At 37.7% G+C, this 72,089-nt stretch overlaps 1 protein-coding gene across 3 annotated transcripts; it reads right to left on the reverse strand.

The window, feature by feature from the left end:
• Positions 1 to 4,229: 4,229 nt before the first annotated feature.
• Positions 4,230 to 36,040, reverse strand: VRK1 (VRK serine/threonine kinase 1). 3 transcript variants are annotated; one of them, XM_072337719.1, is made up of 14 exons: positions 35,932 to 36,040; positions 31,138 to 31,299; positions 29,594 to 29,649; positions 25,306 to 25,375; positions 24,806 to 24,893; positions 23,613 to 23,721; positions 23,355 to 23,447; positions 22,255 to 22,387; positions 21,271 to 21,391; positions 20,471 to 20,529; positions 20,104 to 20,282; positions 19,241 to 19,594; positions 14,853 to 14,946; positions 4,230 to 5,740 (listed from the first exon to the last, which is right to left on the reverse strand). In XM_072337719.1, the coding sequence occupies exons 1-14, from the start codon at positions 36,038 to 36,040 to the stop codon at positions 5,658 to 5,660; spliced, it is 1,710 nt and encodes a 569-aa protein (XP_072193820.1). In that variant the 3' UTR covers positions 4,230 to 5,657. The 3 variants fall into 3 exon arrangements, with proteins under 3 accessions (XP_072193820.1, XP_072193818.1, XP_072193819.1); XM_072337717.1 differs by lacking the exon at positions 19,241 to 19,594; XM_072337718.1 differs by lacking the exons at positions 19,241 to 19,594; positions 35,932 to 36,040 and adding an exon at positions 35,186 to 35,355.
• Between the last annotated feature and the right edge of the window lie 36,049 nt (positions 36,041 to 72,089).

Below are 72,089 nucleotides of genomic sequence, written 5' to 3' on the forward strand. Positions count from 1 at the left end.
GAGGGTTACTTACCTTCATGTAGATCCAGTGTTCTACTCTTCTGGCAGGAAGGAAAAAGAAAGTACCTTCAGGATCTCAAGGCACAGATCATGCACTTCTTATGGTATCAAGTAATTTCTTTTAACGTTCTGCTGTGCAATTCAGCAATTCCCAGAACTGCATGTTATAGTTTGCATTCTGAACAAAGCTAAGTACCTTCCCTTCCAGGGTTCTTTTGTCTTCTAAATGAATCCTCGTTGGTTGTATTTCATGTTAGTCTGTTCATACTGCTTCTGTATAAATGAACATATTAATCCTTAATTTTCTAGGGTTTTTGTTCCATTTGCCAAGGAAGCATTTTTCTTCTCTCCAAAGCTGCAGATGCGGATTACCACTGTGCTGGCTTCTTCCTGTCTGGAGCGCTCTGGCAAAAAGAATTAGTTGAGGAAAGTTCACATTCATAAAAATGTGTATTTTCTTTTCACTTCTACCACACGTCACAGCTGTCTCCTAGTGTTCTCATCAGTTTTCTTTCAAGGATTGCTTACATGAAACCTACCACCGCCGCTAGTGTCTGAAGAACTGGAAAACTGACCTTCCAATACAGGGTGTACAGGTATGTGAGGAATTTTTTGTCCTATCAATTGACAGTTCCTCCACAACTCTTTCACCTCTTGGAGTATCTATGAGGAAACGCAAACCCTCAATGTAGACTTATTGAAGCATTGACAATGGTGTAGAAAAAAGCTGTGTGAACTCATTTGTCAGCAGCTTGGGCAGTTGTGGAACTTGAGGTTCGTTTCAAAATACTTGAAGTATTTGAGCAGATCTAGGTGCAAAAATGAATTTAAAAATGTTTAAAATCTGGTGTGGAAGCCAACATGGTCAAGATATACTCCAAATTGAAAAGAATAAGGTTTAGGTTGGCATGATGGAAGACATAGAGAAATAAGAAGTACAAATGTGAAACTGCTGGTGAGTTCATGTTTAAAAGTCTGGCATTTCAGTGTAGAGAAAACTGGCCTGTATCATCCAGTTAGAGCTGCTGCATTTTTTATGTCTGGCATGCTCTGCATTGAGGGAAAATCCCATTCACAGAAAAAAATATATTCCTTTTTCTGTGTTCCTTCAGGAGAAAAACTAAACAAACAAACCACTGATACAGAGATGTCATCCACAGAGATAATAAAGGCCTAAAACGAAGAATTCAGGGAATCATCCTTTTACATCTTCAGCAACTCAATCTAGAAAACACCAGGGAAGAGCATCAAAGTGAACGTCAATTAGCATACAGTTGCATAAAGCTGTTTAAGAGATTCTGAGTAGGAATCTAGAAATTAGAACTTTAAATTCTATCATACCTGCTTTCTCCTTGTCTATTGAAAAGTTTACCAAGAAAATCAGAACAGATTCCTTCTGCCTTTGACTATACTGGTGCCAAAAGCCCAACACCAACACACAGCACACTAGGTGAAACAGGCATGCTAACTGCCCAGAGCATTTTTCAAACCAGTTTGATCCTCCAGTCTAGCTACAAGTGGCAGAATCTCTCTTGTTTGAGTACCAGCTCATAGGTCTTGTTTAACAGCAGCTGGTGCATTATGGAAACTCTGACTTAGATGTCTCACTGCTAGAAGAGTAACCTGGTTCTTCAGACATTATCTGAAGTTTGCCTCACACCACTCACAATGAAGCAACTGGTACTAACTTATCATCACCCATACAGGGCACTGCAAATCACCCTTTAAGCAAGTATCAACTGGTAAGACTCTCTATTAAAACTGCAGTCTGCATCAGTATGAGTCTAGCAACCTCGAAACAGTAAAGATATACATTTTTAAGAAAAAGAAATGTCTAAGATGTTATTTGTTACAGGATGTTCCAAAGGCTGTTAATCTCCTGTCTATGTCTTAAGAAAGAAAGAAGAAAAAAAAAAAAAAGAAAAAAAAAAATCTAATTTAAATGTGTGCTACTAGGAATAAAAAAATCAGGTTGGTGTTACATGAAATTACTCAGGAGGTTGAGGTATCCAGCCACGATCTTCAGGAAAAAAAGAAAATTACAGGGTCTATCAATTAGAGAAGCAGTGCTCTGAGCCTATGTGCTGGCATGCTTACAGTTTTTTTAATGTCTGGCAGGATGTTTTACAAACTAAACTCAGCAAGATGACAATTCCACCAGAAGGTGCTTCAGATGGTTTTGCTAATAATTTTGATCAGCTGAAATGGAGAAAAACATCACTTTATTTGGCTTTTCCAGAACCTGTCAAATCTGAGCAGAACTATTAATTGCCCCCTTCTGCATCACCCACCAGCCTTTCCCACTTTCTTCAAGAAAAGACATGCTTCAATTTATTTTTTTTCCTGAAAGTATCCTGCATAATCAGCCTTTGTTCCAAAATGCTGTTTGGTCATTCTGTGTGCACTTCCTCTGCTGGAAGGAAGTACCATTTCTTGAAAATATTCATTGGAGGCTGGTATTGCTACTGCTAGAAACACGTAAGTGCTAACCACCATATATTGGCTTTTGTTTTAATAGCCTTTTAACCAACTTTGTTAATGGACTGAATGCAATTTAGATATGGAACTTGGCTAAAATGTAGCTTCAATTGGCTATTAAAATTTAAGAGCCAACTAAGATAGCTAATTACAAAAAAGCTCCAGTGATAATGCTAAGCAGAATTAGTAATAGCAAATGACAGTCTGTCTAGTCTTATTCCCAAAGGGAAAGAAACTCTTAACTGAGAAGTCAACCAGACAACGTGCAGAAAACCTAATTGCATTACTGGTATTATAGCATCCCAAATCTGTCAGCTCACTGGGACAAAACAGTGAGTAAAGTCTGTCAAACTACTCAGGAAAGCAACTGACCCCCTCCCTTAATGCCAGCTGCAATAGTTATGAGGAATTATTTGAACTTACTAAGAAATATTCAAAATTATCAAACCAGCACCATCTGAAAAATATACCTATACCAAATTTGATTCTCTTTGCAGATATTTTAGAGAAAAAAAAATACAATCTGTCTGCAAAATGTTCAAGCACTAAAAGGAGCATTCTCTGCTTCATTATCAATATCCTCATTACACCATCAGTTGAAGTGCCAACTAGTTCTCCTGTGAAGATTTATCATGTATGGTGGCCACTTTGAAACATAGGTAGCAGAGTCTTTAACATTCCCTACTCAAGTGTCTCCCTGCTGTGCCTGTAAATGTCAGTCCAGTTTTTTCACGGCTGTGCACACAGATTAGAAACAGCAGGAGAGCTTGGGAGTATGACTACAATACCAGTAAGGACACTTGTCTTCATGGCACTGCTCAAGTGATGCTTGGAATGCAGGACCCTGCTGTTTTCTAATATTTACACACAACTGGAGTCATCAAGAGCAGTAAATGCAGTCTAAAGGCAGCTTGCTTCTTTTGTGTTAGGGGCTTTACTTTCAAATGGGATGTCAACAAAAATCTACTACACACTTCTCCTCTTATAAAGTGATGCATTTCCTCACCACTGTTTTGCAAAACAGTGAGAACACACGTACAAACACATACTATATGCAATACATACAACACTAATACAGGTTATGATCACAGCCTTCCTCTTGGTCCCATCCTTGACCATCCCAAAGCTTAAACACTGCAGCAAGCCAGAGAAATTCTTGACTATGAAGACAGTAGTTTTGAAGGGTTTTTGTGCATGTGTATGAAAAGGAGATGGGGAAACAAAACCTGAAACGTTTTCCTGGAACAGAAAGCACTTTCCAGTAAAAACGTTTTCAAAGACATCCTGGATGGGATGAGGCAGGGGCAGCTTATGAAATCTACTGCTCAAAACATTATTTTCCAAGATACAGAAACTTGTTCATTTTGATCTTGGTAGCATCAAAAAAAAAACAACCACACACTCCTAAAAACTTGGAAAGAAGGCAAATTAAGTCACTAAAAACACTAAAATGTGAAACAACTAAAGTACAAAGAAACTGAGATATGCAGGATAAATAAGAGAATAAAATATGCTTTCTTGACAATAGTTATCCAGAAAAGCTTAACACTTTCTGAAAAAAAAAATATATATATACTAAATGAGGTCTTTAAAATAATAGCTTGATTTGAGGAGATTCACGTGAGGGACTTCAGTAATCCTACTTTTGTTTCTGAAATAGAATGCCACAATGAAGAACCTTCAGCCACACTTTGATAATACCTAGGAAAATGAGCCCATATAGGAGTCTAAACAAAAACAACAAGGCGCTAGACCTTTTAAATATGAACTTCCAGTTTTATTTGAAAACAATAAATCCCCTTGTTTTCAAAACACTTCCTCATCATTCATTCAGCATTTTATGCTACAGCATGTTTTTCAGTGTGTAGCTACCCAAACATTATACCATCAAGCAAGCAGTACACTGGACATCCACACAAAAACACTACCATTGGCTCAAATGGATTCCTTTCGGTTTGTCAGATTTCACAGCGCACACTCTCTAATAAGAATTATGTTCACGCCCTAATTATATGCATTTGTGTGGTACGTAAACGAAAAGTAGAGGTATTTCACACTGAAATTAAATACCGCTTATTTTTTTATCCCCCCTTTTTTCTTGCTTTAAACTGACAACACCAAAGAGAAGACTCAAAGCCAAGCAAAGAAGTGCTTTTAAGCTGATTTTGGGAGCATACATGTTTCTTAGCCATTAAAAAAGTAAAACCATTAGTTTGTTATGAGAAGTCAAGCTTTCACTGCAACCAGATACCTTAAAAAGTTATAATTCACATTTATTAAGTTCTCCAGGCTCTTCACTGATATAAAACAAAACCCTGATAGGCAACTTGAGGATTGCTATTGCTCTTTCTTCCCCTCCTGCAGACCCCGACCTTTCCTTTTTTCTTTTTCTTAGGCTCTGGGCCTTACACCTGAAATTCTGGTTTCTTTTTTCCAGAAGAACTCTGAATAAATGAGAAAATGATACAGAAACAAATACTGTTTATAAAAAAAAAAAAAAAAAAGAGAAAGAGAAAAAAAAAGAAGGAGCTCACACTCAAATTCAGTACCTATCCTAAAAAGAATTATTTAAACACATTTTATAACAAACTGGAATTAAAAGGTGTGGGTTTTTTTTGTTGTTTTTTTTTTTTTACTATTTTATCTCAATGAAAATACTTGAGAAATATTTAAAACATGTCTATTATTTGAGACTCCTGGACTTCAACCATCTCAGTGTACACCCTTTCAAATACATTCGAAATTAAAAGAAATCAGATGCCACAATATCGCGTTCCTTAAAAATAACCAGAACTACATTATAAAGCAGAAAAAAACAAAACAAAACAAACAAACAAAACAAAACAAAAAAAAACACACACAAAAAAACACCCTTTTAGTTTGCATTTATACACACAAATTTATCTTAAAAAATAAAAACACACCCTCACTTCAAAGTTGGCAAAATGCTGCGTTGGTCCAACAGCAGGCGTAACTTATGCAAATATTTCACTGAGACGTTTATTCTTAAAAAAAAAACAAACAAAAACAAGTACAAACAGCAGCCCAAGTTTTTTTTACAGGAATTATTATGTAAAAAAAGGGAATGAAATAGATTCCAGTGCTACAGTAACTGATAAAAAAAAAAAAACAACAGAGATGAGCTGAAGAGCAACTTAAGTGGTTGCTCCATTCATTATTTACTTCTGAACCCTCTTCCTGGTTGCTGCACTTTTCTTGGGTTTTGGTGACGTCATTTTTCGTGTTCTGGTAGCTACCGCTTCTGTAATTTGATAAAGAAAAAAGGAAAAAAAGATCAGCTGTAAAATAACAGGAATGAATCACAATAAATTATATTGCTGCATTTTATGGCGATAGATCAACTCAAATTACTCATGTAGTTTTGATTTATATGAGGACAGAAAAAGAAAACATGAATTTAACACAATTTCTGGGAACGGACATTACCCTGAAAAGAGCACATTCTATGCTAAAGTTTTTCAAATCATTTACATACAGTTTAGCAAATTTAAAGGCCCACCTTCAGCAAAAGATGAAGAATCAGTTCCTCTTCAGATCCTAAATCTCTCCCTTCCTCACCATGTGCTAAATTACAGTTGTGATCCCTCCCAGTGTTGAGTCCTTTTTTGGTGTTCTCTGGATCTTGTGCTAAGCTGATCAAGCTCCGTAACCTAGCAAATAACTTTTTGGGGGTCTCTGTATTCTGAAAGCTTAATGAGTTACAGCGGCTTAGATTGTTGTGAACTAAGAGTTTACAAGACAAAGGCATACAGGTAGAAAAAAGGAAGCCTTGTTTGGCAGCATTGAGCTGTTAAGTCAGCTCAGTTATCAGTGCAACTTAGTCTTCAAATTTAAGCCTGTCATGGTTTTGTGATTTTTGTTATTGGTATTCCATGTCAAAACATCATGCAGAACACTAAGAGTTAAAGAGTTGATGCTCCAATTCCACAGGTTGTCCGACTGTTCTGTGTACCTGGCTCTCAGAAAAGAAGAACTTCATCTCCCAGAAGACTTCCACTGTTCCACTTCCATTTTCCGTTTAGAGGGAAAGATAAAACTGCTCTCAAGTCATAAGTAGTCCCCTTTTTTACTGCTCATCTCTGCAGCGCATGCTCTCTTGCCACCTCACCTTCAGCATCAAAGTAAGGCCTTTGTTTTTGGACACTCTCATTTTATTTACTAGCCTCAATTCCAATTATATGGTATTACATTGTGTTATTTTGCATACCAATACCATATTTAGTAAATTAACTTTCTTCCTCAGATCGCTGCTGCTGTTTGGTTTTCAGGCCCATCTCCCTACCTTTCCACCTTTTTCCCCCCTATCCCCCTTTACTAGGTCACAGGTTCATGGATCCCCACTGTCCCATTAGTCACGGAACTGGGCTGAACAGGCCCTGAACTGCTGACAAACCTATTATTTGACAACACAAAAAAAACTAAATAATCAAGACTGCAATCTAAAAAGGATTCCTTGTAAACCAGAAGGCAGGTTGTTGGAGAAGACAATACATAAGAGCAGCAAGAAAACCATTTCCATGAACCACATTTATCTTGTCACTTTTAAATTATTTTTATAATGTTATATATATAATATATATAATATATATAATTATTTATATAATACTATAATAAAACTTGCTGCCATTTTCAGTAACACAGTAAAACACTTTTCACCGTCTATTTATGGTATTATTCAGTTTGTTTTTTGATCTTGACTTGGAAGATACACAGAATGGCTTGGGACCTTAAAGGGATTTAAGGGGACCTTAAAGATCATTTAGTTTCAACCCCCATTTTTTTAGGCAGGTTTACAAACGAGACTGACTTCCTCCTTAAAGACAGCATGCCTAGTTATTTAAGTTCTTGCCTGTTGGTCTGTCTACACATAACCCTGAAGTTCCTGTCAACTTTCTAATCTGTTAGTGACAAATAATCTAAGAGCAAGTTTCTTGGAAACCCTTTACAAAGAAGCTTCTTATGTAAGACAACAGCCTCTAAGTACTATGAATCACTGACTGTTGAAGCTCAATGAGTAAATCTGGAGGAAAGAAACAAAGCAAGGAACAATGCACAACAAACCAAAATAGACTCAAGTCCACTCAAAACCAGAACTACACCAAGAAAAGCAGAGTTATTGTTTATTGTGTAACTTAATTTGCTCTTAAAGTGTTGTTTTGAAATGAAAAATACCAATATCAACTTTGACGAATGGAGAAAAAAAATTCTGTCTCTTTTTTGATCCAAAAACATTCACTGCCATTCAGCACAAAACTACAAGTAGATTTTGTTGGACAGTGCATCTTTGATTAATAAATCACTTCAGAAAAAAGTGACAGCTCTGATGATGCTTTCTTGTTTTTGAACAAAGCTGCTCTATCAATGAAAGGTCTGCTCTGGCAATGCACCATACACCGTCCAATCACAAGTGCTATTTAAAAATCAGATCTATTTTGATACCCTTACCGATACTGGAGTACCAGTAACTAAACACTACATAAACAGGTATCAAATTAAAACAGAAGCTCAGCTATGTAAAACACTTTTTTTCCCAGATAAATTACACCATATTCTCAAGTACTAGTTCATCTTTTTCAAAGTCACACGATATTTCAGCAACTACAAGTGTAAATTGCAGTAAGCAACAGAAATATCTGAGTTTTTAAACTGAGTAACTCCAGTGGCAAGTAGGCTAAATTATTTTTCCCATTCACAACACTTCTTCAGTAAAGAAGAAAGTAACTGTGATTTTCATCTGATTATAGATTATATAACCAATTTTACAATGACAGGTCAAACTCACACTCTATTAAAAGCAAGTGTCAATGAAAATGATGACTTTACAGGTGTTTGTCTATACAAGAAAAAAAATGGTGTTTAGTTTCCATATCTGTATTGCAGGAGAGTAGTACTTCATGTGTAGTCAAGGACAATACAAGCAAATAAAGTTTAATAATTCTTCTAGTTTCCTTCTAGTATCAAAAGGGGAGCTACAGGAAAGGAGTCCTCTTTAGCAGTGTCTGTTGTAATAAAACAATGGGAAATGGTTTCAAGCTTAAAGAGGGTAAATTTAAGTTAGGTATAAGAAAAAAGTCTTTTACAATGAGTAGTGAGGCAGTGGAACAGGTTGCCCAGTGATGTGGTGAATATTCCATCCCTGGAGACTTTCAAGGATCAGGACCTTGATCAGAATCTGGATTAGGACCTAGACAACCTGATCTAGCTGTGGATGTCCTTGATCACTGCACGGGACATGGACTAAATTACCTTCAAAAGTCCCTTCAAACTCTAAGGATTCCATGATTCTAATTCAGTAAGAGCTTACCCATTTCTAATTGCCCATGCGAGAACACCAAAAAGGAAAATATGACAGCCACCCTGCCACTGATTTTTCCTTTATTTTTATTGCACTAATGAATTCATTTCAAAGTTTTTCTAAACAAACACGCTCGCGGAGAATCTCCAAGAAGATCATTACAAAACAAAAAACGATCCTTGTCGTGGTCCTATTCCTAATTTCAAGTTTAAGTAGCAGCAACATTGACTTAAAGTATCTGATTAACTTGCATTAAACACAAAACAACTTTAGCTTCAAAGTTTGCGGCTGTTTCAGAAGATCTGAAGATCTGTACCAAGAAGCCCACCTGTTTTTTCAAAATTAGTTAGCCCAGTAACACATATTGCCCCTCAAACAAACTTTCCAGTATGAATATCAATTGTTTCCAAACACAGAAACAGTCCTGTGTGGGCAGCACCAAATGAGGTTGCAAACAAAGATATTACTACTAAAAGAGAGGGTTCTTATAAAGTAGATTAAACTGAATTAGGTTCAAACAGCGGTTTAAATAAGGAAGAATTATATAGGCAAAAAATAAACCAGATAGTGTCACTGCACAGCTTGTTTTGAGACTGCAACAAAGTTCAGTAGTGGCATAAAGAGTCCCCACAGGCTCTAGAGAAATTATTAGACATGTTTACTGTGGTATCTGATCCTCTCCACATAAACAGCATTACACAAAAGAAATCCAGCAGCACTGTATAAAGATTTGGGTTCTGCTCTTCAAGAAAGCAGAAAAAAAAGTGTGGTAATCATGGACTCAGCAAAAAATAAAATGAACTGAACAGAGGAAAATAAAAGGAGATGTGAAGGTGCAGCCTTTAGTATTTATCAATTGTGCAAAGCATTGCTGCAAAAAACGAGCCATTTTCATGTCCACGGTGAATATGACGAATTATAAGCTTAAAATGTCAAGAAGGAAAATTCATATTAAATACTAAAATTATCAAAAGAAAATGCTGCTTCTTATAAAGCCATTCGCAGTAGTAAGGATAGTAAAGTGGCAGACAAGGCATTGACCAAGACTGCTTCAGAATGCTCACCACTGAAATTTTAAAAGAAAATCATGGTATGCGTCAGGTATTAATGCCATTGTAGGTAGATAACCTATCTTTAGACCAGTGTATGGAACAGACCATCTTTTGACGATGTTTTCCAATTCTACATGAAGTACATGAGAAATAAAATAACACTTGAGTCTAAAAATGACAAAGGTTTCTGTCGTTTACTGGACAGTAAGAGATCCTAATCATGAAAACCCAGCTGCTAAGCAGAAGTCTGTTACAACTCAGGTATCAAAAGTGACTGAAGATTACATCATAGGTAGAATGTTTTAGAATACAATCACATGCAAATTTTAGACTCCAATATCTTCTAAGTGAAAAATACATGGAAGCATGATGCCGGTTAGAAGCTGCATCACTTCCATACACTGAATTTACATCTAATCAAGACCGAGTCCATGTATGTTTCTGTATAATGGTGCCAGAGATTAGTCTATACAAGCTCCTGTAGTAATCATTAAACAATATAGTTACCACCTTCTGCCCTCAAAAGAAGCACAAGCAGTTGAGCACATTGATCAGACACAAGGTTACCTTCTTTTCCCCCCCTTTTTCTTTGAAAAGGAGAAATAAAGAAGAGCATGTAGTCAGTCCTCTGACAGGCCTTTTCCCAAATCCTTCACAGAACTCTGCATAGCTAATAAAGACCTGTAGGGTAATGCTTCTGAAATAAGAATTTGTTGCTACATGGAAGACTATGGAGGTGATTGCAAGAGGAACAACTAGCAGTTTTAGTTAGTTGGCTTGTTCCCTCTTCTCAGCAGTTTTTTTTTGTCTAACAACAACAACAAAGAAATCAAAACATACTTCGGCAAAAGAAATGGACCAGAAGAATTGAAATGTGGGCTTGAATTCCAGGAAACATAAAAATGGTAGGGGGGAAAATAGAGAGGAAAGAAGGATGGCAGAGCTGTAGGATGGGATTTCAATTTCAGTACCCTGTTATGAGTCCTACTGCTCAATGATGTTTGCTATAATAAATGAATTCAATTCATTTTCATAGGAAAACATGGAAACACATCAGGACACAAGAACATATTTGTTTCACTACTTTTATCCCTGCTTGTTTGCTAAAGATAACATTGAGTCTGAGCATTCTGAAAATAAATAAATAAATAAATATATTTATAATTATATAAATATTATTATATAAATATATAATTATATAATTATATAAATATATTATTATTATATATTATATTTTATATATTATATTATATATATTATATATATATTATTATTTTTATATATATATATATATAATTGTTCCAGATAAAACTGAAAGACTTATTTACTTCTATCTGCTGAAGAGGCTCCAAAACATAACTGTACAAACTTAAAACAGTAGTCACATGTAGCATGTGTTTAAAAGCAGCCTTCCTCTTCACCGCACAGCAATTTGCAGGAAGAATAAAAATTTAGGTTAAACACGTACCTTAAATGATGAAAAGGTGACTATTTCCTGTGTGATTCTGGGTCACTAAACATTTCTTTTCTCTTTTCTGGAGAAAAATTTTACTTTCAGGATTTGTACCTGAGTTTAAATTGCAACATGTGTTCAGCACGTTGCACTGTATCTTCAGGTCACAGAACAAGAAAAAAAGCAAACACCTCTTTTGCTGTCTTTTACTTTTAGCTATGCACATTTTCCTCAGTTTCTTTCAATACTTTTAAAATACTTTACATTTAATGCTTTCTGTTAGCAGCGAATGAAAGAGAGTTCCATGAGACGCAATAGGGAACATTAATCTATTTTATACTATAAAAGTGTCCAAAGTCTTAGTCTGGAGAGACTGTGCAGAAATAAGCTTAGGGTAAGGAGGAACACTGTGTACAAAATATGTTCCAAGCAGACAGGAATATACAAGAGTATTCCTGTATTTTACATACAGGAAATTGAAAATAGACATTTATTATCATCATCGTGAGCATGATAATAGAAGTGAAAGAAGAGAAGAACAACAGATAATTAGAACTACTGCAAAGAACAGGTTTTACTGAAAATGTGTATACAAAGGTGTAAGATTAAGGGGTAGAAATCTACCAGTAATGTGTGGAGTAGAAAGATGAGTAACAAGAAGTGCCACAAACAAGCTCAAAAAATCCTATTATTTGCTTTCTCTTTAAAACATGATGACAAGACCAACAATATCCTAAATATAAAATGGAATCCAAGTATAGATTTAATCTAACATGATGTAATCAATCTTGCATGAATAAATAAGAGATTTCTAAGACAAAAATTCAGGTTCTGATTTATGCAAAGCTATAAAACGTAAATAAACACAAAGTTAAGCACCTATTAATTAAGAAATGCTACTAAACCTTCCATGTTGTTTTTTTTGTTAGTTTGTTTTGTTTTTTTTATACACTGCAAGAGTACCTGAAGACCACAGGTAAGGCCTTACAATGTTGGATGTTGTATTGAAATATAGCCATGCACAATTCCTACCTCTGGCAGTGCTACTTATTAAAAAATCCCATTTAAAAAAATACTTCCCATTTCAGGCCTACTTTAGAATTTCACTCGATTTCACTTTTCCCCAATTTACAAAACCCTAAATTGTTTTCAAAATAATAAAAAAAGGAAATGAAAGGGGTTGTATTAAAAAAAAAAAAAACAAAACAAAAAAACCCAAAGAAAAACTATTTGACACAAGCCAATCTTTATCCAACCCAAGATTAAAGAAAACTCCCAGTGATAGTAGCTTTAAACTCCACAAGTTGCTTTGAACCTACGACTGTTTACAGATTCTCATAAAACTCACATTTATGCTACTTACAATGAAGTTCTTTATAGCAGCTGCCTAGTCCACACACACTGACTTAAAAAAAAAAAAACAACAACATACTAAAACTATTAATATTATGCAATATACCCCTGCAGAAGCATTGGTGGATACATAAAGTACGTGCCAAAATTTGCTGTTTTGCTTTACCAGCATCATCACTTGTAAGTCTGCATATTTTCCTATCATATATGAAGGTAGCTAATACCATGGGAAAAAAACAAGGCAATAACTAAGATTGCAAAAAAAGCTTTTCTTTTAAATTGCAATCATGTCTTTTGGTAGCATTTTTACTGGGGGAAAGAGGTCAACTAACAGATTAATTTATTATCATCCACACTATCTTGGAATCCTGGCTTTCAGGATAGGATACGGAAGGATATGAGTTCTCATTACAGAAAAGAAAGAAGAAATTGATTATAATATGCCATTTTTAGCTCTTGTATAAAACAATTTTCTTTACTCATTTAAGTACAACACAGCATGTTTATTGAGAGCTTTCTGAAACTCGGTAGCTGAGAAGTCTAGCACTCCTGCTTGACAGTATCAGAAAGACTGACAGCAGGCACACTGAACGAGATGGAGTTGACTGTACTTACCTGAAGTGACCACTCTTACATTGAGAGACAAATAAAAAAAATAATTTCACCCTGATTAACCTTTCTTCTGCTCTTTCCTATTTCTCCACCAAACTTGAGGTTCCCTGATCACAGCACTAGGATATTTCTTTCCTGGCAGAATCCCTGGCATACCTCTGAGCAGCATGGTGTACTCAAATTGCTGCACAGCTGGACTGGGATCTTTTGGGAGTGGATTAGACAACTCAGGTTCTCTAAGTAGTGGGATACAGATAGCATTAAGAAGCTGCATGACTCTTTTTGCCACTCTGAAGTCCAAATACTCAAGAAACATTTGAACACCTTAGGAGTAAGCCCTGTTATGAATATCGCCAGACAAATCTAGCACGTGTCAGAAACCAATCAATTTAAACTTTAATTTCTAAGGATGCGTCAAGAAATTACCCGTGTTAATGGACAGTAAACTTTAAGGTATCTTTTAGTCACAAGACTAAACACGTAATAGAGGAACAAGTCCATGGTAACATAAAATTAGTCAGATTAGGAAATACAGTTCTACGTATTTTTGCAATCAGCTATTTTTGATCTGTCAAAAGCATCAGAATTCTAAGATTATGAAACAGTTGCCTTTTCTTTCAATATGGATTTATGAATCATGTTTAAAGTGAAAGTTTTTAATGCCAAATTTGAAGAGAACAGAATGAGTAAGTGCATGTGTATCTTTTTAATCTGAAATCACCCCCTTCCCCCCCCCCCCCCCCCACCACAGTATTTATTAAATTGAGTAGCACAAAAAGGTGAAACTAGAACCATTTCACCTATAAAATTACCAAGAGAAGGTATAAATGTAAATTTATGTCCATCACTTGTTTTAACTACTGGCTGCTAATAATACCCATCCCCTCCCAAATAACTTCAATTAGTCTGAAAAATCTTAGCATTTATATAGTTGATGAGATTTGGATTGCAATTTCTGAAGCCATTTTGCATTTCAATCTATGAAAATCTCAATCCACAATCACAGGGAGGTTGAAAGGTAAGTGTAACATATAATACCACACTTCAAAAATGTACATTCTGCTCGCAGGCACCAAATCACAGTAAGCAGTCAACAGTATTTAAACTAAAAAATTGTTTCCAGGTCTTCAATAAAACATTAAATCTAACAATAAAAGTCAGCATCGTGTCAAATAGCTATTTCCTTCAGAGAAAGTATAATCTAGCTAATTAACATTATTTCAGCTGCTGACAGACTAGAAAATTCTTAATAAATTGAGATCAACAATTCAAAAGGCATTCAAGTAAGAGAAATAATCACAGATTTTAATGATTGGTATTCTATAACGTGAACAGCTGAAAATGAACAGAGCAGTGTCACCTTCTGGAATAACACTAGCTTAATTACTTGTACTTTGTACCACACAGAGTAAATACACTGGAGTAATTCCATAACTTAACAATATCACTGCTTCTGAAATGTTTTATTTTTCCATTCTGCCATGCACCTTCATCAATTATTTTTTTAAATAAAGAGATGCGTTTTGAGGTAGAGTCTATTACAATCACTTCATTATTTTTAGAGTACTATAATGATTTTTTGACTTACTGGAAGAAGCAGGCTTCTTTTTTTCTGGACTTCCTGCATCTTCCATTTCTGCTTCACTGCTCTCATTGGCTGCAGCTGCTGCCTTTCTTTTTTTCTGTAAATGAAATGGCAATTGAACTCAAAAAGTAGAAGATATATTATCCTCACAGGGTATTCTACAATTTTAACCATCATTTCCTCATATAGTTCAAGCTATCAGTTGTAGAGGACATTTATTCATATATCAACATACGAATACTAATACTAGGCAACAGTTTAAAAGTTCGCTTCCCCAAACTACAAATCACATCAGTTGGAATTTTAATGCACGAAAACGTAAGTTTTTATTATCAAAATCTATTTTATTTACGCTGGCTAAATGGTTGCAAATAGATTTATCTGAAAAACATTTTAACCCGAGTTTATGTTAATGGATTTTTCTCAAGCATTTATACATCACTAAATTCAAGTTTATCTGGATTCTGGCTTCTGAAGGCTTGCTTTGCTTGCAAGTTGATAACATTCGCTAGCAGTATGTTATGATTTTTACCTAATAGCAACGATAGGTTCTGTTCCAAAGAGAAGTACAACTCTACTCAAAAACCTTATCTTAACAGCTCTACATTGACAGTAACCTTATTATCCATGTGGTACAATTGATCTTACTTTTACAAACTAATTTTAAGGTAGTTATGAAAATATTTTATTCAAAACCCACATCATTTCTGCAAAGGATTAGTTGACCTATATTTGTAGCAGAGATTTAGTGATAACTGAGGAAGACAAGAAGAGTTTACTTTTTCTTTCCCCCCCCCCCCCAAAGTATGTAAGACTATAGCTTTACTAATACAGCTTCTTAAGTGGTTACAACTTCACATGGCTCCTGAGAGAAGGGGAGAGTGCATTACATCTTTCCTTTCCAAAGTGTTGCTTCATGATTACCATCTAAACCCTGCTGGGCTGAACAGATTGGTTCGATAATTACATACAATAACTGCAGTGGGCAGGTAACCCTCAGCTGGCACAGGGCAGCTCCCCTGTGAGAACTTCCATATGCAAACTGCACTGATGGAGTGCATTAGGTACATCTTTCCTGCCGGTGCACAGGCCTGATTACTGCCAGCCAAGACTCCAAGGTTAGCATGTCAGCAGATTTGTGATGCATTAGGCAGGAATAAACACAGACACTTTTGTTCATTCTGACCAAAATTAAGGAAGACTATTTCAGTGCTGTACTGCTTTTATATGAGAGATAATACATTCCTCACAATTGTACTAGAAAACATTTTAAATGCTCATCAGAAAAACGGATATCCAATATATGCCACACAAAAGCAAAATACATTTATCTTGTTTCCAAGCTTATTTAATAAAAATGGTTTCTTAATCTTGATGCAGGTGAATGACATAGTAATAGAAATCAGGCTGCATTCATCTAACGATAGCTACACCTGTGTTTTTTGAGGCCCATCCTTAAATTAAAAACCACATTTTCCAGTTGGTTCCCAGTATTTCCCAGCAACTCTTCAGTATTAAACAAAATTAACATGCGGTCCTTGCCCTGAATAATTTAGAATAGAGTTCCAGATACTTCAGTACATGGGATTGCAAGGTTTCTGTTCGGCTATAAGTATTAATACCACAAACACAAACCAACATACATGTATTTTAAAGAAATGAAAAGGAAAAAAATCCTTCAGCAGAACTGTGGACTGTGTTTCATGTACTTAAACATCTGGGAAAACTTGAGTCATTGGAGTCATGATACTGAAAACAAAATGTTAATTTTTAACATAGCAGGCATCTGTGCATTCTAGTCAGATACCAGTACTGGAGAATGAGATTCCATGCTTACATCCAATGTACAGTGCACATCATGGCTCAATTACTTACACGAGCTGAACACACAAGAGAATCCTACATCCTAACAATGAGACAGAAGCTACAGATTCTCTTCTGGTTAGGAAATACCAGTTTCAGACTGCATTACACTAGAATGCCCTAAGGGATTTGAAGAAGACCTAGCAAAACTGAATGATCAGTACAGCCAAAACACCACAAACACTCTACACTACAGGTCAACATCTCTTCAAAGGTGGAAACCAGACTACATTTTTCTTTTCCAAACTAGACTTCAAACATGCCAAAAGAAATTCAGAATGTGGTGGAATATACTGGTTTTCTGAGTCAAGATGCTACTGACCAATGGTAAATTATCTTTACAGAAAGCAGCCTCTAACAGTTTGGATCACAGAGGGTGCTCATCTTTCAAAAAGTCATCAAGCTTCTTGTCACCACTAAAAAAACCAAATAGTTTTAATTAGCATATTACGTTCTTCCTTTTTTCTTTTGTCTACCTAATTGCTCAGCAATCCCGTAGTCTATCTGTCTCTCAACTAGCACAGATTTTTTTTGTGTGGAAATGGAGTGAGAGGAAGTACAGAAAGAAGCCCAAATGTAAAAATCTAACCAAAGAATCCATGGGAAACTATTACTGTACACTTTGGTCTTGACTGATATTGGTTACAGAAACAAGGCTTCTCTATTTCTGTTCCAATGGAAACGTTCACCAGCCATCTCTGCTTGACAAGGACATTAAAGGTCACAGATGCTGGCTCTGCAGCAGGCCAACTTATTCAGCAAGGAACCCAGTCAACCATTAAACAGGTTTGGGGGTTTTTTTTGTTTGTTTTTCCAAAGCACTCAAGTCACATTGATCCACAAACAGAAAAATAATTTATGCTAATAAACCTCTCCTTTTAGATGGATCTTTACACTTAATTCCATAGAAAACAAGACCAAAGCCATAGAATTTCAGCCACAGTAAACTGGGCAGTTCACTGAGCAAAAGTGAAGACAACCAAGAACCAACATCTTCTTCCCCAGTTGCAACAATAAACAGGCAGAATTTTTGTATGTAGGTCGTTCCAAAAGTAATACCTTCTATTTGTTTTCATGAAAACTACAACAGATACACAGAGCACACTACTCAGTAGAGCAAGTTCTTGGCTACAAAGCAGTATTTTTCAACATAGTCACCAACATTAGCTGATTCACGTAAATGAGCTGATTGAGATGCTCTCTTCATTTCATGGTGTAAAAGCCATCCAGAATGCAGCTTGACTTCCATGTCACTGCCACCATTGCTGAAACACACCACCCACTGCCTCACTGCACTCACAGCTGCTGTTCTGTCTCTAGAAATGTTCAGCAGGTATCAATGAAAGTTAATGGATTCAATTTTTTCTGCACAAAGGAATTCAATTCCACACCTTTGCTTCACATGCACTTCTACATCAGACTCCATTTTGCCAGACTGCCACTCTGCTGCCATCTGTCACATAGCAACAAAATGCAATGGAATACTGGTGGGAAGGTTCAACCTGTACTGCCATATCACCACCATCTGCCTCTGGTGTCATGGGCCAACACAGTGAAATAGGAGGCATTACTTTCACAACAGCTCTCCTAACACTGTATTTCTCAACTCCCTGGTTCAATCGGGAGAAACCAATGAATTGTCCACTTTTTAAGATATGCAGTTAGACAGGTAATAAATACTGTTTGAACTAGAGGATATATATTATTCAACTGCTTACCCCTTTTTTATCCTTATTAAACATCATTTTATGCCTTATGGAAGTCATATTCTAAGAAGTTTTTACACTGCACTGAAATTAAGGTCCAAACCTAGAGTTTAAAGGCTTCTTAAATGCAAGAAATAATAATCCCAGTCTACCATTTTAATTTGGTTTCATAAATAACATTACATCACTGTGACTTCACTACATGTCAGTATGAAGAGACATAAAAAACTGTATGTAAAAATAGACTTTGAACTAGTCTTGGAAAGGAAGCTACTGTCATGAAGATCAACAAGGAAAAGTGCCCACAGTGCTGCACCCTGGTCAGAGTAACCCTAGCCAAGAGTACAGACTGAGGGACAAATAAACTGAGAGCAGCCTTGAGAGAAATGACTTGGAGGTTCCAGTGGATGAAAAATTAGCGAACAGCACATATCTGCAGGCTGGAAAGCCAAGTGTATCCTGGGCTACACCAAAAAAGAAGCAGGTCCAGTGGGTCAAGAGCAGTGACTCTCACTGTCTGCCATTTTTAGACCCCACTTGGAACAATAAATTCAAGCTTGCGGACCTCCAACTCAAAAAGGACACAGAGCTGTTGGAGCAGGCCCAGAGGAGTGCCAGGATGATGATCAGAAGTCTGGAGCTCATCTCCTATGAAGAGATGCTGAAAGAGCTTTGATTTTCTTGCCTTTAGCCTGGAGAAGACCTTAATACAGCTTTTAAACAGCTTGTTCTGAAAGTAACGCCTCCGATTTATTTCCACTGAAACCACAACAAACACAGAGAGCTCAATAACACTATTTGAGCAAGTTCTCAGCTACGTACCATCGTTTCCAATGCACTGAAGTCAATATTCAGCTTTGTACACAGTTCCCTGGTTGTAATCCCCAGATCTGAGTGGATGAGCTGATTGAGATGCTCTTTTCTTGGTGAGACAGCTGTGCATGGCCGTCCGGAACGTGGCTTGTCTTTCAGGTCATTGTCGCCACTGCCAAAACGTACCACCCACCGCCTCACTGTGCTCACATCTACTGTTTGGTCTCCATAAACGTTCAGCAAGCGTTGATGAATGTCAATAGGTGCAATTTTTTCCGCATGGAGGAATTCAATTATGCACCATTGCTTCATATGTGCTTCCATGTCAGATGCCATTATGTCAGACTGCCACTCTGCTGCCATCTGTCACATGGCAACAACATGTAACGGAATACTGGTGGGAAGCTTCAACCTCTACTGTCAAACCACCAACATCCACCCCAAATGTCATGGGCCAATGCAGTAACATAGGAGGTATTACTTTCAGAGCAGCCCTCATACTTAAAGAGACTTATAAGAATAACAGAGAGACTTTCTACAGTGGCATACAGTGTTATTAGTAATGGCTTTAAACTCAAAGAGAGTAGATTTACTATGAGACACTGAAATAGGTTCATCAGAGAAGAGATGTTCAAGATCAGGGCAACCTGGTCAAGCACAAGGTATCCTTGTGCATTTTCTAATTCACCTACAAACATCATTCTGGATTAAATGTTCACAACAATTGATGTAGTTAAGTTAGATAAATGAGTATAACTTAAATAAACATTGCACTAATTGCTTATTTCCTACTTGGTGCAGTAATGACACTTATTTCCAATATGACTATGACTATGCATTAAAAGCTGTCAAATTCTTAAGAAAACAAAAACCTTTTGAACAGGGTTCGTTTGCACGTCTCCGTTTTCTGACAAGCCAAAGTCAAGCACTCCATCATCTTTTTGTCCAATGGACTTGAGACCTTGCAGAAGTATTTCTCGGAAATGTGAATACACAGGCTTCTCTTCATAGCTCAGTTGCTTCACCTTTTCCATATACTTCCTTATTTCATCTAAAGAAATGGTACCTTCGGTTAATTTCTGTATGCTTCTGTAATTCTACCATGAAGTATGAGAAGTTACACATGCATTAGTTATGCTGTTCACCTGATGTTGTTATTTATAAACTCATAATTATGACTTTATTACAGCACATTTTTGAAAAACATTAAGCACTGTAATTTAAAATAGCTCTTCTTACCTGGTTTATTTTTCTCAGGAAAGCATTTGTCCATCAAGTCCGAAATGTTATCTCTACATCTGCAAAAACAAATTATTCAGAACTATCACAGTGTTCTGACACACTTCATAAGTATGTGGCTTGGACCACTGTCAGAGGCAGGAAACACTACTAGATAAATCTTTGGTCTGACTTACTACAGTTATTTTCAGGAGAGCAGGTTTGAGAATCTAATGAGTACCACAAAGGCTATCTGAAATACAGCAAGTTTTTATTCACCAGCTTCAATTCTTATAAAAGTCAGCAAGTAGAAGACTGCAGGAAAAGCACTGTTTCACTTCAAAATCACACACCAATGCCCTTATCTATTTCTCTAGCTGATCCTATTCAGAGCAGATTCTGGGCCAAAGCAATAATGAAAAGGGGGGCAGAACTGCAGGGGAAGAAAAAAAAATAAACACTGCTGACATAGATGGAAGAAAAAGCATGAAAACTGCGAAAACAAAAATACAAATAACCAAAAAAAAAGAAAAACCAAATAACAAATACTTGCTAGGACAGAAACTGCTGTACTGGGACAACCTTATTTATATGAGAGGTTTGAGCAGGAGAGTTTGAGGAGTTTTACTATAAAACAAGGATACATAATACGCAACAAAGAGAAGTTGAGGTGTATACAAGATGCATATTGACCAAAAGAGAATATTCCAAGAGTACCAAGTATTTCTACACTAAGATGTCTTGATTTTTATTTCTGATTTAAAAGATGTGGGGAATTAAAAAAAAAAAAAAAAAAAAAAAAAAAAAAAGCAGTTTCTTACCTGATCTTTGAGTCTCTGACAAAATTTGGATCTCTAAGATTATCCTCCCATGGTAGATGACCGCTAAGCCAATGAACCATACAGTAACCTAAGATCTCCAGATCCCCTCGTCTTGATGGTGCTAAATAGAAATACACAGATTAAAAAAAAAACTGTAAGAGTAGATTAAAAAAAAAAAAAAAAAAGAAAAACATGCAGAATTGAATAACAGTTAAAATTTGTATATTCATTAAAGACAATAAAAAGCCACTGCTAAGAATGTAATGCTACTGTATCTGTTATTTAAGTGCAAATGTAAGGAAGGAAAAAAAAATATATTGTTCCTGCATCTGGAAGTCCTTTATCAACCTCCTTCTACTGAAGGATATGACGTGCTGCAGTTATCCCAATTTGGGAAGCTTTTTAGGTACTCCCATTGTAGAAAAGAATTAAGCAAGTGTCTGAAGTGACTTTCTGTTCCAAATAGTTTTTACTTCCCTTTCTCTATAATTGTGCTGAAATACTTTTCAATGACTATAGGCCCAATTATTAATATCCATGATAAAAGTATTTTGTTAAAACATCATCTAAAAATTAATCTATAAAGAATATTGTGCATCTCTATCAAATATGAAGGAATAATGTTCACACTGATAAAAGATTTTTCACCTGAATACAGGACCGGTTTGTCTATCAAGATCTCATAAGCACTAATCCATTTCTACCTAGTTAAACAAAAGCAGTACACTAAATATCTTAACTGACCTCATAAATTAAGGGAATCTATTTAAGAAAGCTGCATTTTCAAGTACAGAAAGCTACCTTCAAAACAAATGTAAGTACACTTAGCTAAATGTTAGCTTAGTATGTTCATATAGTCTTTAGAGAATTTTCAACACCTTCTGAAAGCTGGTCATTTAAAAACAATGCAGCTAAGTCTTAAGTATTAATTTTTAAAAGGATGTACAAACATTTATTACTGAGAACGAAGTATTATATCCTTACCAACTCCCCTGTGTGCATCTATACTGGTATACTCAATAGTTCCATCATGACACCGCTTTGGATCTTCCTTGTATGCTTTGTGAACTCCTTCAGGACAGTATCGGTAGGCAAGTCCATAATCCACCAAATACACCTAGTGATTTCCACCAAGAATTCCAAGGTTAAAGAATTATGCAAATAATAAATTAAATCCCAACTATTGTCATTTCTTGAAAAGACTAAAGAATTCTCTCTTTTTCATTTAAGTGATCCTCATTTTATTGAGATCACTATGTAAGATTTTAAACAATGTCCTTTTTTCCCATTGCACTTTGATCTAAAGCGCACTTCTTGCCAATGAAAAGTCCAGTAAAATAGGCAGTTATAGCCAACAAGTTTAATTTCAAACAAAGAAAAAACTGTTACCAAATCTCAGTATTCAGAGTAATTCTTTATCTCTCATTTACTGTCCTACCTTCTTCTAAGTCAGTTGACACTATTTAAACAATACTGACTACTATACACTTCTCACATTATCCCTCACTGAAATCAGAGTTGCTTTAAGAGAACTCATATCATTTTATTTATTATATGGGTTAAAGTTTGGGCAAGAAGATACACACGACTCTGAAATTCTAATACACTTTTTTTTTTTTTTAACAGTGAAGAAAGTTACAAATGCAGAAAAATGAGACTTCTGTAAATCAAGTGGAACAATCAACACTTTAAAGACCAATTTTTCCAACTAACAGAACACTTATCTGATGGATTTCTTGAACAAAGGAACAAAGTAACAATGCAGACAGGCAAACATAATTTACTGGTGTGCTATATAATTTTAAGCTTCCCCCTGCAAATACCTATTTGAGAGTCAATTTTTTTTTAATCTTGAGAGCTTCTCTAGATTATTATTTAGGGCAAATAGTCAATTTGATAACTGTCCAGCAAACTGCATTAAAAAAATCGCAGAATATTAACTAGATATAAATGTCAAGCAGAAATAATGTTACTATATACATTCTTAAAAATGAGCTTCTGCTAGATTTCACTGGTTCAAAGCACTTCCATGTGTTGTCAAACAGAAGATTTAAAACATGAGGAATAAAATGCATCAGAAATACCTGATTAGGATTCTTGTAACTCTGAAGAAGGTTTGAGGCCTTGATGTCTCCATGCACATATTCATGATCATGGATGTATTCCAGGATATCAAGCTAACAAAACAAAACAGTAATATAAATGCAGTACCCAGCTCCACCCAGCAGAGGACCTGTACTCAGCACAAAAATGTGATTTAACTGAAAGAGCTTCACAAGGAAGCCAGACTGTAAAAAAAAAAAATAATAATAATAATAATAAAAACTTTTGTTTAAACTTACTATTCTCAGGCCTAATTGAAGTACAGTTTTATGAGCAAATCGCTTTGCATTCTCTTCATACACCTTCTGAAGATCTCTGCCAAAACGATCCATTATCATAAACCGATAGCTAAATGCAAGGGAAAAAAGCAGCAAAGTTAACGAGTAGTTCTTAGTAGTTTACCTATGTGTTAATTATACAAACGAGTGAACGAAAACATCTCAGCAGATAAGCTGCAGGTTCACAGAAAGCAAATTTATAGGAAATAGATGTATTCTTTTTTCTTTTATAAAGTAATGTCAGTATCAACTAGCTTTTCTCTGCATGAGCTACTCAAGTCTGCCCATTTAAAGGAACGGTGTCTGTTCTTATGCCTGGCTGGTTACACAATACCATACTCAGACAGGAAAATATTGCAATTCACCATAGGTAAAATGAAGCACCAAGTACTTACAGAAATAAATTTTTGTGGCTCTCTAAATGACCAAGTGATTTAATATTGTTATTTTAAAGAGTTTGTTTCTTGAAATCTATTACAAACTTTCTTCTGGCCTACTACGAAAAATAAGACTCACTTGCCAAAGGTGTCCTGACATTCTTCACTATAGTCAAAGTGGTTAATGTAAGAGCTCACAGTAACTATACAGAAGAGTTTTGCATACTCAACTGTGCATAAAATCAAAAATTTACTCCAAAAGATATTATTATATTTACTTTTGTCTTTCAAAATTCATGTAATTTTTACATAAGATAAAGCCTAACATACTGCCAGAGAACTAGTAAAACTTCTTTGTGACATAGCTATGAAAGGAAAGTCCACTAGGAAGCCAGGTTTTATAAAGAGGTATATCATTCAGTACCAAATAATAAATACTCCTTGTGACAAACAATATTAAAAATGATTCCTAAATAACTTGGATATATAAATTAAAATTTTGTTTTAATTCACATATGAACAGCTTCTAATTCATGTACACATATATGTAGCCTTACGGTTTCCAGCAATATTTGAGACAAATGAAAACTGAGAAGATGCACAAATGAATAAGAAACAGTATCAAGCACATCTATTCATTTATTCCTTACACATTACTTTTAGAAATGAGCAACATGAAGATAAGTGAAAAATAGATCTTAAAACAAATTAGGTTAAAACAGATGGTGGCTGTTGATAAAACAAATCCTCATATACACCAACAAAAGATATAGTCACCTGTTTCCACTTTTTTCATGCAAGCCAGAACCCCAATATCTCGGCACACCTAAATATTTCAGTTTATGGGACTTAGTCCACTTCTGAACTAGAAATACAAATAAAAGTAAATTCATGAATTTGCATCAGAAGAGTTTACATAGAAGGCTGGTACTCGTCACTAACAGTTTCTGTATACATGTGAGCTGCTTATTTTATGGAAATTACCATGCCAGTTGTAATGGAAAATAAACGCATCATTTATAGGGACAGAGATACAACTAAGGTTTCAATTTAGACAATGCCATTGACACAACTGCAATGAAATATTACCAGACCCTCTAGTTTTACTATATGCCTTTACTATATGAAGATTGTATGCGTACATGATTTTAATCATTTAAAAATAATTTTGAAAATTATCTAAAAAGGTTAATACTTTAAAGATCAACATTACTCCTGTACACTCCGTTTTCCTAAATGCTTGTCGTTCATTAGAAACATTTTAATAGACTGCTTACTTTCATCTGGCTTAGCAGCTCGCATGTAGAACTTTAACTCAGTAAAAAGAGGTCCATTCTGGCTGGGTTCCTTTAAGACAATTTAAAATTAGTTAAAAACTGCTGAAATTATTAGGCATTAACACTAATAGCTAAAAAATAAATTAAAAAAGTAACTTCACCCTCTAAAAGCACATAAATGATGAATTCAATAGAATGATTTTTTTTAATAAAGTGAGATTGACTCTAAAAAGTTATTTTTATTACAAATTGCTTAACAGTAAAGGTATCAAAAAAATTCTTTCCCATAACAATGAAGAAAAAAAAATAACAACTGAAACATATAGAAATATTACCAGTAATTGGCAATAACAGTTTAGGAAAAAACGTTAAGCAACATTTATTATCTCAGATTTTTCAAATTAGAGTTGAGTTGCCGGAGCTGCAATAGTCATTAGTGAGCTTAAATAACATCTGAAATGATTGGAATGAAAAACCTCAACAAAAGTTAAACTCTTACTGAACATGAGGTATTTTGTGACTTTCATACCTTAGTTGATCAAAGTAAAAATTACATAAAATTTCGCAAGTTCTCTCTAACTGAAGAACTACACTTATTTCAACTTCAGCTTGAACGCAAGGTAGACACTTATGCAATTAATTTGACTTTTATCTTCTTTGGATAGGCTGTAGTAGCTACATATTACATGTGAAGTGCCAGAGATAAATTGGTCTGAAAACACCAAAGCTTTGGAATACTGCAAGAATTGCAGGTATCTGAGTACCTTAACTATATGTTTTCAGAAGTTTGTGAAGAAAAAAAAATGAAAAATGACTTCAACTTTTGCACTTCCTAAGTGACTGATTTTGAGATAAGCTTCAGCAACTTATGTTATTCTGGTTGCTCATATGTTCAGACTCATTCCAAAACAGATGTTTTCACTGTGAAGGAATATCAAACATTAAAAACAAAACAAAAACAAACAAGAAAACAAAGTACGCAACTACAAGCAATAACAACCAGAAAGTCTACAATCACATGACAAACGAAACGTAAAAGATATTTAATATTTAACACTGATCTCAAATGGTTAAAAGTGTAATTTTTAAATGTAGATGCAGCAATCCTGAAAACTGTTGAATGTCAGACTGCACTACAGCAGTCTTGTACATTACAAAGTACCACAAAGAGATCGAACACATTGATGAACAAGGCCTTTAATATGCATCTGATTTATTGGTTACAGGTAGAGTTGGAAAACCAGCCACAATGAGACCAAAGATCAAGTTTAAGCACAAGTCCTAGACCGGGACACTATTAAGAAGCCTATCTCCACCTGACTTCCTGCAGCAGCATTGCCCTGACAAACAGTGGAACAAAGACAACCATTTTCTGGCCCTTTCTTGTGCAGCCAAGCTTTAGACCTGAGCCATGAACTGGAAAACAAACACCACAACCTATTGATGTATGCACACAAACTTTGGAACATCTGTAACTACCACCACTTATCTACTATGGATACTTATCAACTATAAATAGTTTATATATCATGGAGAAGAGTTTAACACATGAATTTTTTTATTGTGGCTATACTGGATGAACGTTACCTGACCGATTCACTTGTTTCCACATAGCATATTCCATTAATAATCTAAATGAGAACATAAAGTCTCTATGTAGTTTTTATTCAATTTACTTATGTTTGAAGAATGCTATTGCTGCTAAATTGCAGAGGAAAAACTGTAGGTGTTAACAATTCTTAAAATAGTTATCTTTAAATAAATCATCAAATCTGATGTTTCTGTTGAAAAATTCTCTAGTCAGAGCAAATGCTGAAAATAGAGAATCTTGCCATACCTGAAGAAATTACTTCATCATAAAACAGACATTTATGTTGACTACTATACTGTTTCCTATAACATCATTAGTTCTACATAAAGAGAAATGTGTATTAAAAAGGCTCACAATGATGTCCACTGTCTGCCATACTACTTATCTTACCACACACCAAGATCAGAAGGACTTCAAACAAATTTCTACAACTCATGCCCACAGTCACTCTAAACACACCACTTGCAGAACCGAAATTAAGCTCTAATTACAAAAGTCAAACCTCAACGAATTTCTTCAGGTAGTATTTTAAGAATTCCAATCTCTGTAAGTCAGCACCTTAATTGAGTGTTATTAAACTCTGCATCCACTCATGAACAATGACATCTGAAAGGTCCACGTGTTGAAAAAGCATTTCTTTCTATAAAAGCTATAATTCATTTTGTACTGCTCAGACATCAATGCTATGAGGATGTCAAAGACTAAGCCAACTTCCATCCTGCTTTAATAGCTTAATTTGAAGAACGTTATTACAGAAGCACACATTTTGTTAAACACTAATAATTGTTCAAAGCTGTTAACCACTCGGCTTTGGATCAACTAGGAATCACCCAGGCATTAGAAAATAGACCCTTATCCATAGTTGTGATATATTACGCTGTAGAGGCATAATAAGTTATCGGTCATTTGTGAGGGCAGCACAAAACTGGGCTACTCTTTATTGCCATCAACAAGAAATCATAAAACACAAATTAAAAGCGAGTGGTCATCAGGGAGATTAGAAATGGGGGTATTAACAAATAGCTGCAACAAAATGCATCTAGCATAAAATCAAACCAAAAGTTATCACCACTCTTATTATTAGGGCCCAAAGCGGAAGGAAGAAAAGCAGATAAATAGGTTTAAACCTTGAGAAAAGAAGGTGTCAGAAATTATGCACAGGGTAAAATAACATATCTCTGATGCTTCTACAAGCAAGTCAAACTGGTTTTCTACTTCACCATTTTCAACTATTGAAACTCAGCATGATCCTGGTGTTTGGGGCCACTGTCCCTCAGGGGCAAACCACTGTTGATAACTTGAGCATCTGCTCTGTGGAAGAGAACGGGCCAGTTCTTACAAAATGGATACTCCTTGCTTTGACAGCGCAGACTGGACATTTAGAAGTGAGGACACCACCACGTAACAGCCCAGGAACTTCCAGTGCCCAATCACTCTTTTGGGAATGACCTTCCCCTAACCCCCACTTAGCCCTGCCATGATGCAGCTCCCTGCCATTCTCTCAGGTCCTGTCACTGTCACACAAATCAGAGCTCAGCGCTGCCTCTCTGCTCCCTGTGAGGAGCTGTAGCCACTATGAGGTCTCCCCCTAGCTCTTCTGCTCAGGGCTTAACACAGCAAGGGACCTCAGCTGCTCCTCATACATCTTGCCCCCCTCTGGGAGGGGTAGAGTTAGGAATATTAACGTATTTCCATAAGTGACAAGCTATCACAGTAAAGCATTACAGATGAAACTGCCACAATTCTGAACTGTGCTGAAAATCAAACTTCAGAGAAGTTCTTGTGGAGTATTCTGATATCTGCTCTTATCATAAGGCCAAAAACTACCAAGACAGTAGATCCAGACCATTCATTATGACCATTCTCACATTCCTTTTTTTTTTTTAAACACTGATTTTACATCTACTGTTTTAGAACAGCAGGATCTATACAAAATAATGTAGCAAATCTCAAGAAAAAAATAATCTACACATTTATGAAAACAGCATTATAGTTAAATCAAATTAAACAAATTAAACAAATCTTTTGTTAGCTTCATATTAAAACAAAAGAAAATTTTATTTAATAAAAAGGACCTGCTGAATTAGTTCAGCAGGCTAAAATATGAGCTACCAACCAACACTGCTGTTTTTTCTATCCAGCTGCTAGGTTAAAAAAAAATTATGCCTCCATACCATTTTAATTCACTAGAAAATAGAATATGTGTGTGTTTTATCATAAGATGTTTAAACAACTTTATATCTGTGGGGACACTGGGAATCAACGTTTTTCTGTTTCCACTCCCAAGCCATCTGTCAGCTTACCAATATCCAGTGAGCAACAGTTCACACAGACTCATTGTTGAATCACAGAAATTGTCCAAAAAGCCAGATTTTCTTGTTGATTTTTTGTGTTTCTTTTTTTTTTTTTTTTTTTTGTATTTGGGCTATTTACAATAAGCAGCAAACAAAACAGAATCTGACCCATTTCATGAACTCTTTTCAAGTCTGTCGATGTTGCACTGTTCACCTCCTATACGTAAGAATTCTGCATCTCAGAATTCCTCTGTATCACCACAGTTCTGGTGTAGACTTAAACAAAGCACATTTCAACAACACACCGTGAAACTGCATTATTTTTAGTGAGAATATCTTTTAAATTGCGTGTTACTCTGAAACATTTTCAATTTGTGAAGGAAAGATTCAAATGCTCTCTTACCACTTTCACAACATAAGGCGCATCACTGCCAACCGACTTTGAAGAATTAACATCAGCTGTTAAAAAGAAAGTGTATATTAGTAATATGAGAGGTAGCTGTCACAAAACATGCACTTATTTGCTATTCAGGAATAAATGACTGAGCAATTAAGTACTGAAATAAGCATGTATCAGTCAGTACGTTAGACTCTGGCAAGAGAACTACTATATATGGCAAGACTACTTTGTGTGGACATGGCCTCACGTTCTCCCTTCTACTTGAGTACAGGCAGTTTACTAAATAAAGGCATTCTTCATCTATTATTTAAAAACTTTTTCCCAGTCAATAGAACTTCCTTCACTTTCTAGGACTGTGATGGACACAGAGTCGAGAGCATAAAGTTCAAAACAACAGTCTTGCTACTTTTTTCTCATGTTACGTATCCAAAAGTGACTGTTGGCACAAAGCTGTTGATAGCTGTCACAAAAGGAGAAAGAAGTACAAAAGACATTAAATTGGGCAAGTACCAAACACAGAAGGAATCAAGAGTACAGTTTTGTGTAGATCATAATTAAGCAAATACTGGGCAGGCTTTGGCTTGGACAGTGCAGGCACTCTGTATACAAGGGAATGCGTAACTTGAGTGAGCTTTAACTCCAGTCTCTATGAATTAAATAGCTCAATGAGCAAGGCTAAGTAAGCAGAAGGTTTCTTTGGAACAAAAACAAAAACACCTACTAGTCCTGTTTTATCTTAATCCACTTAAGCTACATTCTGTTCACCCAGAAGCTAAGAAAAGTAATAATGTACCTTGTTTTAAATTAGTATGAATCGAGTGCAATCGTATCACAAAGAGAAAAGATGTTTAGGAGAAAGATTGTTAACTGGATCACCTTACATTTTATCCCTTCGCAATTGTTCAGAAAATGACTAAGAGCAAAACAAGGTTTTCTGATTCCCTGAGTTATCCTTGAGAACTCTATTCATCTGTTCAAAAAACAGATATACTAATTATGGAACACTCTCATCAAAAGTTTACACTGAATTCAATAAACAACACTGTAAAACAGGGTGTTCTAATGCTTTAAACAGTATGGTCCAACACTACAATCTGTTCCAAACACTGAGTACATGATAAAGTACCCAACTCACATCAGAAGTTTACAATGCAGCGAAGAAGTCAGTATCAACACAGAAGCCAAAAACGGCCAAATTGCTATCAGTAGCCTCCACAGAACGTGCTTAGGAGGTTTCAGTTCACAAGTTAAGTACACTCACATAAGTATCCCTTCTTTTAGCCTGACCAAAGCTTTACTTAAAACAAATATTCGACTATCTTTTCACTGCTTTAAAAATAATAATAATACTATTGAACCCTCTTAAAACTCAGTGTTTACAATGACCATTCCCCACTCCTGTTGTTTTTTCCAAGAACGTGAGCTAAGCCATGGTTCTAGCCAAAAACCTAAGTTGAAGATACTCTGGGTTTCTAACTTAGGGACAATTATTCATTGTTTTGAACAAGCATAAACATCTCAGTTTGAACTAATACCAACAGACTTACCAAGGTATAGGCGCCCAAAGCCTCCTTGCCCTATAGGAACACCTAATTTCCATTCTTTTCTTGATGTGTCTGTTAGAACCTCCCCCAGAGCAAACATTTCAGCAAGTTTCCTTTTTGTGGGGGCCTTTTTTCCAGCCGTCTTCTTAATATATGGCATCTTCGCTGCAAAGGGAGAAGAGGAATGAAGGGAAAGAGAAATAGAGAAACGCAAGAATTATGTGCTGACAAGAAGTATTTTCATGTTATTTCACGTGACAGTGCATTATGCTTGCGTTCGCTTCTGATAGCTTTCTACATAGATTGTTTAATTTGTTACTGCGAAGACACTTTAAAAGAAATACAGCAAGTATTTTCCTTGGCGTGAATTCTAAACAAAAATGACAAATTTCTTCAGGCTTCAGAAAAAAAGAAATCTGAAAGCAAAAATGTTCACATGAGAAAGCTATTAGGAGACTCCGTATAACACATAGTAGAAAAATCCCAGAATCTGTTATACTAAATTGATCACAACTGATTGTAATTCTGAGCTTAGAGAAAAGTAAACTAACAAAACAAAGATCATCACTTTTCCAGGAGCTTAATTTGCTTTGCAAAAAAATGTCAGATAATCCAAGTTTTCAGTAATAATAGGAACAGGCATTAACATTTACACCACAATTCACAACAAACAAACAAACCAGTAATATCTACATTTCTCAGAGATTCCTTCTATGAAAACATCAGAAAAATAGTGATTCAAACTGTTAATTGTATTTTTCTCCTACACAACTGCAAACAACAGGAGTGAATCTATTTATCATTCACAGGACAGGACTTTAGAGATCACCAAAATCTATACCTAACTACATGTCTGGAGACCACAGATGTAAAATTAACGTTGTCGCAACTTCCCAACCTCAGGTTCCAGATAAGCAGCATTTCTAGAAGTAACAGGACAGCTCGTTGGAACAAACAAGGCAGAACAGATCTTGCTATAAGCAAACACGTTTGGACTCCTTCACAAAGCCAGCTTTGTGTCAGTAAAAAAACTTTGCTGTATGCATGGGCATACATTGGGTAAGGTGTGCATTAGCTCTATTTACCTGAAAGTACTTTCTGTACTTTTGTAAGGCTGTACTGCCTTAGAGGAAGAGTCCTCCTCCAGCTGTTCTGCAGATCCAAGCATCAGATGCAAGTTAAGACTAGATGCATCAGATGCAAGTTAAGACATCAGCTAAGACTAGGAAAATGGGAAAGCGATGAAGTCAAAGCACCAGAAGAAATAGAGGTAGGAATGGCAGTGTATTAATACTAGCCAATAAGGCAAGAAGCTTAGCAGTACATCCAGATCAGGAAGGAAAAGACATTATCAGAAAGCACTGACTAGAGCCATTAAAAGAGGTAACGGGATTATAGAAATGTTTGGAACCACCCTTGGACTGACACAGGTAAGGAAAAATCAGCAGTTACCCAATGGACTCAGATACACATGAACACTGTGATCACTGACATATTCTACAGGGTACAAAAAAGCCATACCAAGTGAGAAAATAGGTCTCACGATAACAATTTGAGAGATATGAAGAGGACGTAAAGAAGAGTGGAAAGACTGCAATATGACCTCAGAGTTACTGTAAATAATTTCAGAGAGAACTGGATAGGTGGAATTCAGGTGCTTGAATGCTGGACAGTACAGTAAAAGCAAAATACACAGCATCTTCTTCAATAAAGCCAGCAAACTAGCCAAAGAAAAGTATTGATACATTTAGTATCCTTGACTTCCACAGCAATTCTTTTGATAGCAGATTCCCTTTAAAGAGAATTAAGTTTACTTGAAATAGCTTCACAAAAGTATTAAGGAAGGAGCTGGCATTTCTCTTTTTGGTTATTGTTGCCATTCAACGCAGTCGGTAATTATAAGCCTGAAGGTATTTAGTTAAAAATAAATAAATAAATTAACAATGACTTCCCTTTACCCATAAAAACAAAAATTAAAAATGGACATAAGTTTGAGCATCCCCAGCTGGGATCCCTGCCCTTAACAAATACACTAGATACACATACATGGTTTCTTGGCTGTCTATATTCATATCCATCTGTTAGGATGGCAGTGTGCCTACTTACAAGTTGGTCAAACTATCAGTGGGCCAGAGGTGCCAAACACTGATCGCTTTCAATGGGCAGCATCCACAAGACTAAGCAAGCACTCCTTTACAAAAAATAAAGCTGTTATCCATTGAAATATTTAGGCGATGACCACGCATTTATTGGATAAATCAACTCAAAGACATTCTACTGACTGAAAGCTGAAAGACCTTCAGACTGCAAAATCTTCCTACGTTACATGTACAGAACTGAAAAACAAAACTGATAGCAAAAGATTTAAAAAATAAAAAACAGATTCTGAGATGGTAACACGAATTCTGCCATTCTACGTTTTTTGTCAGCTCACAAAACACCAAATATGAGGCTTTTGTCAGGAAACTTATGAACCTGATAACCTAATGCAGAACTGCCCGCTGTACTTTCAACAGCTGGAATACGGTCATCTACTCTTCCCTAGAATCATCTTTAAAATTATGTTTTCAAAAATTACCTTTACCTTTCCTGCATCTCAATTACACTTCCCCATCAGGAAACGGAACTAGTTTCTGTTTTACAGGCATTGCGAAGCTCGGTTCATTAGTGCCCGCTACCATCTGAGTTCCCTGAAAAAGGTTGCCACAGATGTCAAGTACTACATCATCAGACAAGCATCTAATAGATAGGACCCCACTTAGCTAAGGTACCCGATAAGAACAAGGTGTGAGACTGTAAACAGCAGCACTTTACATGGTTACACTATGTTCCAGACAAAGACCTGACTTCTAACAAATGTAAACAGCAGAAGTCTATTTGCCTAAAATCTTGCTGAAAGATTCTCAGTAACACAAAGGCTATTTCTTCTTCTCCTCCCTAAAAAACATCTTGGATGCAATAAAATAAACTGTGCTTGAGATATGCAGACAGTTTTGTACCTGTAGTGCCATTAGTACTGTTAGCTTTACAAATGTCATCTACAGCAGCTGCAAGTCTAGGTATAATTAAACTCTTAGAAGAAACCTGAGTAGCCACTTCTCAATTTGTGCCGGCGTCCATTTGCAATGAAACTTTGTAATTAACATAAATCAAATTTATTTTGAAGGATGTAATTCTGCCAGGTGACAACTAAGACTGGTTTCTTCATGACCTTCCTTTTTGCTCTCTAGAAATTGTCATCTTTATTAACGGTGATCTCAACTGGGCCCATTTTCACTCCCAACAATGAGAAGGCATGCTGGTGACCTGTGCTCCTGTTCATGAACAGACAATTCCAGCAACACCTTCAACATACGTGTTTATTAATAACGTTCATCAGTCATGGCAAGACATCTAGGTCTGCCTGCAAAAAAGGAAACAGACAACCTGACTCAGATACTGTCCTTGAGAACGAAGGAGATAATTTATTCCCACAAAGAAGGCACCAGTCTTTTGACACAGTAATAACTACAGGAAGTCTCACAAAAGTTTGCATATTATTGTTCATGATATAGAAGAACTATGTATCACTGTGAAATAATTAAATAAATTTTAAAAAAGCCTCAAGCAGAAGCTGAAAACCCAAGAAGACAACCAAGTTAAACACGTCTGCCATTGCGTCTCAAAGAGAAATGCAAGGGGAAGATGTGGGAAATGAAAACCACAACCACTGCCAGAACCAGCTTAGTCCAGTTGTTACACAACTACCCTGATCCTAAAACCAATGATTAGTGACTTGGAGATTTGTATGTAAGAGAAATACCGTGTAGACAACTCTGAAAGTAATGCTTCCTATTTATTTCTATGGAAACTTCGGAAGAGCACATTACCACTCAGCTGATAGTGCAGATTCTCTGCTCTAAAAGGCTGTTTTTCAACACAGTCATCACCATGAGCTATGTACTTTAGCCAGCAATAAACAAGAGCCTGCATGCCACACTGCTAGCAATTTGCACCAAAGGAGGTGACTCACTGCTGAACCACACTCCCCACTGCCTCGCTGCACTCTCACCTGCTATTTGGTTTGCAGAAACGTTCAGCAAGCAGCAGTGAATGACAGTGGGTGCCATTTTTTTCCACATGGAGGAATTCAGTGACACACCTCTGCTCCATCTACATCTTCCACCTCAGACGTTATTTTGTCAGACCACCCCCTGCTGCCATCTCTCGCACGGCAACAAAATGGAAGGGTACATCGGTGGGAAGACTCAACCACTGCCGTGCTACCAACATCCGCCTCCGACGCCATAGGACAACATAATAAAATAGGATGCGTTACTTTCGGAGCGGCCCTGGCATGCTTACTGAACGGAAAAACTCAGATAGGCTTTCCAGCCATGGCATTATTTTGTGCGTTGGCCACGCAGGGATCCTCCTGCAGGTGACAGGCTGCTGCAGACACTTTTACTCCTCCCTCACCTTTGCAGTAACAAACAAACATGAAGATAAGCCATTTAGGCCCTGCCGCCAAAGGTGGGAGCAGCACAGACCACGAGGAAGCTGCGGGAGCTGGAAGCCTCCGCTCTCCTCACGCTGCCGGCTCGGACAGGCTCCCCCGGGAGGAACGGCGGAAGGCCCGCACGAACTCCCCAGAAAGTGAAACGGTAGAGCCCAGCCGCAGCCTGCCAGAACGGCGGAGGACGCAGGGCAGGCCGAAAGCGAGGGGGGAAGTCGCCCCAGAGCTCGGAGCCTAAAGAAAGACAAGTAAAAAGAAGAAGAAAATGCAGCAACCCCAGAAGCAGCCGCCGCTCGCAGTACCTCCTCCGCGCCCCAGGCCCAGCCGCCGCTCCTTCCGCGCCGTCCGAAATTCCCGCACTGCCCGCGGCTCTGCGGCGGCCCGCCCGCCCCGGCGCCCACATCCCAGCATCGCTCGCGTCCATTGGATGCAGCCGCTCGCCCGGTCCGCCCCTCCTGCGGCGCGGGATATGCTGGGAGGTGTAGTCCGTGAGCTCGCTCTCCAAGAAGGAGCTATCATTGGGGAGTATGTTCAGCATGGTAGTCCAGAGAAGATTCCTTCGAAAGCTTTGGATAAATTGGGAATAATAGAAATGTAGACTAGGGATCCTGCGGATATTTAAGGATCCGAGCTATTCTGAATGCTGTTGAATCTTACTGCACCAAAAAGGCTGTTCAGAAGAAGTGGAAGATGCTACCACATGTACCTGGAGGAGATTGAGATGGGACCTTATCAACACTTATACAGAAGGATGGGTGTCAAGTGGATGGGGCCGGGCTCTTTTCCATGGTGTGAAGCAACAGGAGAAGAGGCGATGGGCACAAACACGAGATACTCCATCTGAACATGAGAACTTATTTACTTTGAGGGTAACAAAACACTGGAACAAGCAGCCCTGAGAGGTTGCAGATTTCTCTGTTTAAAACCCATCCACTTTCCTGTGGAACCTGCTGTAGTGGGAAGGTTGGACAAGATGATTTCCAGTCACCTTCTGTGATTCAAAGGACCATACTGGGGTCACAAAAACATTTCAAGTTGCCAGTGTGGAAAATAGAATGAGAAATTTAATAAATATTCAAATTCTACACACTAATCCCATTTTAATTTAATATGATTTAGTGCTCTAGTTCCAAAACAAAATTATCTGAACTACAGAGAAAAGCTGATCTTCAGAATGACATTCTGAAAACAGTCTTGAGAACAAGGCCATAGAGACTTAAAGTAATTCATGTTATCCCATCTAAAGTTGATACAGAAAACTTTTTCACATGAAGAGAGACACCCAGATCTCTGAATTTTCTCTGGCCAGAAAAATCAATTCAGTTTCAAGCAAAAGGCTTCTGTACACTAAGGATTTAGTGCTTTAATACTGCTATAGCAGGAGATTCTTCAAGAATTAACTACATCCACAGTGCCCACAACTTTCCTCGGATGACCACTGCATACTATTAATTTTTTGACAAGTTATCAGAAAAAAGCAGGTATTGACCAAACTATCAAAACATTGTATGGGTTTCTCATTATCATGTAATGTGTAGTAAGTGGATTCCTGGAATGCACTGACTACAACTTTCAAACATGCTTTAAAAATTATCTTAGATTTGGTAATTGTGTTCGATTCTCCTCCACAGAAAGGATGTTCAATCTTTTCAATTAAAGATCTCTAATCTTAAACAGAACGAGTAATCCAATATATGTGTGCACTACAGGTACAGCCGTTAAGGGTTCAAACGCTGCCTTAGAATAGCATTAAATATCCTATATATATATATTGCACTATATTATTCAAGTAGTTGGATACTTTAGCTATGAAAGATAAAGAATCACATCTCAAATATAGTTCTACAAGAATATCTGAAATGATAGAGATCAAACTACAGCATGAATCCTTCTAAGCTGGCATCTCATAAAATAAACTGGTTGATTAACTTTGAAAGTTTTCAGGAGACTGATGAATCTCCAGAGTAACGTTCCCCGCAAATGCCTACTCATTGAGGAGAGCTACATGTACTCATCAGTTCTAAAACTAAGTTACATTTCCACATTCCCATTACCTGCAGAAATTTAGAAATTGTTACTGCAATGGATTCAAAATAGCACAAAACATTTAGAACTACCTGCATCACGAAAAAAAAAAAATAAATAAATACATAAATAAAAAATAAAAATAAAAGAGTGTTCCAAATGATCAAATGATTTGTTTTCCCATTTTCATTCTACAGTAAGAAAACAGGGAATTTTAGGCAATATTGCATAAAAGCTGAGCTCATATGTCTTAAGTTGGTTCAGTGCTTTCTAACAAAGCTGGATAGAATGCAATATAGGAATGCAAGGATATGAGGATTCCAGGAAAAATGCCAAATAAGAAAATGACAATTGTCTGCAGCTAGTGAGAGCTAGAGAGATACACTACTTACACTTTACTTAAGCTAATTTCTACTTTATTGTAGTGTTGTCAGGCTGTGATTCATGGGCCGCAAGTCTTCAAGATATCAGAAGGGCGTACTGAAGTGAAAGATGCACACATGTATTTCCACATACAAATGCAAGTGTGCAAGCTACAGTCCAGAATCATTAAAAAAAAACAGAACTATAAAAGCTATATGACATTGCCAGAAAGTATTATTCTTGAAAATTATTGCCATAAAACCTCACAAAATTGTCATTTACATCTTTATAAAAATAAACAACTAAGTCACCTTTGGATTTAAAAAGTTATTCGATGCCACAATAGTATTTTTACATCGTGTTCTTCATGTTTCTTTCACATTTTCCAGTGGGTTTGAGGAGCAAAGACAAGAGTTTGTAAAACTCACTCTGATTACTTCAAATTCATTGAGGAATATGATTTAGCTGGGAAGTATTGGTAATGGTTGGACTAGATGATCTTCTAGGTCTTTTCCAACCTTGATAATTCTGTGATTCTGTGATTCTGTGAAACTGCAGTCCTTCTGAAGCATTAGTCCAAAACCATTTTGCTAAAAATGTGGTTTGAGGTCACAAACATTTTGAGAAGAAACGGGCATGATTAATTACTAAGAAGCAGATCCTGACTCAGTAGCCTTCCTTGTATTGCCATCCACCACCGTGCACAGTGAATTATGCTTCCAATCTCATCAAAGTGTTATCTTGCAGTGTGACGATACTGACACCAGGGAAAAATGTGGTTACTGCAAATTTATTTCCCTTTTTTTCTCTCATTCACATTTCACGGTATTTTCCTTAGTGGGAAGATATGTACAAATAAAACATAAGCTGTGGGTTTGTTGTTTTTTTTTTTAATTTTGCTTTAATGCACCCTTACTCATCTTTAAAAGGGTAGTTGCTGTTTCCTAAGAACAGCAGTACAACACTCCAGAGCTGTCTTTGTTCACCCATTAATATACAACCTAAGAGCACTTAAGAAGATCTGTCAGATCAGATACCTCATATACATGCTACCTCAGAGCAATGTATATTTTAACAGAGCAGTACAACATCCTACTGTAAGGAGTGCTATTAAAAGTTATTTGGAAATGAAATTGGTTAATAGGTTTAAGATCTTTCCAGTTACCTTCACAAGTTGGACTAATTTTTGTACTTGATTAGATAGGCATTTGAAGTTTTGCTTATGAATTCATTGAGAATGCAGTGAATAGAAACCAGAGAGAAACAGCTATAATTTTTACATTCAATCCATTTGGTGAGAAAACCAGTTTGATCAATAAAGATATTACACCTCTATCTAAAAAATTCTATGTGAGATAGGGCAGATACCTACATTTTCCTCACTCAGGGAAGGTACAGTAAGTATTGCTTCATAATAGCATCAGGTTCTGAAAGAACCTTAATAAAGCAAATGCCTGTTTACCCCCTATAAAAATGAAGAATCAGACATACAGATGTCGACTGAATTTTGTTTAGCTAGATGCAACAAAGGAGATTTTTCATAGATGTCACAGACCTGGATTTCCTGACTCCTAATTGAGTATTACAAATTACGAGGCCATTCTTAATTACACTATTCAAAACAGACTAAATTCAAAATTAAGATGCAGAAGAAAGAAATGTGTTTGTAAATCTTGCAGCTTTTTGAAAATATTCTCTGTATTCATTCCCCACATTAGCTTAATTGTCAAAGAATTGAATATAGGGAAGTAGAGGCCCAAACTCTACAGATTACCCACAAATTTAATAAGGAAGAGTTGGAGCATTAGAGGAGTTAATGAAATGTTGTGGAAGAAAAGCGACATAGTCAGATCTGTTGGAAGTTTCACTTTGTTTCCTAAAGTTTTCTGATGCTAACAGACATGTAATTTGAAGCTGTTAATAGGAATCGTTTTAAATAACTTGAAGCTTCTAAGACGAAATGTTGTTTGAAGCACATTAAATTAATCCCAATTAAAGGACTTCCATGAGTTTCTAAACTGTGTTTTCTTTGGTCAAGGTCCAAAACTCAGAGGCATGGGCAGTTCTTTTTTACTTAAAAATAAACAGCCAGACTGTCTTGGATGTGAAGCGTCTTCATCCATCTTAGAAGCTATATTTATAGGTACACACACATTTTATCTGAGGAACAGTGGATATCCTACAATGTAGATACATTCACATGCAGACAAACAACAGTACATGGAGCCTAACTATAATAATACAAAGAACTTCTGTTTATCATCAAACATTACATGTGAAAGAATTATTATCTATCCTGTTGCAGTGCAATGCTTTTTCCTATAATGGAATTTTACTCTGCAAATTTATTTTGGTATTAAAAGGTTCCACTTTATAATGTCTATGGTTCAATCAGTGATCTAAAAGGCACTTAAATGCTTTGAACAAGATACATAAAACGCTTTTATTGCAAAAGCTTTGCTGTATCTACCAATTTTACCATTGATCTCTTTCCATGTAAGGCAGTTCTGGAAGCTGCCCATGCTGTATAAAATCACATGGTGGCTTTTGATCTCCAGCTGGTGATTAAAGCACATTATGGAGGTTTGAAATTTTCTTCTGGTCATTAGCATACCTCCAAACACTTCTCTGCTAAATTGCAGTGGTGTTCTCACTGCGTGCTATTTAAATAAGAAACCAGGAATATATAAACTTATTATTTATTATCCTTTGTAGCTCAGAGGATACAGAACTCTTGAATGAGGTGAGCTTACCCCTAGCAATAGACTTACTGATCAAATAATGCTTTCTTAAGGTGACTATGCTCTAGCAAAATGCAGGGGAGAATGAGGCTGTGCATTTTTAAACTCTCTTTTGATGCAAATAAGCAGAGCTCCATGCTTTGCAAGACCTTGCATAATTACTCCCGATCTGCGGTTCCATATTTCCCACTGCTTAAAGACATTGCCATTGCTTCCAAGATCACTAGGTTAGCGTAGGTTTTCCACAGTGAATTTTTGAACAACTGCAACAATAACTCTCAGGCTTGAAAATAGAAATAATAATAATAATAATAAAATTATTTTTTTTAAAGCTCCGCTTTTTCAAAATATTTTTGTGTGGTGGAAAAGATAAAAAATAATTGACCATATCCATAAATAGGTTACTTTTCCTAATAATCTTCTTGGCATTTTGTTTTGCATAAGAGAGCTTATGTTCAGCCTGGAGAAGAGGAGGCTCAGGGGAGACCTTATTGCTCTCTATAACTTCCTGAAAGGAGGTTGTAGTGAGCTGGGGGCCAGCCTCTTCTCTCATGGCATTAGTGATAGGACCAGAGGGAATGGTTTCAAGATGCAGCAGGGGAGATTCAGGCTGGACATTAGGAAATATTACTTCTCAGAAAGGGTGGTCAGGCACTAGAATGGACTGCCCAGGGAGGTGGTGGAGTCACCGACACTGGGGGTGTTCAAGGAACAACTGGATGTTGTGTTGAGGGATGTGGTTTAGTGGGAGCTATTGGTAATAGGCGAATGGTTGGACTGGATGATCTTTTAGGCCTTTTCCAACCTTGGTGATTCTGTGATTCTGTGAAAATAAATGAGGATGTCAGTTTGTGTATTTATATTTCACTTTGTTATATTACACTGCATTGCATTTATGTATTTTTACTACAGAAATCAAAGTTTACTGAATGGTACCCAGAATGTAATGTTACAGATGTTCAAAGAGTTTACAGTCAGTAGATACAAAATATATTCTAAAACTTTCTGCTAGTTCTAACCTGTTCCTTTGCTCCCCAAATAATAGACAGGTAACCTGGTTTCTGACATGTCAGCAGCTTCTAAAAGGGAATAAAATCTGGAGAAAGGGGAAAGGTAGTGTCCTGGAATGAATGTTGCAGTTGTAAAGAAGGTGTTTCAAAGTAGAAGTTGTGGAAAAGATGGGCAGCAGAATAGCAATGTCAGCAATTACCAGCAGAACAGTGAGGCCACACGGCTGTGGCTCTGCTCCATTCCACCCCTTGTGCTGTTGCACAGCACCTGGAATCATTTGGTTCAAGGAAATAACAGATTCCTATCTCTGCTTTTATCTAACATTTGGAGGAAGAGCAGAGCTACGGGGAGAAGATTTAACCTATAGGTAACCTTTTTCTTTTACATCCAAACAACACACTAAATACCTGAGATCTTTCATAAGATTGGACACAAAGGTTTTTATCCAAGGAGTTCATTGTTCAGAGAAAAAAGCAGTGCATATTGTATGCTTTTTCATATGAAATTTTAATCTCCATTCATATAAGTATTTGATGGATTAATTGCCTCATTTTCTTTAAGGAGAATTGAGGAGAAGTTACAGAAGTCATTTAATATTTCCACAAGAGAAGGCACCATATCATGAAAATTAAAAAGAAACTATTGCATATTATTACAATCCACACTTTTCTGTCTTCTGGCAAGCTGTTTTATCCAGAACTAGCTGTCTGGAGAAGAAAAAACACTGACTGCAGCTCTTCTGTATGCAGGCATAGCATGGAATTCTTCCTGTCATGCTGCTGCACAGTATACTCTTGGTGTTCATGACCACCCTAATCTACATAAAATTTACATGACATGTAACAAAATAGACGATTTGCATAAGAACTTGTTTTCTCCCAGTCCCTAGTGGTACTGAGAAGCTCTAAAAAGTTGCTACCACTAGGTGTCTCATTGGTTTCAATATACTCCAACCCAAGAGCAAGAAACGCTCAACAAAATTTAACAAAAATACAGTTAATTACCACTGACATTCCCTCCTTCGTTACACCAGCACACCCTGAATTTAATCACATGCATTATTGTAATCAAGCTGTCAATCAGATTTTGAAATATTTCATTTTTTTACATAATTACAGCAGAATCCCGAAAGCCCGTCTAGAACACGGATATGGCAAGATTGATATTGTGTTACAGAATGTGATCTGACAAAAAGAAAAAAACTGAAAGATGCTTCTGTGCAAAAATTAAAGAAACACTGAACTGCTAACGCATGTACTCTGCAAACACGTTGCATCAGTTAGAATGTCAAGAGTTAATGGAACTGCCTTCCCATTCACTGAATAACGTACTAATTCTTGTCATGCTTTAAATGCTTAAATGTTGTCCGTGTCATTTTTATTTTTGTTTAAAAATCTAGATCTTTAATTTGCTTTGCTGGCAACAACTGTATGGGGGGCTTTTTTTGCTTTTGGGCTTGCAGCCTGAAAAGTAAACAAGTGATTTAAAGAACCAACCAGCAAAGAAATAAGATGCCAAGAATACAGTTGGGCTCATGTTGAAGCTACTCTTGGACAGTCCCATCTGTGGGAGTCTAGAAAACTACTGGGGCTAATGTAGATTCACTACAGCAGGCTGCTCAGGTGGGGTCAAGACAGGTACTGAATATCTTGAAAGAAGGAGACTCCACAGCCTCACTGAGTAGCCTGTTCCAGTGCTTCATCATGCTCACTGTAAAGAAGTTTTCTGCATAAAGAAGTGTGGAACTTCCTGCATTCCAGTTTTTACCATTGCCCCTTGACATATTACTACACACCACTGAAAAGAGTCCTGCCTGATCCAGTTGCCTCCCACCCTTTAGGCACATATAAGAATTGATGAGATCCCCTCTCAGCCTTCTCTTCCCCAGGCTGAACAGCCCCAGGGCTTCCACTCAAGGCTGCAAACTGCTCACATTTATGATAAGACAGCCATTGGACATAGTGGCATCATTTTCCAAAATTCCTCCTTTTAGTGTATGGTGGGGAGTATATTTTTGATGTTAGCACTTCAGAACATTCAAGATTCATATAGAGGTAGAAAGCACTTTAGATGAGCACCCATCTGACAGCAATTACAAGGATTCGCCTGACCACACAACACAGGCTGCGGTCTGTCTTGAGTACAGAGATGATAGAATTTCTCTTATTTTTGGGACAGTGGTTTTTATCTTTTAACCAAGGAGGTGATTTTTTACCGTCTGATGACTATTTCATGTCCTCTGTGAATGACTTTGCAGACCCCAGACTGATTTGATGTAGACAGACGTCCCCCCTTCACAAAAACAACTGTCACGATTGTCACAATTATTGCCACACATGCTGGTGGCAGTGAGGGCTCTGAATGAATGGGCTGGACGCAGGAGTGCATTCTCCTGGCAGCATGGGGAGAGCTGTGGATGGGAGGTTTGCAATACCGCAGACAGAGCTGTTAATTTGAGCATCTTTCATGTGACCAGTGATTTTTGGTTTTAAAGTCACTTTTTTGGATATTTCAAAATTGGGGTAATTTGATATAACTGTATTTAGATAGCTTAAGATAATCTCTTACCCAATAGCAAATTGATAATGCATTTCTTCCTTTCCAATGATGGGTGAGGTTAACTCCAAACAAATTTTGCAGTAGAGACATATGTAAGGCTTTTAAGAAGTTATAGAAGCACACATGTAACTTCACACACAATCCCAGCATTTTTCCAACCTCGACCTCGAGAGGTACACTACAAATGTGCTCCTTCTCTCCCTGTTCAATCTGTCCTCAGGGTCTCATTTGCTTATTTTACATAAATTGGAACTGGCCCTGTTATTCAGAGAAGCACTGTTTTACTTGGGTATTATCACAGCTCCCGAGATCTCTGTTTATGAGATCGGTTTTTTTTTTCTAGCCGAGTTCCCGTATTTTCATGCAGACATCTGTTGAAAGCATTGAATTAATTAATGTACTAGTAGCAACTAAGAAAATATGTTTAATGAGCTTCGTCCTCTGCCACAATGAACTTATCAGGGCACTAAGAGAAGAAGAATTGATATGGTCTCTCACTCTGTTTTATGCCTCACTCTTAAAAATATGTTAAATTTCTTCCTTTTCAGCCCATTACCTCTTTCCCTTCAAACACCTAAACCTGGCTCCATCTACACGTATGAAAGACACAGTGTGTGTTCCATGTTCTGCATTCCCTGCAGACTGGCAGCTTTTTGGCAGGAGATGCCAAGTTTTGTCACTCTCCGGTTGCTTATAGCTTGTATTAAATTACTAAATGTTGGGAGAAAAGTGTTTGCTATCTCTTGTTGAAACAGCTAATTTTGTCAGTAAAGACCTGGCTTTGAAGATATTCAAATGGTATGAAGCCTACCTCAATGATATAAATAAAGAAGCAAGTTCAGCAGTTTTATGGCACCATATACTTACAGTATTCTAAACAGTCCACTAAACATTTTTCATTCTCTATGGAATATCAACATACTGACTGCAATCTTTCTATCTGTGTTCTTTTACTTGCTAATAATCAAATTGCAGCCATCGACCTTTTCATTTAGAACCACTTCCTCCAAAAAGTAAGCACCACCATTTGAAACAATTTTGTAGCTATCTTTGATGGAATGTAACTTTTAAATTGTTGAATTGTAAGACTGCCACCTCGTAAACATATTATAATGTATATTGGTCTATTTTTGTGAACAGCTGAATAATAATGTACTTTAAAAACAGTTTGAAATGCATCTTCTAAGATATAAAGCAGGGAGGATGACTAAAATGAGAATATGGCATTTCACAGCAAACCTAGTGAAAGCTTGTGAAAACTACAGTATCTCATCACCACACTGGCTACTTTGGCTGCGATACAGTCAATACTATATTGACTGCTAGAAAGGCTGTAAGTATAAAGCATTCCAGCTCTCTTGATGAAAGTAACTGAGCTGGGCCAAAATTGATGGGTAAAAGAGCGAATCTTCCAGATTCATGAATTTTATATAACTCATTCTTGAATATTTCTTAGAATTGTGTCCTATGTCCTTCACCAATATAAACTTTGCTTTTGCTTCATTTTCTAAGAGTCTTTTGAGGATGATCATTAAAGTAATAGCATATTTTTAATACATAATTTATCTGCAAAGCCCCAAAATAGAGCTTGCTTTGCCTGCATTTCTAGTTCAGGAAACTCAAGAGGGAACAGCTTTTTAATGGATTAGTTTACCTCATCAGGTGTTTTGCACCTTTTACTAAGTTATTTCTTTAAAGCTGAAAATGTTTCCTAAGTGTTTGCTGTTGACTTGAATTTCTATGGTTTTCTGAGCAAGAGGCCAGGCCTGCCTGCTTTGGGCATGGGTTTGTTGGCCCCATTTACTCAACACTGCATGCAGGGATGGCTAAACTAGCCCAAGTGCAGACACCACATCTTTCTGCTGCTCATACAGACTGTTACCCAGACCTTCATTCAGGCATGAAAAGCTCTCTCCTTGTAGTCATTAGCCAGAGAGAGCCTAGCAAACATAGACGCAACCTTGCTTCTAAGTCTTCATTGAGATCTCACCATTCCTTTCTGCATACAGTTTGTCAAATAAGATTAAAAGCTTTTCCTTCAAATGTTGTTTCTCACTTCTTTAGATTACCAGAACTTCTGCCAGTTGTTGGAGATGGATTAAATCAATTTCATCGTCCATCCCAACACTGAAAAGCTAAACGTAAGGTAAAGGATGTAAGTTATTATGAGGCATTGGAGCAGCTTTTTACAAAACACCATTTTTAGTCATTTGTTTTTTTGTTGCTTTTTTTCTTTGATTAACAATCTAGCATCATAAAAATCAACTTGTCTGTCTTTAGTGTGGTCGTTTTTACCAAGGCAATGTGGATGCAGAGTGAATACAAACCATTAAAGGTGTAATCTAATAATATTTTATGCCCTTTCAATTCATTGTGAATTGTGAGTAAACAAAATAGAACATTAAAATAATTCAACTTCCTCCTGTGTTCCAACAGACAAAATAGCACACACAAAAAACTAAAACTATCATGAAAGATACTGTCACACAGAGAAAGATACACAAAACCCACTGAAGATGTTCCAAGAAAGAACCAGAAGGCACATTTGCCTAGAAATGCAGGAATCCTGGGGATTTAACAGACGAATGACAGCAGTGACAGCAGGTAGGAGTAGGCAGCTGAGGGGTTTGGTCTGGTTGTAGGGAGAGAAACATTGCACCTGGCATTTCTGGGCACTCGTGTTGCTGAGAAGCAGGTAAAGCAGTGAGTGGGGGCAGAGAATCCAGACAGATGAGGGCAAGGAGAACTGAGCTGAAAATGCTGGAGAGAAGGGCTGGCCAAGTGGAAAACCTTTTCAAATCAGATATGATCAGAGAAGAAAAGGACAGACAGTAGGAGGAGGAGGAGAAGAATATGATATAGCTGTCTCAGAGGTCTTCCACCACTCTAGCAAGTATGGATTTCTCCAGCTGAGGAAGGAGGGAAACTAAAGCAGACAAGGCAGCAGGTAGAACATCCTTGCCAGCTTCAGTCTCCCAGCCAAGTTTGTTTAGCATGGCCATACATGCTATGGCTGGCACCTGCTGAGCTGACGATTTGCGATGGTTCAGAACTGCACTCCTTCCCTTCTCACTGCATGAGATGATCTTAGGACAGCATGTAATTAGAAGGTTATATGGTGAAGCTGTAATTTCTTGGGGAAAAAAATAAAAATTAAAAATAAAAAGTGAATTGTACACATAAAATTAAGTATGTACAGCAGTTTTTTGCTTGTTATTGTGCACTTTAACTCTGAGTTGCAATACAGTGTATAAAACTTCATTGCCACCTCTCCTTAGTGCAGCCACTCAGTGCTAAACTGTGACACCCCTGTGGCATGATACAGCCCACTGTATCAGTTCTCAAACATTTGTGACTCAGAACCCAACACAAAGCATCTCCAGTAATGAAGTCTTGCTATCTCATCATGCAAAGTGTTACAGCAGGTAGAAATTTCAGGCATCTACTTATTTTTTTTTTAATTTCAGATGGAGGCACTGCTCTAGCATATACCTGCACACGTCCTGATCTTGTTAAGCTAGTGGCAAGGAGTAGCCACAGCACATAGCTGCTCCTTAATGCATTATTCTATATTAATTATACTAATTATATTAAGCGGATTCTGAGGCGGCAATGACCAAATTTGCATTTCCCTGTTTTTAGTTTCTCAGTCATCACGAAGCATACTGTGCTTCTCAAAGCCATTTTTGTTCTCTACAGCAAACAATTTACTTCCATCTTTTTCAAGAGTCTTTAAAAGCAATGTTACATAACTGTATCCCAGGAAAACTTCACACATCTCAGTAACATGACCATTATGGCCTCTTCATATCCACAGCAGAATCAATCAGCAGAATTCAAATCCTCCTTGAGGAACAGCTTCCTCACAACCACACTTACACAGATTTCTTTTATGACACATTGAGCCATCCAGTGGCACAGACTGAAACAAACTACTGCATGTGCTTGTTAATACATTTCTGCAGTCATTTCCTTACATGAGATTTATATTAGAGACTATGAAAAAAAAAAACAAACCACAACAATAAAGTCTCTGTCTAGTGATTATTGTAAACTGAACTGAAGGGAATAAACATTTCTAATCATTCACAGTTGAACAGAAATAGTCTCCTGACACTGAGTTAGTAGAGAAGAAGATTGGAAAAAAAGAAAGAAAACAGGCTTTTAACTCCTGATAGTAACATCAGGCAGCATCCTGGTCCATTCTTTTACCTTTGAAGAGAATTAAGTTTATTTAGGCTTACCTAATATTCTGAAATCCTCTGACTTTGTCTCTCTTCTTTTTGTCTCCAGGGTTCGACTCATCGGGAATTAAACGATGCTTTCTTCTCTAACTTTAGAGAAGCATATCTCAACTTAATTTTGCAATCTTTTTTCATCTGACTTCCTGTAATCAACCATTCGTTCTTATCCACAAAGTAGTCTCCTACTTTTTTCATCATGGTAACATTAAGTATAATTTAAAGCAAAATAACAAACAAGTTGAAATAGCATAATATAATATGATCAAGGAACAGTCTCAAGAAGTCCTTGCTGTTGTTTAATCAGATTCCAATCAAGTGAATGTCCATGACAGTTTTGCTTCACACAAGATGCCCTTGCTCCACCCAGATCTGCACTAACTTTAGCAGAGCCCTGCCCTCAGGTCAGTCCTACAGAAAAGAGACACGTAGGTTTTACAAGCTTTATCATTTCCCACTTATTAATCTGCAAGTACTCCTGTTGTGGCATCTTTACCACTATAATAGATATAAAGCAAACTTTGAGTGGAAAATTCCAAGAAGTCCAAGTTTCAAATACAGTGTTTAGGTCATGCATCCATACTTCTCTACGTACAGTGGTTAATATCAGATGTCAGTCCTTGATGTCCTGCAAATTCTTGTTATAGTGGTTTGAATTTGCTTAATTTGCTTCAGATCACCTTTTGTCAATGCTACAGTCTTGTGGCTGCAAAACAATACTTAAGTCTTTTAAACAGCAGAAGTATCTACACACAGAAGCAGAGATCCAAACAATGATGGCTTCAGTGCCACTGGGGGCAAAAAATCATCCCCACTGAGAACAATAGTTAAGTATAGTGTGAGTGGGTTTTGTATTTTAAAGGGCTGAGCAAATCAATTGCTGAATAATGGTGCTATGGCAGTAGTGAGTAGAGCTTGACTTGGCATGGGCAAAGAAGAAAGATCATTAGCAAATAAAATAGGGAGCACCTCAGGGGACACGCCTACAGACAGTCTGTCACCCACTGGTTTTAACATTTCATCTCAGAATTTAATTAAATATCAATTTCTGAATGCCTAAATAAAACCAGCCCCTCTGCAGAGTATCAACATGCATCAGCTCTCACTGATAAATGTGAGGCTGCAATGATGTTCCTCCTCCAAACTTTCTGAGGGTTTATAAGAAAATAACCAGAAAGCCTATTCATAGTTCAGCAACCCAACAAGCAATCTAACAAAGCTAAACAGTATTAAAACTAATATGTAACTTATCACACATGTACTAGAAGCAATAACAGTGCAATGCAAAAACTATTTATGAAGGAACAATATTTTGCACGAACCTAGCACTGAGCAGGGCTGAAAGTGTCTGGTATCAGCGGTTAATAAGGAAATGCTTCATTGATCACAAAAACAATGAAAGTCATCTATCATCCTAGTAAAATTCCTCCGAAAGAAGATAAAGTTGCGGTTACAGTTTACCCACCCTTACTGACAAGTGCTGCTCACCTACACATTATATAAGGGAATATGAAAGTACAATCAGCTGTACCTAAAGCACGTGTATAGCCCTAATTTTTTTTGTGATGGGGTGTTTTTCAAAGGCCCTGTCTTATGCAGACTTATTTTTTTCAAGAAATTAAGGATAGATTTAATTCCAGAATTATGAAAAGGAGCTATTCTCTGATAAAATGCTGTGATTACTAGTTTTAGGGAAAACAGTTACTTTAAAAAGTAAATTTTGAATAACATTAGGATCTTCTTTGTCTGATCAAACTTTGTAATTTATCTTGGCAATCTCTACAAACACTATAAACAACACTAGAAGCCTTCAGCATATAAATAATTAAGAACCATTGTAGACTTTATGGGATGCCAATACTGATTCAGTGCCCAGTGTTGAGACAGAGCATTGCAGAGTCTGACTATAACCAGGGCATCATAAAGAGTGAAAGATGCAAAAGAAAAACGAACAGCACTGTTCTGGGGACTGGTTAATCTCTAATCCCTTTCTAAAGTAAAGGCAGCAAATCAATCCAGCGTGCAGCTGGTGATGTAGGTGTACTACACCTCACAACATACAATCCAGAAATCTGCATTGTCTTATGAAGGCAGTCAAGGTTTGGAGCAGACCAGTGGCAAAGAGCACATCAGTGTTTCAGAAACTCTTACAACTGAGCTTTCATTTTCCATCGGTTAAATATACCTACAGCTTTTTTAAATAGTTGTCAGCTCCTCAGAAATATGATTGTTGTGCAAATACAAGAGGTGCCTTAATTAATGGTGTCATTGCATTTTCACCAGGGGTTTGTAGGCTCAGCAGTTTTTATACTTTGCAACTAATTCAACACAACTCTTGTAGCTGAGTTACATTCTGCAACAGGTGGGCAGGATGACACTGTGAGCCATCTGTCTATTCGTCTATCTTAGAAATGTATCCCTTAATTTCAATAATATTCACACATCGTGTCATTAGATATCTGGTAAAATCATCTCTGTTTTATAGATGAGCAATGAAATGAGGCCTGGGGTCTTCCTTCATGTTAGGGCTGAAGTTTGCAGTGTCTGTTCCCTTTGTGATAACAGCCCATGTTTCCTTCACCCATGACCATATCTCTGCCTACAGAGACTGGTGTCTGCAGCTGATGCATTGCTGCAAGGCATCAGCCCTCCTTACTGTCCTCATGCAATTGCACAGCACTGTGTCCTGAACGAGAAATCCATTTGGGTCTTTAGACTGTCACCTTGATCCTAAAGAATGGCTACAAGGAGACAGGGAAACCACTAAAGCCACTTGCTAATTCAAAAATGGTGGGAAGTATGATATTAATATACAAGACAGTATATACCTATTAACTCAATAACTCCTATTTGCAAGAGTTATCCTCCTATGTCTCAGCATAAGAGGGCTAAGCTAAGGACCCTTTGTTTTTTCTCTTTTTTATATTATCATTGACATTCCCTCCTTTCTTTAGAAGCAAAAAGGTCTGAGCAAACAGGGAATCTTTTCAGTACATCAAGTCACATGCAGGTTAAGAATTACAGAATTTGTGCACGATGTTGAACACTTTTGGACAAAGTCATACTGAGAAGGCTGAAACCAGCTGAATGTGCAGCCAGAACTGTAGCAGAATACTAAGACTCTGCATACATCTCCTACTAAGAATTTCCAGTGGGCAGAAGGGGCTGCACACTTCCAAATGGATGGTGGGAAGCTGTAGCTTGCTTATGGTCTATGACAGGGATTGCTGTTGAAGCACTGAATTAACTTCTGAGCTGTGAGGTGTCATGAGCAGTGCCAGGACACTGTGTCAAGATGTAAAACAAGTCTCTATGCCCCATACTACTGGAGTTGGACTAAATGATCTTAGAGGTCTCTTTCAACCTTTATGATTCTATGAATTCACTACTAGATTTGCCTGTATTTTGGCACAAGAGTAATGAAGCCTTGCTGCTCTCAAAGCACCATAAAAGTCTCATGATAGCAGAGATGCCAACTATGGCTCCTGTGCTCCAGGGCCATGTGGTCAGCACTATGCCTGGGGCTGAATGAGAGTATCATAGAATCCTTTAAGTTGGAAGGGACCCTTAAAGACCACCTAATCCAATTTCCCTGCGATTAACAGGGACACCTACACAGCTCAGTCAGGTTGCTCAGAGCCTGGTGCAGTCTGACCTTGGATGTCTCCAGGGAAAGGACATCCATTACCTCTCTGGGCAACCTGTTCTAGTAGATGGCAAGGCACAAAACAGCTATACAGCCATGCACAGCTGAAAACACACTGTATAGCAGAAAAGGCATAGAAAGCCCTGTAGACAGCCTTGCCTCCACATCGAAACTTTGGAGGGTTGCATACAGGGGTAACATGTAGCTGGCATGATGCATGAGCAGGAGCAGGACTTGCTGTGCTCAGGATTGCACTGCTGCATCCACCTGGTGCTCCTGCCGCCAGCGTGCTGTTTCTGCATTGAGGTTGGGACTGAAGCAGAATTAACCTCAAGCTCTCTTCCCAGCAAGCAGGAAGCCAAAGCAAACTTGGAACTGGGAGTTGCCAAGACAAGCCCCTGCTCAGGGCAATTCCGGGTGGGCACCACAGCAAAGTCACACTCACCTGAGGTCACGCACATGCAGCACTCCATCTGCTCCCCGAGGAAGCCAACACAGTGTTAAAAAGTGTGCGGGATGCACAGACCGTATTGGACTTCAGGCAGGAAATTATCTTTTCAAATTTTGGTTGAGCGATAAGAAGCTTTTAAAACTAAAGAAATGAATGATGTATGCAAAGCTGTACTTGAAATGATTCTGGTGTTGCAAATTGCCATGCTCTTACTGTGGAGCTGATGAAAATAAATGAAGCTCTGCGTTGCTGGGCTTTTTCCTCCCCCTTCTAATAAATGAAATGAAAAAGCCCCATTATTGTGCCACCTGCTTCAAATTCCTAATTGTGGTAACTGAATTCTGAAATTGTTTGTTAGCTGTGTAATATCACAGGCATTAAAAATACTGAGAGGCTATTAAGTTCTTTAAAACACAGCACCGGATAAAAAGGTGCAGCTATCTTCAGATTTTATTTCCATGAAATAACTTTTCCAGCGGAGAAATGTGTTAAAATCCTACAAGTGCATGCTGAAAAAATCCCTGTTAATTTAACAGTTAGAGAAGCTGCAAAGCAAAGACCCAGGAGAGACACATAGGCATATTTCAGTATTTTTCGAAGAGAGCAGCATGGCATTCTGTTCGTATTTTTCTGGCACAGAAATATTAAAAAATATATATTCAAAGGAAAAAAGAAATCATGTGAAATTCAGACGTTGTATTTCTGATGACAGGTAGGTGAGTGCCTATAAGCACACAGTCTTCCCGCGTGCCTGAACTATTGTTGCATGCATGTGGAATCCATCCCATGTAATTCCTAAATTTTCAGTTTCTCCTTTTAAAAAGGTTCCAACTTTGGTATCAACATAGATAGTTTATAAATCAAAGCAAACAAAAATCACCCACAAACGTGGCGATAATCAAGACGAGCTAAAAAGAGTTCTTGAAATAATTTGTCATTATAAGTGATTTTTCTGGATATCCTAATCCCATTGTTTCAGTCATCTTAATGAGAAAGTACTGAAACCAGTTCAGCAAGCAGATCTTCTGCAAAAGGTTATCGCCCACACGCATCCTAGGAAGTCCTATTTTACAAATGCATAAATAGATTCCGACGTATATGTGTGTATAAACTACAAGATGTGAAGCAACCTTTTCTCTTCGCTCAAATGCTAATGTGTAAAAATCCCAGCGCAGAAATGAGTAAAGGGTTAAGACAACAAACACAAAATTCAAGTCAGCTGTGACAATATTCAGCATGCTGAACTGCTGAAATCTGCCTGGAATTAGACATCCCTTTGCCCATCGAACCAAATTAACCATTTTGTTATTACCTTGCTTAGGAAGTGTTTTAGAGTATAGGGGCCAGGAAGGTGGAAGGTACCTCTTGCCCACACTGATGCAGTTAATTCTGAGCTCTGGAAGCAAAAGTCACCGGGCAGCCCCAGCACAAATCCCGGGATCAAACATTCTTTCTCAGCTTTATGCTGGCACACAAAGGTGTCCTGGTGGTGGTGAAATCTGTCTCCCTTGAACGGGAGGAGATATCCAAGTTCAGACAGTGTAATCTGAATGTTTTAAAAAGAAGCAACAGAACACCGAAAAGGGAGCAGCCGGAGAGCTCCACTGATAAAAAGGAGTTTAGTAAAAAGTTAACACTAAACTGATTAAAACAAGAGAGTGATTGTAAGTGGAATTTAGCAGATGCTATTGAAATAAATTTTTAAAAGGTTGCAAACAGGCAGCAAAAACAGGTCTTGTAGGGATTAAGAGGAACTGAATAGATAGACGTCTCCAGTTAATTTATTTGATTATTTTGCTTCTTTTGTTGTACACAGATTGTCAAAAGACAAACTCCGAATTCTGTTTTGATTGATATTTAAAGTGATATGATGATTAATTTGCACGTACACATTCTAGTTCTTGACTTGCTTGCAAACTAGCTATTGCAATTGCTGGTGCAGTTACGTGAGAGCTCTGCTTCCCAAAGAGCCCAAACCCAGGCCCTGCAGACGGCGCCTGCCCAGAAGCCCACATAGGCCATTTGCTGCCAAGGATGCCACTCGGCTGGAGACATCCTCGGCCACTAAGAGTTCCAGAAGCAGCCACACAACAAACTGGGCACCTCGACTTCTTGGAGCTGAATTTCCATCTGTGTATCTCTAAAGACAGTGCAATATATGAATACTATTTTTATTTATTTTTCCCAAGGAAAATGCTGGGGAGAAAATGCTCGTGAAAAATGTATGGAGGAGGGCAAAAATGTGAATGATCACAGCATCGTGGCTCTTCTTCAAACAAATGTTTGTGAATATTTCTATGAGACTAAGCGCATTTTGTTTGCAGTATGCTGCGTGACATTAGAAAGAGAATATTTAAAAATACAGGCTCACATCTGCAGAAAGAGCAGCACTAATTATGAGAAAACAGAGAAAATGGACATAAAATGCAGTAATATATGCAGAGGGTTTTTTAACTCCTCTACAAGTAAAAGGAACGAAAACCTGGTAAAAGGGGAATAAAGCAAGCATTAAATATAAACACGCGTGACTATCTATCTAGAGTATCTTATTTAGATTTTTCAGCTATTTATTGTCTGTTAATTTCCTGTGTTTCTGTTTTTCTATTGAAGCATCAAACACCAAAGCACAAACCTTCCAGTGGCTCTGCATATTTAATACGTACACGCACATGCACAGTTTCCATATGCTTACGCAGCGAGCTGGATGCTAAGGGTACGTGCTTGTATGCTTTGGAATAACTACATTTTGAGCAGAATAACTAGCAGAAATCAATCGTTCTTTTAATTTGTCTCATGTAAAAGACAAACTTTTCCTAATGTGATTCCTTCTCAGTCTTTTGCAATGAACTTCTTTAGATAGCTGTAGGTAGCAAGTTTCATCTGTATATCTAAAGCTCAATATGATTTTTTGTATTAAAAATAAAGGGAAAAAGCAGGGGAAATATTTTGAAAGTCAATTAAAATTTTGTGTACGTTTTCATTTTTTAATGATAAATTAAGTTACTAATTTTGTCCGTGCTCTTTGTAGACACTGCAGGTTTAATTGCTAATTGTTAACTGCGAATGAATACATTTGCATATTAATTAGCTCCCAATTTACATTTTTAATTTGCTTCCTTCAAAAGGTGCAAGATAAAAGGTCGTGTTATTTTAAATAATTTATGCTTTATTGCATGAAATACGCTAATATGAAATGTGCCTACTAATTTTAACCCCTCTTCTAAGAAGCAAAGTGAAGAACGTTAAAAAGGAAGATGAATCTGGGGGTGTTTTGAAAAACAACATTATGCCATGTTGTTCTTCAGCATTAGAACTTGCTTTTTTTCCTGAAGCCTGATCGGGTTGAAAATTAATGCATTCTTTCCTTCACCATCAGTTTAAAAAGTGATAGTATATTTGAAGAACAAAACAGCAGCCAAAGGGGAATTGATTGTTGTTGTTTCCTGCAGAGGATTAACAAAAAAGGTTCTGTCCCTCCCTCCCCCCATCCCTCACCCCAATATCTCTTCCAAGTAAAAGAAAACCATACACAGTAAAGGGATAATTTGCTCAAAGCGTCTTGCTTACAAGGAAAAGAAACACTGTTAAATGTTCATGTGTACTTATATAGCAGGCTTTTGATTTTAATAGTCAACAGGAATAACCAAAGAGGAAAAAGATGCTCCACCTTCCAGGATCACAACAAGATAAGCTTAAGGAAGGAAAGTCTGACTATTTGTTTGTTTCATGTGACCTCCGGGATCTTCTTGGAGGGGAGTTTCAACATGCTGTTCTATACATATCAATACAAATATGGCTAGGCAAAAATGTTATTACAAGCCATCCTAATGTTCCATAAAAAGTGTCAAATGCAAGACAAAAAACAATGAGGCACAGATCAGATCATATATTAGCACTGATCGCACGAATATGTCCTTCTATTTTGATTCCTTTTTGTTTGTGACAGCAAATTCGGTCTGAAGAATGTTGTGCTTTTAAGACTTTTATTGTCATAAATGTTCTGCAAGTACAAAAGAATATCACTACTTGTATAATGTCGGAGAAATGTGATATGCATACATGGTTTGAATCTAGCTTGAAGGAAACTGAGGGACATAGCCTGAGTGCTGTAAGGTCTTGCTCATAAGGACCAATCCTGAAAAGATGTGTGTGATCCTTTCTGCTGTATCATTATTAAAACAACAACAAAAAAGTGAGGACTGCAAATAATGCATACATGAAAAACAGTTGTGAAATGTAAGAATTTTTAGGAGCACAAAATTCACAGCAGAATGGAAAATGTTTCCCCTCAGCTACCTAGCCTGAATCCCTGTTTGTTTCTAGATTTAAAAGTGTACTAACCACATTTACTAAAGTAGCTTTGATATGATTTCCAGTAGCATTAGAGAATTCTTAACAGAGATTGTAGTTTTTGTTGCTTGACAAGGATAAAAAAAAACTCCTTAGTTCTACAACACAAAAACACTGGAAGAAATAACAGCAATGAAGTATTATTCCCTCTAGATGTGTCAGCTGCATAATCAGATCTTCAACTGTATTAATACTGTTCTTGAAACTGTGGATCTGAGCTTCTGTACATCTCCACTGGAATAAGAAAAGCTCTGCCAATTTGTCCATTTAGAGTGATCGAGATAACTAGAAAGCAATCTCAATATTTCTTATTTCAAACTAGACTGATACTACATGAAAACAAACAGAGACCATTGAGAGTCAGCAGCTTCTAGCAATCACAATCTACTGAAGAAGCTAAGAGGCTAAAGATGGTTGGAAAGAGACTGCCTTTAATGAGCAGGGTGGGAAAGAAGAAAGAAAAAAAGAAAAAGACAAAAGTTGGGTTAACAGGCAGCAGTTACTTGGATACAACTGATACTGGCTTTTTGTAATGTGAATGAATTATGCGGTGAAGTTATGAGCACTGTGATTTAAGCAAACTTCTGAGAACATTGTCCTTTTATATGTCTTATTCTAATCATGCCTGCATTGCACATAACACAATGCTTCTGAAAATAAAGAATTAACTGTACATCTTCTGGGTTTTTCTTTTTGTATTTGATCATAACAGCAAAAAATAAAAATAAAAAATCCTAAAATGCACATAAAAAGGCAAAGATACGACTGCAGAAAAGATAGCACAGTGCTCTTTATCACCATTTACTTGTTAAGTTTTCCTAAACAAGCACTCAAATCAGTCACTCAATTTTTGTTAATAAAGCTACTCAAGAACAGCATAAATCACGTCACTAAGGATTTGTGCAGGAAGGATAATCTGTGATATCTATCCTGCTTTTGCTTAGAATAATCGTCAAAACATTTTTGCTTCTTGCAGGTTATGTTTATCTGTAGTAAAATATGAATTCTCAAGCTGTTATCCATACCTCGTTCCCAACAACCTTCCAAAAATAGAAGAGAATCCCCACTTTAATTAACACAAGGAGTTAAGGCGCACATGGCTGCTTTCTGAGTTGCAGTCAGGGTAAGTCTAAAGCTCGGGGGTCAGATCCTCAGTTCCATCAAACTCCTGCAGCTCAGTTAGAATTGATTGGGATATTCCAGTACAGGATATAGTCCTTTCATATTTCTAGCATACATCAAGTACTGCCAACTGTTTTCAAATGCACCTGAAGTGCTGGGATGTCATACTTACTAACTGATGCCCACATAACACCTTTAAAGCAGTATAATGTGTTTTACTGATTCTAGTGCCAGATTCCACCTACAGGAGCACTAGACTAAATCAGGAGGAATACTTCAGAAAGAAAAATGAAAAGAGATGAGAGAAGGAACAGCACATCTTGAAACAGAAAGTGTATCTGGCCATTAGCTGAGTAATTGTTTGCAAATGCAGCCAGTTCTGGAGTAGGACAAGGCAGCAGTTCTCCAGTACCAATGTACAATCAAACACAATTTTGGGTAATAATTCCTTGATTTTAGTTATAACAAACAGTAATTAGTTCATGGCTATGTAAATATATTCTTATCCAGGTAACATTCTTCATTGTTTGTATCACAGACAGGACCTTCAAGGAACTTGTACAATTAAAAGAAAGTTTATAGATGATGAGAAAGAGCTTCTGAGGTGTCCTGTGTAACAGATAACAAGGCAGAGTTTCTCTCAGGTTCCAGCTATATAATCGATCTGTTACAAAGGTATGTTGCAACATGATCTGAAGCCTAAGCTGGTGCCAGCCTTGGCCTTGGAAGGAGTGGTGACACACAGCACTGCTACCTGCTTTGGCTGTACTGGGGAAGAGATGGTCACTCTGTTCTGCAGAGCCATCATCTCTAGCGGCTAGCTCATTTAGTGCAGCGTTTCACAGAAATTCACTTGAGATGTGATTAATTTCAGTGGCTGTATCGTCTATGATGGAAAAAGTGCATTTTGGGTATACTTGTATAGCACACATGGTAGAATAAAATCTTTGGGTACCAGGAGCAATACAGTGCAGCATGTGAGGTACTAACTCCAGAAGACACCACCCCTCAGAGTATTTAAGAGATTATGGGATGTGGTACTGAGGAATGTGTGATGGAACTCAATAAGTGAATTTGGTCATTGGATTTGATGATCTTGAAGGTCTTTTCCAACCTAAATGATTCCGTGAATCTATGTTTAAAAAAAAAAAAAGAGAGAGAGAGAAGTCCAGAAACAGCTGCATGCTGTGATCTCCAAAGTCCATGGGAGTATATGGCCTTCATGGTCCTGAATCCCTCCGGGAGGCACTTGCTAACCCTCGCTTTCCCACCTTAACTAGCTGGGTAATCAGGTCAGCAGACTTGGTGGCTGGCTTGACAGAAATTGCAGAGAGTAATGTAGGGACTGAGATGTGATATTTGTACTATGTCTGGAATACAGATATAAAGATCAAGGAGTGAGAAACATGCAACAGGCAAGAAAAGCTTAGTATGGGAACAGAGAACGAGCTGCAAGAGACAGACTGAAAGTTATTTCAAAGATGATTATTTCTATTGCTATTTTACTTTTGTGAGATACTCAACGAAACGGAGCCTGACATTTTAGAATATGTTCCTCATGCTGTGACACTAATGATTGGCAGGGTATTCAGCTGACTACTTTCAGTCTATTAGACCTTGGAAGCATCTGAGACTATTTTAAGAGGCTCACTGTAGCATGTAAATGTGAAACCCTACATGTGATGACGTGCTTCATTTATGAAACGGTGAACTTAGCCCTGAGAAATTATTTGATTACTGTGACTTGTGCCAAATAATAATTGATCAGTGAAAGATTGTTCTCTCTGATGAACTATCAGTTGCTCCAGCATGCTTCTGTAGCATATGTATTTCCTTATGAAATAGCTGTCTTTCAAATACTTCCCAGGACTCATAAATAGCACCACTCCAAATAAAATACTCAGTGCTATCTCAAGTGGGAAACTTAATTCTCCTTATGCTGAGTTGAGCTTGAGGACCAAAGCAACAACACAAAACAATTTGTCTGGTTTGTAAACTGAGAACAGTTTCCATGTGACTTGCTTGAACAGGAAGCACATGTTGAGAGCCCCCAAGTACCATTTCCGCAGAAGGATTCTGTTCACTGAAATGAGACCTTTTAAAATATCCAAGATGTGAAAATACATTTGAGAAATTTTCATGAAGAATTTTTAGTACCCTCTGCTGTAATAAGCAGAAGGTGTTTAATAAACATGATATGCAGCAGTTGCTAAGCAGAATCTGATTTATGTACAGTAGCAGTTAGAAGCAACTACACATCAGGGTTGTACACTTTATCTGACTGTGAATTCTGATTTTCTGATGGAAGCAATTGTGCTGAACTTTATTTATAATCAGCTTACAACATGGGTTGCAGTATTATAAATGCTTCTCAAGTTACACAGCAAATCTTATTGTCTTCTTTGGGGAATAAGAAACCTACATCATGAGCTTTAATTGCAATATGGGTGATTGTTAAGGGTAAAAAAAAAAAAAAAGACTTTCCAAACCCTCTGAGCTGAAATCATACGGAATTTCTTAAAGGGATGCACAATAACTCAGTATTCTTGGAATGGTATTGCATCCGACCAGTACATACATTTAAAACATAATTGTTACTGGCTTTTTTTTTTTCCATTAGTTATTAAAACACGACAGATTCCTGTATAGATTGTATCAGGGTTTGTGTAAATGAAGAAAAGGGAGACAGAAGTTCTAGTGTTTGCTACATCAGTGCAAACAGAGCGTAATTCCACAGAGTTAACTGTAAACTCCTTAACTTTGTATCAGAGCAAGTGAGATCAGAGCCTGACCCAGGAGCAGAACAAGGGAGAGAAGGATTGTTACATTTAGTGGTGTTTAGGAATCAAACATATATTCTGTATGTATACAGAACAGAAATGAGGGTGTAAACGGTGCTTCACAGGGCATTAATCGATTACAGTGCTCTATCCTTATCTCATTACAAGTCAGTAAAATTGATGAAATGGTGTTTACTCACATCAGATGAAGGTCTTGCCAAAGAGAAAGAAGAAAGTACACCCAGAAGCATCCAAACCTGCCTTCCCCTTTGCCTTAGTTTTTCCCTTCCCTTCTTTTCCATTAGTAGATTAGAAATTTTAAAACAAAAGATTAGGAAGCTTAATAGACTCCCCTTCTCTCCTCCCTCTCTATGGATTTGTAGTGCTAACAAGTGGATAATAACATTCATATCACCCAAGTCAAGTAGACAAAGAGATCCTGATTCAGAATGGCCTTCTGATCCGGTGACAACACATTTCTGGGCAGGCATCTGTATGCCACGTTGGGAAAAAAAAAAGCAGCAATAGAACTGTGTCAAGGAATAAGCTTCATTTTTATCTGAATTAATCTGATGCTGTCAAATGGCTATCATAGTATCATAATTTATATGCATATACTTATTTTACCCATTGAGACAGACCGATAGTTTTATTTAATTTCTTCCCCAGCATTTTTTAAGTATCCCCAAAGTTTTCACGATAGACTGATTCTGTAAGCTATCTGTCACACAGACCCTAATACAGCAAACGCTCCCGCTGACAGGCTTTTTAAAGACCAAGTGCTCAGCGACAGAGTCAATGGTCACCAAATGGTATGCATAGAAATGTTAATGTAGGGGTTTTAGCAGGCAGAACCAGAGTGAGAGTAAAGGACTGTTACTTTGAAGAAGGTAGGGTTGGCTTTTAGGTCCCTGACTAACCATTCTGTTCACCATCATCTCAAATTCCTAGACTCCCCTTGTTTGCATGGTGCTGAGCAGGAACCAGGGAAATCTCTCATAACTCAGTGAAATATAATTGAACACATCTACAGCAATGGGAGAACAAGTCCACCTAGATCAGCCTGGCATATAAAAGTTGCAGCAACAGCCCTCTTTGCCTCCAGGATACCTGAGCTATATCCATGCTGCTACGCTCTACAGGAGTAGGGGTTTTGCAGTTCGTTCTTACTGGGTCAGATTATTCCTACAGTAAATTTATCCCCCTATAAAATCGGCAGGGTGTCTGTGGATGGATGAAGGCACCTCCTCCATACATGATGGACTGCTGTTCCATCTGCAGAAAATGTAGTTCTCCCTGTTGTCATCCCACACCAAGGCAGATCCAGCAGTGCAGGACATAGCGATCGCATATAATAACCTTCAAAGCCCACTTTGTTGACAGCATTAATGTGTTACATAAAGCTAAGTTCTCACCCTTTTTCCTGCCAGCCTGGCCTGCACGGTTTGTGTTTCCCTCTCTCAATCAATAACTGCTTAAGTGGCAAATACAGTTCCCATCCTCCAGCACTAATAGACCCTCATGTAGTCAGGAAGCATCAAGATGAACCCTCAGTTACCACTGTGCACCCTGTTTAATGTATGCATTTTTATGGTCTCTGATGTATATGGTTCCATTACTGTCTATGAATATGGAGTACTTGAGCTAGTTAATGTATTATTTATTTTATTACCCCTTTGTATAAGCTGGTATTTGTAATTTGGAATGTTATATACTTTGGTTCTGTAATGGTTTCATAATGTGTACACAGCTCAATAATTAAAAAAATACATCTTACCACTTCACCACCAGAGCCAAGCTTGTTTACACTGCTAACTGCACTCCCTGTCCTGGTTCATCCCCAGCCATCCGCCAGCCCTAATACTGCCAGCCCCAAAATCTGGCTGTACCCAGCATCCAGAAATGGCCTTGAGAAATGCAGTGCAGAGGAAACCCGCTTCAAGAAGCTACCAGCACAGTCTTTACCATGTTTTCATCTCTGATGCTCCCCTTTTCCTTAGCAAGGTCCTGAACCCATAGTAAAGCAAGTACATTTAGACTCAGCGTGTGGCCAGCTGGGGTACCTTCTTTGGTTCTGAGGATTGAGGGCCGCACACAAGGTTTCATGTGTTTAGTAGCAGATATTTTTCCTCTCACTGACAAAGCAAGCTTCTGTCATGAAGCAAGTTTGATAGCGTGGAGGGTAGAAAGGAAAAGACAGTTTCTGTCTGTACAAAGGCCTTGACAGGTGATCAGTGTGTCTTATACACAACTCGGTCCAGATCAGACACCCTACAGCACCACATGGCCTCCCACCAGATCCTCCAAACTACCTGGAAGTTCACAGCTGTATCCATCCAGGCACACACCCTCTAATTTGATTTAGTACTTTTTATGCAGTTCCATTAGTCACACTAGAACTATGACCTTCAAGGAGTCCAGAAACATACGGAAGCATAGTATAGTATTACAACTTCTTTCTCATTTATGTCAGTCTAACCACATGGCCTCTATACAGAAAGCCCTTTAGTTTCATTCCCAGGTCTGCAAAATGTCACTATGCCACCACACAGGTTCTCTACCAGCTCTATGACTGAAGGAGGCTCTACTATTAAACCAGACAGTCTGCTGGCTAGGAATATAGCATTGACAGTTATCTCAGTCATTTTACTGTGGTTCTTCACAACAGCACAAGCGCTTGGTTTTGGCTGAAACAGCACTAGTAATTTAAGATCCACAGAGGATTGTGTCTAACATGAAGACATCAGCCGTCAAACTTCCCAGCTCTGTGTCTGGAAGCAGAGCCAGGAGAGAGCACCGGGAGGAAGATACTGAAGAGTACTCAATTTATGTCAGCAAAGAGGGAAGAGTCAACATAAGACCAAAGCTTGTTATGCCTTTTTTTTCATCCAGCACAATCTGAAACGATACAATGCAGTGCTCAGACACCAAACTCGTACAGAAAGTAATGATGAACAGACTTACTTGCAGCATCTGGACTTGTAATCTGAGGTACAGGACACAGTGCAAGACAGAGGAAAGAATGTGGGCAAGTGATGTGAACTGGGGAAGTCTAAAGTACAGAAGCAATATTTCTTGTGTTCAGTACACAAGAGTTTAAAACAGATTCTTCTCAAAAGTTGGGCAAAATTAGCCAAGTTAATAAAATTAGTGCCCAAAGAAAAGAAAAAAAAAACACACCTGACTGTGCAGATCTCTGGGAGAAAGTAAATGGGGTGAGGTTACGTGACACCAGATCAGGGAACGATAAATGAATCTGGGCCTCCAAACACAGTAACAAGGGCTGCCAACTCACAGAAGAGAAGCCTAGATATCCTAACTCTGCCTTGACTGTCAGTATTTTTGCCATCAGAGCATCGCTGATCTGAAAAGAGGACTGGATGACTTTGTGGTGAAAGCACTGAGTAGGAGATACAGATTCTGTTTCTGCCTTTCCTCACAATTTTCCCTTGCTGCCCTTACCGAGTTAGTTTTCTGTCTCACCATTCCATCTACTCAGATGTCAAGTACCACATAGCAGAGATGGCTCTGTTGTACGTGTTTGCAATATAAACTGGGAGAGCAAACTCCACCCTCAGGTGGGTCCAGCAGGTACAAGAAATAAAGAGCAACTGCCAGTAATAAATAGTATTTAATCAGTTTCTACCTTACCATAACTGCATTGATATAAAGAACCAGTGCTGGTAACAGGTGATACAAAGCCACAGACTGCTTGAAAGAGAGAGAAGCTTTCTCTGCTTAAATTAAACAAGTACACACACACACACACTCACTAGACAGTTTTTCAAAAATGAGGATGCAGATGAGAGATTCAAGGACAGTTCTAACTTGCCCTCTGTCAATTTACAAGAGAATTTATTCCAGACTATTCATACATGAATATTTAGCATGGCAACAATTACATCCAATGACACCCATGAGATACATAGTACTGAAGACCCTCTCTAAGGAACAGGCACATTCCTTGATGTCAGTTTTTTAACTGGACTGAACATTTGAAATGTGAGCATTACATTTCTTCAGATCTTGAAGTAATATTGTTTTTAATTGTTATATTAATTTCTGATATATCGCTGCCGTGTCCTATAAATGAGAGGTGTGATTGATTCACATGAGCAGAAATGGATACGTGACAGGAAGTAAAGGGGAGAGACAGTGGCTGCTGAGGCATGTTAAAATAGCCTGTGGTCAATCTTATTCTTAATGCAAAGACCTTGTTTTTATTGTATAAAGGAAGAAGGAGGGGGAAGGGAGAGAGATTGTTAGGGGGAATCACTCAGGGCTTAAATAACACAGACTTAAGAACATATAAAAAGAAGGTGCCTTCAAGTCCTCGAATAAGATTTAACCCCAGAACCACAAAGTAGCAACATACACAAAGTCTATATACAGCTATGTAGAATGCTTTCGTGTGGATAATTTATTTTTTATATGTTGGGTTTTTGTTGTTGTTTTTTGTTTGTTTTTGTTATGTCCTATTTATAAGCTTTTGCTGCAGAGCACATTAGACCGTTTGTTTTTCTTTAAGAAGACAATTAATATTCATACTAAACATTTCAGACACAAATCTGACAAGGCCAACAGAATGGGACCCAGGAAATACTGAGGCCACAACCCATGCAGCTACAGTTACGATGATTCACCTCATGCCTGCTTACTTCAGGATTTACATTGGACTGGACATCATTCCAAAGAGTATGTTTACTTAAATCTGGGAAAACAAAAGGATGCTCTCTTTTCCCCATGGGATGTCTGTTCTGGAGAGGGAGTAGGATATGTCACATTCACATAGATGCTTGCTTCACTGCAGAGTTGAATGCTACAGACAAGAGTCCTCACATAATACATGGAATCGTCGCTCTGTCCAAAGCAGCATGCCTCACCTCCAAAAACTTTCTAGTAACCACTAAAAGTGCCTCTCAGAGTTTGCTTGACCACTTAACTTGTCTACATTATGTAAATCCAAATTTCTTTTGCCAGGGTGGATTTTAGCAGCTATACTGAGACTGCTGACAGTGAAAGATAGAGCTTGGCAAGTTGGTCTTCTACTGGCACGTTATCAGTAAAAGACACTTACGATAGTTCATCGAATGCTTCCCACAAACACAGAAATCCTTATAATCCTTGTCTTAGGACAATTAAATTTAATAAAACCTAATTAGGTTTTACAGCCTTCTGAAAGTATGTTTTTGATGGAACATTGTTTTACCTAGAGAAGCTGCCCTGGAACTCATTCACAGGGCATGGGAGTATATCTGCAACTGTGACCTATGCAGTGCAATCCCTGGAGAAATCCACTGAAAACTCCACCTGCCAGTTGTATGGTTGGGCTTGATAGTATAAATCTCAGATACCGTAGAATTGTGTTTTAAGCAAAAAGTATTAAGTATTAAGCACATTATTCACTGGGTTAGAAAAGAACAAACATTTAATAATTGCAAATTTAAAAGTAAAATTCTGTTGGAATGGAGTAAGGAGATACATCATTAAGGGATTAGATACTACTGAACAGATTAACGCAAGGTCAAGAATTGAAACTAAGTCTTTGACTCATTACTAGTCCCTTAAAAAGCAGTGGCACTGCCTTCCTCAAATTGATTTAGTCCCTGTCCCTGCCACCTCTCGAACACTGTGGGAAAAGTCAGATATTTGCACCTTAGTGGTTTCTAAAGCTGCCAATTTAACAGAAACTCTTTCTCCCAATGATCCGGTCACAAGATCAGGGCACCATTTATCCAGCGCATTCAGTGAAAGTTTCCTCATGCTTTGTTCTGTTTTCCTGCTAGCTGTGTAGATGGTGACTGCTTATTCCAAGAGGATTGTTTCTTAGCTCTCTGCAAGCAGAGGTTTCATCCATGACAGGCATTTGAATTTGTGAATATTTTCAGAAGAAACTTATCATTTGTAGAGTTTATCCCAGGTAACTTGTAGGCAAACATGAATATCTCAGAGTTAGACTTGTATCCAAACCCTAGTATAAGACCTTTCTGAATCCTTACAACATGTAAATCTTAAATCTGTAAAGAAATATTGTATCAATTAAGTCATTACTTAAGACAAGGCCACTGTATCATGAAGTTGTTGTATCATAAAGTCATAAGTCATTGTACCTTAAAGTCATAACCTAAGACAAGGGAGTCACTGATGTTGATATGGATCCATCAACAGCACCACCTATCAGTACCATCCCCAGTAAGGCTAATAACACTGCAGGCATAGAAAAAGACACAAACTGTAGGGAATTCCAGCCTGACTGGAAATTTTACAGTCCTGATCACTATGACTAAACTCTTGTTTAATTTGTCGCTTCTCAGCAGTAATCCAACATATGTGAAACCATAAACTGCAGTTGAAATGTGTGGATTTTCCTCTAGGTTGAACAAGATTCTCTTAGGTAAGAGCCTATTAAGTCTTGCAGCACTTTTGAAGGTGTTGTGTACATCAATCGTAAGTATTGTGGCTGGTTACATGCTGAGGAAGAGTTTTCAGGGAGCAGGATATGGTACTATGAGCCTGACTGAAGCCCTCTAACATGAATGGAGGAGCAGATGCTAAGGCTATTGTCCTTCAGGCTGCTACCCCTGGCTCTGAGCAGTCAGTGAAGGAGGAGAGATCATTCCAGAAAGTAATCCATTACTTGCTATATGAACCACCCTCTAGAAATGTGTGTACATCTCTACTCAGTTGCTTCAGATGCCTTCAGTAATTAGAATCTGAACATATGTAGCACAGAGAAGTGCAAATTTAGGGGCAAGCTCAAGACTTTGTGCCTTAGGGAGGGAATGCATGTAAATGAGATTTATTTGAACTGCCAGACCTTTTGTATTCTGTCACTGTATTGGCAGAATTTTCATCTGGGCAATCTTAAATTTAAGTGAACTAAGGTTGTACTGGGTGACTGAGCTACAATTTAAGGAAGTTTACCAGCATGGCAAAAAATATATATATGTGTGTGTGTGTGTGTGTGTGTGTGTATGTATATGTGTCCATTATTACTGCATACAGGAGCTGTCTGATTTTGTTGCATAACCCTGATCCTGTGACACTACTTACAGTTTTTATCTCCCCACTCAACATTTCCTCCCCTAGCGGAATGTTATCACTCTTGACTCATTGACCTCAGCAACAGCTCACTCTGTTCAGCGCAGTTCCTGATCCTGTACCCTTTCCGCTGTTTTTCTTTCTTACCAGAGCTTCTATTTCCAATCCTGTGTAAACTGGCAGTAACCTGTGCTATTCTGGATAAATAATTAAGTCTGTGGTCTTAAAAAAAATCTTATAAATGTTCTTAATCTCTTCATGTATTACTGTAAATAAATAGAGATTACCGTCAGTTAATTTTTGGAGCTGGAGTCAGAGAAGAAAATGTGTTGTGCTGACAATCATTTTTCTCAATCATGCTTGAAATACTGATTTCCTTGACTAGAACTTGTAAGGCACAGATTTAGATTCTGTTGAATTCAAGTAGAATATAGAGGAGTGACTGAGGGAACCACTTGGTGCAGTGGTGGTGCAGAAGTGACTCATCCCAGGTCACCTTCCAAGGAGCAACCTTGATCCTACAACCACTTAGGCAGGCTCCTTAATTTGCACAGAGGCTCACTGAAGACCTCATTTTGATTGAAAACCTTTCCTGTGCAATGTTTTGGTGTTGTTTTTTTTTCGTAAGATTGGAGCAACTGTGAAGCCCAGCAACTCTTATTCTCTCTCTGCTTCAAAATCTGTTGGATTTATGTTATCAGATAGCTAACAACTACGCTATTATAGCTGTTGTATGTTGGAATTCCCACTCATACTATTCATCTACTGATTTTTCCTAGTTTAAAATCTCCACTGTTATTCAGTACTCTTAAAAAAGTAACATTTTCGGAATTCAAGGAAAGACTCAAAGTTACACAGTCTAGTAAAATTCAAAGGCTTGCAAATGTCCCCGAGAACACAAAAATTTACATCCAAATGTATTTTGCTTAAATCCAATGTAATAACAGGAACAGTTACTTCAAGAAGCACATCTGCCTTTTTCTCCTTCTTTACATTCTAAAAAGGAGCATCACATGGAAGTCTTTCTTCCATATGAATCCAGACATTTAAACAGCTGAAAAGAACAATGCCATTAAAAGAAAAGAAATAGAAAGGAGGGAGGACTGTTCACCTTTGTCTCATCTCTGTTTGAAGGTCCTTGCATTCACAAAGAAGGTCCCTTTATCCTCCACCTTCCCTCCTGACAGATCTGCATCTCCAGTCATTCCAGTCCAACACAGGGCTGGCTTTATCCCTTGCACAAAAGTCCCATCCAGCTGCTAAAAGTGTCCACACTCTCCATTATCACAGTATCTAAAAAGAAACACCCCACTCCACAGTAAAACAAACACCAAAACACACTGTGCCCTATGCTTTCAGTTGGACATGTGTAGATTTTTCCAGCATTTTCCCACTGTGGAAAGAAATGCAACTGCAAGAGAACAGGAGGCATTGACCAGCTTATGCTAAAACCTGTGATTCATGCAGATAAAGTCCTTCCAGAAACCTGTGGGCACATGTGTAGAGCCGTGCTGTGAGGGGCAGACTTTGTAAGTAGAGCACTTATGGCCTTTCTAGATATGATTTTCTATCATGGTTTCAGCAATGGTTTCTTTGCATCTTTAATTCCAGACTTATCTGTATGGCTGAAAAAGGCTGTTGAAAATTAAAAACTGGTACATTGTTAGACAGCCTTGTAGAAGCCCAGAGGCTGGAAAGCAAGGTGTAAAGGCAGATATGTGATAGACCAGCTTGGGGTTGCAGGGATAGGGATGAGTGTACTACTGCAGACATTAGCTCTCTAGATAGCAAGAAGTCACTGTTACCAGCAGAGCAGTACTGATTTTAAGGCAGCTTGGAGACCTCACCAGGCCAACTTTTTCTTTGTCTTTGCCTGTTTTGCCTATCTCACTGTAAATAGTTCATGGCAGCTGTTAAACTCCATGTTCTGCCACATCTCAGTCTCCTAAATCTTTGCCCAAGTCTCACTGCCTGTTAAATTCTTTGCTCTCATCCTCAGTGCTCAAAGTCTTCCCTTGCTTCTTCCTTTCTCCACTACCAGTTTTCCTCACATCTCTTAGATCTATGTAGGGAAGGGAAGGAGAGAAAGAAAGGAGGAGCTACCAAATGACATCATTGTAGAAGATTCAGCAGAAATTCTGCACTTCTAGTCACTTCTAGTCATGGTCCAGCTCCTAGGAGGCAGGGACATACTTTGTTCCCACCATATCACTCCTCTGATGATCCCTCTCTAATCCTATACTTGAATTTTAACCTCTGTAGTCTAAGACACAAATTACTCTATTTTTTTCTATACTCAGCCTTGAATAACAGGAGTCCCTGCACATAACGAGGCCTCAAGAAATACATTTTGGCTTCCAGCCCCTAGGCAATACCCTCACCACTGCCCTTTCACACCACCAGAGCTGCTGACAAAGTGGGCATTAACAAACATTGCTTTCAAAACCCCACGAAGGGCTCAGCTCCCACTGGATTATCCTCAGCGGGTGTCCAGGCACTGAAGATTGCAAAACACAGCTTCAATTGTTCGGAGCCTCTGCTCAGACTAGAGAGATTTCTGAGCCCCTCAAAGACCCCAGTGACTAACACTGCAGAAATCATAGTGAAAACATCACATCAAAATGTGTACTGTTCATACTTTTGAAATATTGTCCAGCACTAGATCAATGTAAATACATTTTCTTCCTATTAAACTTACTGGGGAAAAAAAAAAAAAAAAAAAAAATCATTCTTTTAATGGAGCTATGATGATTTATACTAACTGATGTTCTGTCCCTTTATGTTGTTCTATTCTTATTTTCAGAACAGCAGGGAAAATTTCACTATTATAAAAAAACCACAGATGCTGTTATTAATTTCCTGTAACTTTAGGAAGCTAGCAGTTATGTTTGCTTCTCTTTTGCTCTCTCACTCTCCCCCAAGAACAATCAGAATAATAGAAAAATATACAATGTTGTTATGATTACATCTTTTTTCTTGCCTTGGTCTAATTTCTTGTACACTTTTGTTTATACCTCTCTGGAAGTAGGAATTCTTCTTTGAGCAAGAATCCTTACAAAGAGAAATTATAGTCATCTTACACCTAATGCATCACTGAAGAAGAAAGAGGATTTATTATCCTTCAAGTATCTTTTCACAAAGAATTTATCCCAGCAGGTGGACTCAATCTATGTGGGGTAGGTAAGCGTAAAATTTGATCCACAGATTTTAGAGCTACTGTAAAATAGCCATTTATGTTGGTACCTTTACTAATAAGTGTTTCGATTTGCAATGAAAGAGATTAAATTGAAGTTCCTCTACTACTTGATGAAGTATACTTCAGCAAATGAGGGTAAAAACTATCCTGTGGCTGGAAAGAAGGCTTATTTCCTTATAGAACATTGTAGTACATTTTTTTTAAATGCCCTTTTTTTTCTGTGTTGTGCTCCATCCTTTCATCTTACTTTTCCTTCCTCTTAAATTCTGCACTCCCCTGATTTGCACACACACTCCATTAGCTTCACATTTTTTAGATTACTATGAGCAGAAACAGCTTAGATCTTTGCAATACTAGTCAAGGATAACATTCATACTCTTGACAAGAGACTCTCTCAGCTCTAATCTACTTCAATTCTAATTGCCAAATTATTAAAGCCAGAGACCCTCTTGCACTCTGTCAGTACCTACCTTGCTACTGAAGCACCAACACTGATGGTAGAACGGCTGCCAGCTGTGAGCTTGTGGTGTGCCTACACAGGAACCACTGGAGAAGGATCAGCCTTTCCCCTATATCCATGAGGAGATTCTTGTTAAGTGTTAATTGTTTCTAGGAATAAAACTGTCTTTCAAACACTGTGTCCGTTATGAATGTAGAACACCTGCAGAATAACCAGACTGCTCTTCAACTACCAACAACACCTCACATGAAAAGCTAAGCTCTTAAATAGCCTCTTCACTGATCTGAGCATGCCTGGCAATAAATGTGATCACCTGAGGGCATTTTTAAACGTTCCCTCATCCAAGCACTGCTCAGGGTGAGGAGAAGTGCACTGAATTAAGACATAGCTGGAAAGGAAGTGAAAGGATTGAGATGGTGTGATGCAGTGCTAATGTGTGTCACACTTGGCTATCTGGATAATGACTACTACAGG

Source organism: Excalfactoria chinensis, chromosome 5, assembly GCF_039878825.1.
Source record: "Excalfactoria chinensis isolate bCotChi1 chromosome 5, bCotChi1.hap2, whole genome shotgun sequence".
Taxonomy (NCBI): Eukaryota; Metazoa; Chordata; class Aves; order Galliformes; family Phasianidae; genus Excalfactoria; species Excalfactoria chinensis.

Coding starts and splice junctions, on each gene's coding strand:
- VRK1 (XM_072337719.1), bottom strand. CDS start 36,040: ATGCTGGGATGTGGGCGCCGGGGCGGGCGGGCCGCCGCAGAGCCGCGG. Junction 31,300..35,931: donor GGGCCTGGGGCGCGGAGGAG/GTACTGCGAGCG, acceptor CTCCCTTTGCAG/CGAAGATGCCATATATTAAG. Junction 14,947..19,240: donor TCAGTGCATTGGAAACGATG/GTACGTAGCTGA, acceptor TTTCATTTACAG/AAAAAAAGAAAGGCAGCAGC.